At 37.8% G+C, this 72,089-nt stretch overlaps 1 pseudogene; it reads left to right on the plus strand.

Annotated features, from left to right (window-relative positions):
- The first annotated feature begins 25,786 nt into the window (after nt 1–25,786).
- On the plus strand, nt 25,787–25,952 carry LOC129763840 (U4 spliceosomal RNA; annotated as a pseudogene).
- Nucleotides 25,953–72,089: the final 46,137 nt, after the last annotated feature.

Genomic DNA, 72,089 nt, shown 5'->3' on the forward strand with positions numbered 1-72,089 from the left:
AATGGAGAAAAAACAACACCACATTAGAGCCTGAGAAGGAACAACACAAAAGGATCAGCCTACCGTACTATCCCAAAATAACCAACACAGTCCAGTCTACACTCCGGAAACACGGATTTCATGTGGTGTACAAAAGTGAGAGCACCCTGAAAGACCTTTTGTGCAACCTGAAAGATAGAATTCCACCGGATGAAAAATCAGGGATCTATCAGATTCCCTGCAAAGACTGTACTAGTGTATACATCGGTCAAACTCGTCGGAAATTCAAAATCCGCCTACGTGAACATAAGAATGCGGTGGATAATGAACGAGCCAGCGAATCAAGTGTGGCAGCACATGCTTTAACTCAAGCCCACTGCGTAGACTGGGAGAAGGCAAAAATTATTAGAAATGTACGAAAAGCCTCACAGTTGAATGCATGGGAATCAATGTACATCTCAACCAGCGATTCCCCACTTATGAATGAAGAAGATGCACCAATATCATCTCAACTCTTCCATCTGACGAAGCTGATAACTCAGCAAACTATATCTTCGACAAGTACTGATAACCTATGAATATGTGTTAGTGCTCCATCGTAACCAGTCGGACACCGTCCAGTAGATGGGCAACATCGAGCCCGAAACCGGTCGACGAAAAAGGTAATTTTAACCATTTTAATGTTTGTAAGGATTATAAGTGTTGTGTCCTAGTTCCGTGTCGCGTCTCGCGAGTGAATAGTGATAAATATCCTTACGTTAGCACAACCAAAAATAACTGTAAATTTCAATTAATAGTTCCGTTATTACTACTGCCACATATTCAGCGCAGCATTACCAGAAGCAGCTGCTACGCGTGCTGGTTGCACTCACGCACACATGCAATTGACAACATTGATACCCATACATGTGCAATTGCATGCTGACACTCACACAACTAAAATGCAATCGACAACATTGCTAACCATACATGTTCAAAAAAAAAGCTGACACTCATTAAACTAAAATGAAAGTTCAACTAATACACATGAGAAGTCTGCTCCATACATACAAGCAATTCACTCTCTCAAAAAGATCATATCTAGGATGCTTCTTTCTGCGCATTTGCCTCCTTAAGGCAGGAAAAAGCATTTTTTGTGCTAAATATGACCTATTTTCTACCAATGCTAGTTTGGGTGTAGTTGATGCGAGAATGAGTGCTAGAACGAACGAACGTGATGAATTATAGAGCTTGAGCTTGAGCTTGGGTAGACTGTACAATTCGTAGTTGCTCTCCGTGATTGACCTGAACCAACCAAATTGCACAAAGAACACACAGAATGACGCTTGGGACTAGCAAATCATTCTCGTTTTGCAATTTTCGGTGATTCGAGCTTTGAATGGTCAATAACGACGCCGGCCACGTCCTTACAGTCACCAGGGGAAGGGAAGGAATGTTAGTATGATATTCGCCGCCCGAAGGCCAGAAGGGTCGCCTCTATAGCGTGGTTCCCTAGCGTTTATCATGGAAGGGATATTTGTTAGTGGGAATGGTTAAGAAAAATCAGGATTCACTGTGGTAAGCGAACGAACGTGATGAATTATAGAGGTTTTAAACTTTTCAGTTCATTCCCCTCTAGAAGTGCTAGAAATCGCGAATGGCTCATTTATACTCAATAAGTTATAAAACGGGTGGGATTAATTTGCAATATCTCCTCTCTTCACAGTGCCGGTTTGAACGAACGCTGCATTTGCAGTTCGAGGGAGCGCTCTACGCACGCGCACAGTAGTAGGAGAAAGTCGGGAAATACGGACACATTTTTATTTTAAAATTCAATGATGTACAAACCGCCAATACAGTGTATCAATACCTTCGACACTTACTGTTTGCACAAAAAGTAATCTACAAAGAGCAGCTCGTCTGCAGAAAATAAGGTTCTCATTGTTATCGAGTAATGTTTTGTGGTATTTTTCGTTACGTGAGTGTTTTACTACCACTCTTCCAGTTTAACGAATCAGCGGTGAAGTTTTCACATTTTTACTCCAGAAATATTGATGAAAACAAAACACTAATCAAATCGGGTAAGACGGGCACTCCACCGACAAAAGACAAACATTTTGTTTTGAAAACAATTTGATTGTCTCTTCCTTCTTTTTATAACAGATGCCCACTGACTCCGTTTGCAAGTGCAACCAGATATCATGGACGAATTAGCAAAGTGGTTTTTAAAACGTAATCTGAATTTGTCATCCCGAATGCCGGAAACTATTTTAGACATGAAAAAATGAGAAAAGTCTAAAGTCCTTCTAGGTTAGTCTAGCCTTTTTGTTCGATCATTTTTAAGACCCATCTGAAGTCCTCAAAAATTTATCGAGTACATAAACTTGAATTTTAAGTCAGTGCCCATCTTTCCCATCCCAGGTGTCCATCTTTTCTGCCAAGTGTCCGTCTTTCCCGACTCAATATTATTTTCCAAATATGCCGGACACATTTATATTGCAAAATGTCTGCCTCAAAGACAACTTTTATTATAAAAAGATACCTAGGCTATCAATTTGTGGTGAGATAGCTGTATTTTTTTATGAAATTGAAGAAAAAAATCAACGTTTATTTAAGGTGTCCGTATTTACCACCCTTCCCCTATATGTCATAGCAATAAGGGAGTAATATAAGAGAGTAAAATAAAAGACACATTAAAGATTTCACGTTGGTTACGTTCTCTGTTTTACTTTCAGAAAACACACTCCGCACAGCAGTGGAACTCCATACAATTCACTGACTAAAAAGTGTCATGATTTTCAATCCTTGTTCACATAAAGAATACATTTTTTTCAGGCATACAGAGAGTATCAACTTCTAGCAGTCTTGGCACAAGGTCGTTAATGAAGAATGATAAGATGGGAAGATTTATATAAACAATTACATAAGTTTATTAAAATATCAATATTGCTCTTATATTAACTATTCAGTACAATTTTATCAAAATTTGAAAGAAAAATTAAAAAAGGAATGTGTTTTTCCAAAAACTTTTCTGATATGGCTATTGAAAATCTATGATTACCTTTGCTTTATCATTTACCCCCATTATTCGTCAATTTTTCCTGCTTTTCGTTCTTTGACCTATCATTTTGACAGTTCAATTTGAGAGGTTAACGGTTGCGAAAAAATTGCGACAAGATAGAAATTTGTTTTGTAAGAACGAATTGTGGAGAATGAAGTGGCAAATTTTCTTAGCTTTATAATTAAAGTTTTTCTGTAGTCCCAAATTTGATATGGCGATATTTGAAAACGGCTCGATGGTTGAAAAGTTATGAATTTCATTAGTTTTATGTTTTTTTTATTTTAATTCTTTACCTTCAAACCATTGAGCTCATTTCAAGAATCGTCATAGCAAATGGAATCTTATCTTTCTATGAATCCGCAAACATGCCTAGTAGTATTTTAAAAAACCTAACTTAAAACGACAAAAAGTTTCTTCGATTGTAGGATATGTAATGATAGAAAAATATTATATGATAAAATTTAATTATACAGTCAACTCTCCCTAACTCGATATCCAAGGGACCATCGAGTTAGGGAGGTATCGAGATACAGAACATTTTTTGATATTTTTTTTTTATGCCACAAATTGCAAATATATGATGTTAGGGTAAGTGTCCCAATATTAGGGCTTAAAAATATGACCCAATTAGGAATAAACCAATTATGGTACATGGGGTTTACTATAATTGGTACCATTGCGTATACAGGATATTACTATAATTGATTTGTTTTTGTGCATTAGTACATTTACCCTATATGTACTAATGCGCATGTACTATTATACATTCTTTTCTCAAATTTTAATATAAATTTAAATACATAGGATGTTTGTTTAGTAGGCCAATTTTATTGTGAAATGGAATTGGAAATGGAAAAGGAACTAGGTTAACAAAGAAAATATTAATTATGTATGTAATTCAAACTAAATTGTAACGATCACGCAGGAACTGTTCAATCGCAAAGAAATGTTCAAATAGTTTCAAGGGAACATTTTCAGTTGATTGCAATATTTCGGACATATTCTTTAGGTTCGACTTAACGTTCGAAGGTATAATTTCAAAACAATCAGCTGAAACTTCCTGAACCTCCTCTAACTCCATAGGACTACTATTTTCAACGTTTTTTTCAGCTTCTTCAAAACTTCCCAGTATATCGGTATCAGTCTTTAGATCACAGCAAATCACGTTTTGATCCATTTCGCAATATTCATCAAATGACGATGAACAATCGAATGGTACTGCACTGTCGACAGCAGCAAGCTCACGACGCATTAATTCTGCCAGCGGAATATCATCATCATCAGTTATGGAAAATCCGGCTTTCCTGAAGCAATTTTGAACAGTCTCAGATTTAACCTTGTTTATTCAAGAGCGTGAAAGTAATTCAATTGCATCCAATACCGATATATCTGAAGGGTCCTAGAGTATATTTGAATACAGTATGAGTGCTGAATAACATGAATGTAAAAAGGAAAAAAATACCGTTGTATCCTCCATTTCTAGCAGTCTTTGTTTTACTAATTCATGGCGATAGTACTGTTTAAGGTTCTTGATTATGCCCAAGTCCAGCGGCTGAACTACTGAAGTAGAGTTTGGTGGAAAAAACTGCAAATTTATCGATTTAAACTTTGGTTGGAGAGATTTTGGGTGCGCTGTACAATTATCAACGAACATGACCACCTTTGAGGAGAAAGAGATATAAGTATGATACATTCCCATTACACATAATTCCAGAATCAATACCTTTCTATTTTCTTTGGAAAATCTTTCGTCAAGTTACATAATCCATTTCTCAAAAAGAATAGAGGTCATCCAAGCCTTGGTGTTACTCTCGTATATCACTGGTAATGATTTCTTCTTTTTGAAACACCGTGGGTTTTTACTCTTTCCAATGACCAGCAATGGTAGTTTATCGCTTCCGTGCATGTTGGTTGCACACATGACTGTCAGACGTTGTTTCGAATATTTTCCTCCGTGGCAAGTTTCTGATCGAAATGCAAATGTTTTGTCTGGCAAACATTTGTAGAAAAGTCCTGTTTCGTCTGCATTGTAGATATCACGTGCATCATACTCGGCGATTATACTGGGTAGGGTTTGCGAAATCCAGTTGTCCGTTACACTGAGATCTACACTGGCACTCTCGCCACATAGCTTCCGAAATGTCATCTTTTGCCGTTTTAAAAATTTACTTAGCCATCCAGAACTTCCTTTAAAATTGGGAATTCCCAGTTTCTGGGCAAATTCGCAAGCCTTCTCCCGAAGAATAGAATCTGAGAGAGGTAAATTATTCTCTCTGGCTTGATTGACAAAAATTTCCATTGACCGTTCCAGCTTCTCGTTCCCAACCAACCTTATACGCTTTTTGTCCAAATTCAATTTTCCCATCCGATGCCATTTTTCCTTTTGCTTGAATAGTGTTGACACCGTACTTTGTGCAATACTGAAATCTTTTGCAACTTCAGACACCTTTCGCCCATACTTTTCGACCTGCTCGATGATGCTCAAACGTTGCGCTATGGTTATCGTTTTAATCGTTCGCTTGAAAGGTTTTCCCTGGTTTTCCATACTTGAAAAAAAAAAATCCTTGATAATACGAACACTTCGTCTTCACTTTCAAGAGCAATTGAAATGACAGCTAGAAACGCACAAAAACAAGTACGCGAAAATCAATCGAGTTAGCGAGGTAAAAATCCATGGAAAAATGGAACAAAGCCCATCGAGTAAGAGAGGCATCGAGTAAGGGAGGTATCGAGTTAGGGAGAGAAGAATGCATGTAAAATCAAAGGTGCCATGAAATTCATCGAGTTAGGGAAAATATCGAGTTACAGAACATCGAGTAAGGGAGAGTTGACTGTATATTACACTTGCGATGGTGATATCCGAAAAAAAATTGCAAAAAATAATTATACCTACATTACACATTCGCTTATTAGCATTCTTTTAGTTTGAGTGCTTTTTGATTGGCGGTTCGCTAGTTTGAATGTAGCTGAAAAAATAAAAGCACAATATAAGATGTTTTAGTTTTGCAGTCAGTTAATGATATTTATATTATTATTCTTCTATTACAGCCATTCCATGCCAAACCGATATAGTGGTTCTCAGATATATATATATATATATATATATATATATATATATATATATATATATATATATATATATATATATAAAATTCTTTGAATGCATTTTCATGATGAATATTAAATTATAATCGTGAAAATCTAGGGATTATTGTCTGGTCTTAATCAAAAAATCAAATCTTTCACAACGTAGGACGGAAATATTAGCAATAACAACATATAAGTAATATGAACGACCAGAAAATATATCTAAGATATGATTGCTTCTGACGCTGCATCCTAGGTAAACCACCCCACAGCGAATAGATTACGTTTTTCTTGCCGAGGGAAACGAAATATTTTCCCCCTTCCACTTGTACCGCATAAAAAAAACGGCATGCAACCCAGCTTCAGTCGAATATCTCAGAAAACCAGCAAAGCGAGAGCGAAGGGAAAGGAATTCCATAAAAATGAAAACCTGAAAGCGTTTTCGTGCACAGAATGAATAAAACCGAGAAACTTTATGCCAACCCCCTGATGCCAACACGCATCACATCCCAGCTTCCACCCAAAATACCGGGCGCCGGGATGAAAGGTGTTGATGGAATAAATGCGAACATTTTTCTTGTTGCGTCTTCGAGCGTCTCCATAATAACAATAATAATTTGTTTTCCCTTCCGACAGAAAAGGGCGGAAGCATTCTCATGCATGCAGGGCCACAGCGTAGTGACGCATTCGCATAAAAGCCGAGTCGTTGACTCATCGCAATGCTTGTCAATCAGCCGAAATGAGCATTAGGCGGAATAAATAATACCGGGTCGAACAAATGCTCTCCTTTACCGTCCTTGCTGCTGGGAAAAGACAAAACTGTTAGGGAACCAAGTTGGGTCATATTTTCTCATGTCCGATCTGTTCTCGGGGTCGGACATATTCGTGCAGTGACCGGCCCTTCAATTTCAGTAATCTTCCTCAGCATCCCCCTCACTCGGATGCTGTGATCAAATATTCAAACCGCATAGCATTGTGGGTTAATATGCATATAAATTAGATTATGGGTTTGTCGCTGGTTTTTGGGGGCGATTCATTTTGGGACTTTTTTTCCCCACTCCGTTCGAAGACGGGTACGAGGATTTGTAAATGAACCTTGAGGGAAGGCCAGCGGACTGAGAATCTAATGATTACGAATGGATAAGGACCGATTATGCGGAGAAAAATACATATTTGCACAGGCCTACACAGACCCAGAAGCAAATTGCTACACTTTATTTTGCCGAGAGACAGCGCCCGAAAGAGCCCCGGAAAGCGTTTAATCCCATTTAACGATGTGGGTTTTATACGGGGAAAAAGAATCCCTTTTTATACGCTTACTGTGAAACACAATGCATGTAAGTACGAACGGTCCCTCATTAATCGTTAATATCATCCCGTTGGGACAATTTCCGGCAGCTCGCGGATTATTTGGCTGCTTCAAATCGAAATGGCATATGTACTCTGTATGTGGCTGAACGGAAGGGCTGAAGCTCTTGAGGTGGTGGGGATACTTGAACTTCCCGACCGCAATCGGTGGTAGCCGCAACGAAACCGCCAACTCATGCCCTCTCCTCTTCAATCCGTCAGCCGTCGCTGGAGATGATGATGATGGTGGCGATGACGACGGCGTTTGGGCGCTGCTGTTGTCTTTCGAGTGGTGATTTAGATCCAAACATCGCGTTAAATGAATCCAACAGCAACACACGCAGCGGTGGAGAACAGAATTAACATGTTAAAATCGACCATGCTCGCGCACTCGAGAGCATGGCCCCGAAATAAGGGGTGAAGTGCTGACATGCGGGAATAAAGTAGAAAAACACGGTTAGTGCGTTGTTTTTATGTGATGTTGCCTGCAGCTATTTGCGAGATCGTTTTATGCTCTGTACCACGTGTATCGATTGAATTGTGTTTTTCTCTGGGTGCTCAACAACAGTGGGAGCATGACTAGGCACTCATTCTAGTATGTATTCTCCGAAATAGTTATTTCGCTGGAAGTCCCGAACTTAATCAATGACCAATGTTTTTGCATTGTTCATACTTGTAGTTTTGACGTAGGAATACTTCTTTAATTTCTATATAGGGGGGTAACTCAACGAAAAATGTAACGTTTATTAAGAGTTTTCGAATGCATACTACGCAGTATCATACTTACGATCAGTGTTGCCACACGTACAGATTTATCTGGAAAGGTACAGATTTTTTCGTTATTTTTGGTACAGATTCTGTACGGTACAGAGTACAGATTTTCGTCAAAAAGTACAGATTTGTACAGATTTTTTCCGCGAGTGAAATTTCTTACATTTGAACAAAGCTACATTAAGGTACATGACAACTTTTACGCCGCAGTATCGCTTGGTGCGGCAGTTTCAATTTTTTAATGAATGATAGTGTGCAATCTAGATTCAGAGAAACTATGTATAAGCATCATCAAACACACGAATGACGATTGAAATGTGAATGTGATATTTGTATTAAATATAAGAGTATTTTTTATGCTAATAAAATGAGTTTTTCTCTTCAACAAATATTTTCGATGGTACAGATTTTTGGAAGAAAAAGTGCAGAAAAAGTGAGATGAATTTTTGAAAAAATTCATTTTTGGAAAAAAGAGGAAAAAGTTGATTTTTCGGACAACCCTAAAATGGAAATGGTCACCCTAATGAAAAAATTTAAAAAATACGGGTCAAATGTTTTGCGATGAAAAACAAAACTACAAATTTTCACGAAAATCTGAGAACCACTATATTGGTTTGGCATGGAATGGCTAAATATATACCATTAGACGGTAAAGGGCCTGGCCGTGCAAGGGAGTAAAAAGTGCCCCCAAAGCAAATCACCAGCTGTATGGCGAATATTGTATAGGATATTAAATAAGAAATTTGGGCGGTTTATGTGGTTCAACATAGGATATATAGTGAAAAACGTTCTTTTTCATTTATTTCACGCCATCCTCAAAAGCTTCGAGATAAAAATTTGAAAAAATACTGAATGTAGTAAGATGCTACGGTGTATCAAGAAAAATTATCAAAACATTTTTTATCAAAATTGAAGTACTAAAAAAAAATTTAAATTTTGAAAAAAAAAATTTGAGATTAAGAGATTCAGTACTACTTTAATTCATATTTAAATGTGTTCCTACGGTTTTTCTACATAAGTGTGATTTTTTTCAGATTTTTTTCAGTGTTGCGCGGTCCTAAAAATATTTTTTAATATTTTCAAAGGGTCTGGCTGGGTAAAGGAGTAAAAAGTCTGCTGCCATACAAATGGAACACAAATTTCTGCATTACTCGAGAATTAATCAAGCAAACGAAACCAAATTTGGCATGAGGAGGTTGTGGAGGCAATTGAAAATTTTCGAAGAACTCTGAAGGAAGAAGGGAAAATTCAGAAAATCAAATTCCCATATGTTCTACAATTATATAGAGACAAGTGTTGTTAGTCCATTTGAAGTTTGCGCTAGCGAAATTGATCTTTGTTCGAAACTGGAAATGGATTTTAATGTGATGAAACGCACTGCTATGTCTTCTTCTATCTATACCAAATAAAAAAGGATCGCCAGATGTGTTGATAAGAGCAGAACACGAGGAAGGCATTGTCCGATTTAGGGCTGTCTTTATTCTATCATATTTTCTGTATAAAACATTTATTCCATGTAACGGAGACACATGATATTTGCAAGTGGTTGAAAAATCTTGAACTAGAATTATGTCTGAAAATAATCTGATATTATAATGATGAGTTTTGTTAGAAATACTGGGAATTTTATAGTAAAAAGTAAATTCAACGGAAACGAAGATCAATCAATGAACAGTGATGCGATTGGACCCATGAATTTGCTCATAGAAAGAAAACGTGAAAGTTTGAAGGTATTGATAACAAAAAACAAATTTTTGGCGGGACGAAGTTTGCCGGGTCAGCTAGTTCAATATATTCTCTGGCATTTCGAAATTTTGAAAAAAATATAACTTTGAGACCCGCTTCTGTTCTAATTTTTATTTAAATGCGTTCGTATGTGTCTTTTTTCTACATGTGGTGCAATTTTTTCCTGAACTTTTAAGAGCATTGCGAGACACAAAAATAATTTTCTTCATAGTCTGCATTAGTATTTTTATTTTCTTGAAATCGATTATTTTATTGTATTCGTGGTTTTAAAAAAAATAGAGCAAAAGTGGGTCAATCCTCGCAATCCTCTTGAAACTTCAAGAAAAAATTACGCTACTTGTGAAAAAAACAACACACACGAATGTATTTAAATAAAAATTAGAGCAAAAGTGGGTCGTAATATTTTTAATATAATTTATTTATAATATTTTTTTTCCAAAATTTCGAAATGCCTGAAAATATTATTAACTAAGTTTTTCTAATTTTGTTACTCATTCCTGTCTGACTGAACACCGACCATATACTCCTCGTTCGAAAAGCAAATGCAGCGCTTACTCTACGTACACTGATCCGCTTGTTTTCGACTCATTGCAACGGGCGAGAGTATGAAAGATATCATTTGCGTTTTCTTTTTTAGTATTGATCTAACCAGCTAGCAGGCAACAGCATATGTTAACACTTAGCTTTTATTTTAAAATTTTCAGATTGGCTTATCATTGATTTGCAGCTGTGTGCATCGCTCGCACCACTCAGTACAGGCACTTAAGGACCGTATCGTTATTTATGGGTACGCCTTAGAGTCTCCGTCTGAAAAAGACTATAGCTTGTTTTGACAGCTGTTTATTTTTCTCCTGTTGTTGACACAGTTAGCGTTCAGTTAGCATTGTTAAAAGATCGTTTTTTCCTAAAAGTGCAATCATGAGAGGGCTAACAGAAGAAAAACGAAAATCCATTGTGACCAGATACTGCTCCGAAACAGGAATATCAATGAGAAAATTGGCGAAGGCGGAAGGAGTAAGCGTCCATGCGGTCCAAAACGCTATCAAGCGATTTGGTATGTATAATACATTGAAGGATCTACCCGGTCGCGGCAGAAAACCTGGGCCATTCAAGCCAAACTTGGATAAAAAGATTTGCAGGAAATTTGAAAGAAAAAAGGAATTATCGATACGGGATTGCGCAAAAAAGTGTGGAACATCAATCGGTATGGTTCAACGTGCCAAAGAACGTAACTCACTGAAGGCATATAGAAAGCAAAAATGTCCCAAACGCAGCCAAATTCAGGCAAGTTCCGTGAAAACCCGTGCCCGTAAGCTTTACGATGGGATTTTAAGCAAACGCGAACTGTGCATCGTCATGGATGATGAAACCTACGTCAAACTGGACTATAAAACTCTTCCTGGGGCACAGTTTTACACTGTAAAGCAAGGAACAGATGTCCCGAACGCGGAGAAGTCAATTTTTTGCGAAAAATTCGGTAAGAAAGTGCTGGTTTGGCAAGCTGTTTGTCAATGTGGCATGAAATCATCTCCTTTCTTCACTCTCGGGAATATGAATGGTGAAATTTACCGGAAAGAATGTCTCCAAAAGCGTGTGTTACCGCTCATCCGAAAGCACACTGGTCCGACACTATTTTGGCCTGATTTGGCATCATGCCACTATGCACGTTTGACCTTGGATTGGTATCGCGAGAATAATGTCGATTTTGTGGAAAAGGAGATGAATCCTCCAAATTGTCCGCAAATAAGACCTATTGAAAAATTTTGGGCTTTGATGAAGGGACGACTGCGGAAGAAGGACAAGGCAGCCGATGACCTTGAGCAGTTCAAAAAGGATTGGATAAATGTGAGCAAACAAGTCGATGAGACGGTTGTCCAGAACTTAATGAGGGACATCAAGAAGCAGGTGCGATCATTGGCGCGAAAATCAGAATCTTGATTATTTTTTACTGTTACTCCTTTCTTTCATTCATAAGATACAATATTTTGATATCAGAACTGAAAAATAAATGCAATATTTGAAATAAAGCTGTGTTTTGAGCGTACCCATAATTAACGATACGGTCCTTAGTGTACTGATGTATCATCATACAGAAACGAAAATAGCATAAGAAGCAGTTCAATAACTGTATGATGTACGAATCGGTTGTGTTCATTGGTAATTAGAATTTTCGATTTCTGTTTCAGTATCGCTATAGCCAACGAGCAGTTGTTATCTGAGTTTGTTAGGGCTGAATGTTTATTTTACAGTTCTCAATTTGGCATTTCCACGATCACAAGAGAGATTGATCTTAATTTTTAATGTTTTATGCATCGGACTATTACGTTCATTCATCAACATTATTTTGGGATACAATAGCGTACAATAGTGTACCTCGGGGTATTTTTAACGTACCTCATTTGTTTCTAAGTTATAAAACTTTTTATGTGCCCGCTAGACCAAATTTTGAGGAACCCTAATTTAAAAAAAAATATTTAATGGAAACATCTAAATAGCAAATCTTGAATGTAGCAAAAATGTACTCCAAGAAAATATACGGTTTTAGTAACTTACCTCAAAGTTTAACACTTTGACGTCCGCATGGTTCGTAAAAAAATATTCGCTTTGCGCCGGCAACGCTAATTCGGATTATTTGGCCTGTCGCCGCCCGTTCTTGACATTATCGGGAAATTAGAAATTGTTAAGTTTTACTAATCTCTAAATCAATTCACTTATCAGACTGTGAGGCGCTTCATTGACACGAGTTTTTGAATACATTTGAAAAAAAAAACAATTCAATACTAAAGTAAAATGTATGAACGATATGTTCCGATGAACAATTGCAATTATAAATATATATAGTAAGTGCATTTGCATATGAAGTAAAATTCTGATTTAACGCGAGCGTAACATGAGCAAATTTATAACACATGCGAATTGGGGCTTTTTTGGTATTAACAAGTTCTTCCGCATAGTAACTGGATGTTGACAATTCCTTAATATTTTCCTTCGTTGATCGTATTGTTCTCACATATTAACGTTGGAGAGCCTCAACCCTTCTCTTCGTTGGCCGAGTTGGCCGAGGCATTTTGATTGAATGTAATACTTTTCCGTTTACTATTTTTGAAAGTATAGGCAGCTGTGGCAGTGTTCCGAGCTCTGCAATACAATTTTCTTACCCAATTTTAAAGCTGCTAAAACTTACATTATAGACCCAATAAACGCCATGAGCGCCATTGTGGCAACCATTTCTGGCTAGCTTCCACCTTCACCTTAAAGGCTGTTTTAGACGATGCCAGTCAGCGCTCTATTTGAAGTATCCAGTGAATAGAGAACAGACAGTCTGTCTTTTAGAGGCCAATTACTTGTTCGATACTGGTACAAGTAACTTGAACAGAGTGTCTGTTCTCAGTTCACAGGATACTTCAACTAGAGCGCTGACTGGCATCGTCTAAAACAGCCTTAAGTTTGGAAAAACATGAGTCTCGAAAGATATAATTGAAGTTTTTCTTGATATTTCCGTTTCGGATCGGATCAATAGTAGTTTTGCTCTCCGAATTAGTCAGAAAATATGTTTAGAGACACGTTTGGATATGACAATTGTTTCCTATAGACCAATTGGTTGTTATCTGATACATTCAAATAAATCTCATTAATCTGTAAATTGGACGTATAAAAATTTACGTTAGATCACACCCATTAGGAATTGATATGTCACTTACAACGTATTTACCTTCATGGTTTTTTTTTTAGAATTTTGTATATGAGCTCATGGAATTTTCATGATTTTTTTTCCTTCAAATATGCCATCTAGTTTTTTTATGTTGAAGTGTTGGTGGAAAGTTTATCGATTTCTAGCTTACCTTAGATTATCTCCAACCATATTTGCATGTAACATACAAATTATGAATATTTGATGGAAACATTTTATGAAAAATTGATAACTTCATATACAAATTTCACCAAAAACTAAGAAGGTACGTTCCATGTGACATATAAATTCTGATTAGGGATGATCAAATACGCAACAAATAAACAATGACACTTCTTGAAACAAAAAATAAACATATCGGCTCATTTAAAAAGTATCCGTGGTTATTTGTCATTAGATGGTGTTGATAGCTATATATCGGACAGCACAAATCCGATTGGATCAATGAAATGAAGCCTGAAGGATAACGATCGCAAAAGATTACGGGATAAACGTGGCGAACCACTGCAAGCAGCAACCAAAATTGCCTCCAAAAAGGCGATTCTGTATGATAGGATTAGAAGAAGGTTGTCTAAGTTGCTACCACTTACCCTAAAGTTTAATTCAGAGCACTGTTCAAAACTGGATAGATGACATGAAACAATTAAACAAACATGTTGAATTGATCAACAGGAAAGCTGTTATCTTTCATCGTGAAAATTCCAGACCACACACATCTTTCATGACGAATCAAAAATTGAGTGAGGGAAGTTTTTTTTTCGTATGACCTTGAATTTTGTTGATAGAAAAATATTGGCAGACATAAGCTGTGGAAAATCACTTGGAAAAGTTTTTCGCAGATAAAACTCAGAAGTTTTAAACGGATGGATTTATAAAATTACTCAAAAAATAACGAAAAGTAATACAGCGCGTACTCCATTATATAAAGTCTACGATTTATTTTCACTGTATATAATCAAGTCAAAAACATTTTTTTATTCGTTTTTTATGCATATATTTTTCGTTTATTGAAAATAAAAGAAGAATTTAATTTTTGATTCATTCCCTTAAAGTCAGAAAACACCTTACTCACATGAAAAACAAATTCTTTTTTCCAGAATCTCTCAGAAGGTGATAGATGATCATATTTGATGAATAAAATCCTCCTACGCATATGTTCAAATTCCAACAATGACAGAGCTATAGAACGTTTTTGTTGTTTCGGACTCTGTTGCCTCAAACTGGCTCTACACTAAAAAGTACGTTGCGTAAGCCAACTTTGCTATCTTCATTTGAAAGATAAGAAAGTTTAGTACAGGATATAGTAGTGGAACATCTTATTTAGTGGATTCAAAAAACTGTTTTGGAAGTGAAAATGAGTAATTTTTAATGCGTGATTATTAATTTTGTCCCAATAATTTATAATGAACTTGATTATTTCTATTAATCAAATTAAATTTCTCAACCCACTTTACAATTTGTTCTTGACACCCTACTTCTATCTTTCTTAATTTCGCTGTAAATGGATATGAACAATTCCTGGTGAAAATTCAAGCAAAATCTTCAAAAATCATGATTTTCACCCCTGTACATATAATAGCCACTTAAATTCCACTTTAACTTTCATAGGTTACATTTTTTCTTCAAACAAATCATATTTGAAATGTGAAAGAATTTTTTTTTCAATTGTATATAATCGAGTCCGAAATTACATAAGTATAATCGAATCACATATAATCGAGTCCGACCTGTAGATAATAATGTCCAATATATACTTGATTATAATTATTTTTTTTCAAATTGAAAAATTGAACAAAAAACTACGCATACTTTTTAAATTAACCAATATATGAAATAGTATTATCAGAAGACTGGTTAAAAGCTTCGAGGGCACTGTTTGGTTTGAAATTTCCTCATTTCCAGAATTTGTTATTTGTAAATGTAAAAACTGGGTCATGTGGTGTATTCAAAAGGTTAGAGTAAGTTGAGGCCAATGGTTAAGATTTCATCATATGCGTAGAATAATATTTCCATAAAATATGATCCCTTTTCGCTATTTAAAAGATTTCCCTAACACCCCGATGTCGACTCACGAAATTTGGAACGTATGAAGACGTCGACAGCCTTGATGTCCGAGTCAGGGTTGCCATAATAAAATCTGTGTTTTTGGTCTCAAAAAATCTTCTTACCTAAGTTTTTTTTTCCAGAAAATCTGTATCGAAATCTGTATAAAATTTATAAATTATTTAAATTAATACGTTATTTATTTATTGTAAAGCTAGCCACATGACACAGTCTTTTGCATCTTTTCGCTTTAGATTGAACATGAGAAAGCAGTACTTCACGTTACATATGAATGCCAAAATGACTCTCATTCAGACTGATTCGAATGCAATATGAATAGAATTGGTGAAATGGGAAAAATAATTTAGATCAAGCCATAGATAAACTGGATCGTTATATTCAAAAATGTGTGAAACTGTATGAAAACCAAAAAAATCTGCAAATCTGTATAAATACAGATTATTCTGTGGATTTGGTAAACCGGGTCTGAGTATGAATTGTTCGTTATTTCATACTAAACAATGGAAATGCATAATGCTGCTGAAAATTACGACTAATGTTTATATATTGTTAAAAAGTAGAACAAACAAACAAACCTGTGACAACACAACTTACATGAAATGCCGTATGGTTACAGAAACGACACCAAGAATTAAATAGACGAAGAATTAGTGAAATTCTGCAAGTAGAAACATTCGAAACATTCAAAAACACTGTAGATTAATGAATTTTATAGATTACAGAAAAAGGAATAGAAAGTAGTTGAAGGCTCTACCGCGTTAAAAATTTAAGCCCAGTGATGAAATAATAAACTAAATCCAATACATATAAACTATCGAAATCATACTGGAATCCCCAACAAAACAAAATTACAAACACATTATTTCATGAGAGAATGAAAAATACCTCATACGGCATGTTGCTTATGCAACGAAAAGAGAATCGTTTCCGAAATTTTTCAACCAAGTTTATTTGTACTTTGTGTTAAAATTTCTCATAAGAAATTTTACAATTTAGAGTTTGGTTTAATAATTTTGTATTCGACTTACGTTTTATAATTCTTTCGTCGTTAAGCCCGGAGTAAATAATCCAATCTATCGAAACGTTAATTTGGGAAAAACCCTAAATCCAAAATTTTAAGTTTAGCAAATGGTTAATCATTTTCTAAATTATAAGTAGGAATTTACCGTGAATAAATGGTAATAATTCACAACGTGAAGGCGTTGGTACAATGTACTTAACCTAACTGCTACCTGTTAGAATAATACATTTATTATATATCCAATGCAAGTTCTAGCTATTCATATTCGACTCACTTCAACAAATATCGGTTAAGCAAGTATCAGTGGATTGATTTGCTATATAATAAATTTAACAGAACTGTATAAACTAATAAATTTAGGTATCGAGCACGTGAGTTCTATTCTTAGGAAACTTCGGAACAAAAGTGAATTAAATATGTAAAACAATATCTCTTACCCAATGTATTCAACACTCCATCATCTGTCAATTTCAATCACGGTGATATTCTAGAGGTGAGCTCGCTGACAAGGGGCGTTCGTAACACGGTGCAACCAATACTTTGGAATCGCTGGACATCGGTGCACTAGACACTAGATGATCCACTATCGAGTAATTCCGAATAAAATCAACAAATGATAAAACATGAGTATTTTTGATTCGAATGAAAGTGTGTATTCCGTTTGGGTTAGAGGAAATATGAGTTTCCTTTTGAAAAGGGCGTATCGATTTGAGTAAGAGAAATCTTTGATAATTTATATCTCAAAAACTATGAGTCGTACCGAAATAGCATCTTTGAAAAAGTTATAGAGTATTGATGGTTGAATATGAAAAAAATGTACACTGAGAAAAAAAATTAGTACTCTTTTTGTTATTTACAAAATAAAAATTCAATTTGCAATATCCAAAATACATATTTTTTAATTTTTTTAAAATTTTTTTCATACATAATAGAAGTCTCAAAGTATCTCAAAAAATATGAGTCGTACCGAAATAGTGTTAGAAAGAGTTCTAGAGTATTGTTGGCCTAATTTTAAAAAAAAATATACACTGAGAAGAAAAATTAGTACTCTTTTTTTATTTACAAAATAAAATTTTAATTTGCGATATCAAAAAATATGTATTTTTTTATATTTTTTTCGATTTTTTCATAAAAAATAGAAGTCATGTAGAAAATATAAAAAATGGGCCCTAGATGGTAAAACTATTTTTGACGAACTTTGTGGAACATCGAATTTTTATGAATTTTTGAAACTTCGAATTTTTGTATGTTAACAATCATTTTCAGCCACAAATTGTGAATCCTGATGTGATTTAAAACAACAAAGGTTATTATCAATCTCTTTCTAAATGTAGCCATTCTTGAAATATTTAAAAAAATATTTCTAATTTATTGTCTTATTTATAGTAAATAATCCCTTTTTATATGTTTGTCGTGTTATACCGTCATGTTCTCATATTTTTTGAGATATAAATTATCAAAAATTTCTCTCACTCAAATCGATACACCCTTTTCAAAAGTTACGCTTGAGTCGAAAAATGAACCATGATGATGTATTTGGAAAAGTTGTTGGAAATTATAAGCAAATTCATAAAATTTCATGAACATAACGGTATAGTACGACAAACATATTAAAAGGGATTATTTACTAAAAAAAAAGGCAATAAATTAGAAATATCTTTTTAAATATTTCGAGAATGGCTACATTTAGAAGGAGATTGATAATAACCTTTTTGTTTTAAATCACATCAGGATTCATAATTTGTGGCTGAAAATGATTGTTAACATACAAAAATTCAAAGTTTCGAAAATTCATAAAAATTCGATGTTCCACAAAGTTCGTCAAAAATAGTTTTACCATCTTGGGCCCATTTTTAAAATTTTCTATTTTGGATATTGCAAATTGAATTTTTATTTCGTAAATAAAAAAAAGAGTACGTCATGTTCATGAAATTTTATGAATTTGCTTATAACTTCCAACAACTTTTCCAAATACATCATCATGGTTCATTTTTTGACTCAAGCGTAACTTTTGAAAAGGGCATATCGATTTGAGTAAGAGAAATCTTTGATAACTTTTATCTCAAAAAATATGAGTCGTACCGAAATAGTGTTAGAAAGAGTTATAGAGTATTGTTGGCCTAATTTGAAAAAATATACAATGAGAAGAAAAATTAGTACTATTTTTTTATTTACAAAATAAAATTTTAATTTGCGATATCAAAAAATATTTTTTTTTTCAATTTTTTCATATAAAACAAAAGTCATGTGGAAAATTACAACAATTGGACCAAGATGGTAAAACTATTTTTGACGAAATTTGTGGAACATCGAATTTTCAGGAATTTTCGAAACTTCGAATTTTTGTATGTTAGCAATCATTCTTAGCCACATATTATGAATTCTGATGTGATTCAAAACAAAAAAGGTTATTATCAATCTCCTTCTAAATACAACCATTCTCGAGATATTTAAAAAAATATTTCTAATTTATAATCTTTTTTATAGTAAATAATCTCTTTTAATATGTTTGTCGTGTTATACCGTTATGTTCATGAAATTTTATGAATTTTCTTATAATCTCCAACAATTTTTTTGATTGATTGAAGTTTGTATTAAGATAAAAAAGATTTTTTAGTTTCGCTGCGCTTGTATTAACCCACATGTCTTCGAATGTTTCGTAACGTAACTCCTAAACATATGTCTTTACCATAACGATGTATCTGGAAAAGTTGTTGGAAATTATAAGCGAATTCATAAAATCTCATGAACATGATGGTATAACACGACAAACATATTTAAAGGGCCTATTTACTAATAAAAAGACAATAATTTTTTTAAATATTTTTTTAAATATCTCGAGAATGGCAACATTTAGAAGGAGATTGATAATAACCTTTTTTGTTTTAAATAACATCAGGATTCATAATTTGTGATTAAAAATGACTGCTAACATACAAAAATTCGAAGTTTCGAAAATTCTTAAAAATTCGATGTTCCACAAAGTTCGTCAAAAATAGTTTTACCATCATGAGCCCATTTTTTAAATTTTCTACATGACTTCTATTTTATATGAAAAAATTGAAAAAAAAAATTAAAAAAAAATATTTTTTGATATCGCAAATTAAAATTTTATTTTGTAAATAAAAAAAAGAGTACTAATTTTTCTTCTCAGTGTATATTTTTTTCAAATTAAGCCAACAATACTCTAGAACTCTTTCTAACACTATTTCGGTACGACTCATATTTTTTGAGATATAAATTATCAAAAATTTATCTCACTCAAATCGATACACCCTTTTCAAAAGTTACGCTTGAGTCGAAAAATGAACCATGATGATGTATTCGGAAAAGTTGTTGGAAATTATAAGCAAATTCATAAAATTTCATGAACATGACGGTATAGCACGACAAACATATTAAAAGGGATTATTTACTATAAAAAAAGACAATAAATTAGAAATATTTTTTTAAATATTTCGAGAATGGCTACATTTAGAAGGAGATTGATAATAACCTTTTTGTTTGAAATCACATCAGGATTCATAATTTGTGGCTGAAAATGATTGTTAACATACAAAAATTCAAAGTTTCGAAAATTCATAAAAATTCGATGTTCCACAAATTTCGTCAAAAATAGTTTTACCATCTTGGGCCCATTTTTTAAATTTTCTATTTTGGATATTGCAAATTGAATTTTTATTTCGTAAATAAAAAAAAGAGTACTATTTTTTTCTCAGTGTACATTTTTTTCATATTCAACCATCAATACTCTATAACTCCTTCTAAGGCACTATTTCGGTACGACTCATATTTTTTGAGATATAAATTATCAAAGATTTCTCTTACTCAAATCGATACGCCCTTTTCGAAAGTTACCCTTGAGTCAAAAAATTCCCAATTGCTGTGAAAAACTCATATTTCCTTCAACCCAAACGGAATACACACTTTCATTGGAATCAATAATACAAGTTTTTAAAATCTGCATTTTTAGGACGAATTCATTTGGAATTGCTGTATCCGGAAAAATCGATATCCTGTTGGAATCCCTCTGCTCCTTCAAGAGCAGGATTTAAAATTCCTTTTTACCAGCGCATTGCGAAGAAAGCAAGCAAGCGGCCACCGCTCCTTCCCGGATAAGGGCAATGTTCGTTTTATGTAAACCGTCTCATCATCCTCGACGTCGTATGACATTACACCCGGGTGTAGGGCCATCTGGATAGAGGGGTATGGACGCGTGCATGGGGTGCGCGCGCTCGAAAGAAACCGAAAATCCGGTGCCGATAAAAAGATGAAGCTCTCGAAAGCGCAGTTTTCGGTAGGTTGCGCGGCTGCCTTCCCGACAGCGACTGAAAATTGTAAAAGCTGACAGAAGTCCCAGACTTCGGCTGGTGGCAGAGAGAAAGAACAAAAAATCTTGACATTGAAATAAGCACCCGGCGGGGGAAAAAACCAGGTCGGCAATTGTGCAAGGCAACCGGTGCGATGCGACAAAGGGCCCCCGGTCCAAGGACCTTGCAAAGGAACGAGTCGAGTACCGCTTGATATTCAATTATTTTCATTTCAATCACCCGACTTGGCGCGCCTCCGGTCGGTAGCTCAAACGGGATTACGGCGGCATTCGGCGGATCTGCTTCTGATTTGTACCGCCACGGAGAGGGGGATTCCGTTGCCGCGAACCGCGGCGAAAGCAAGATGTCTCATTATCGGTTTGATTTCGTCGTACTTTTTTTTGTCTAAAGTTTTGTTTTGATTCGCTGCCCTCGTTTTTGTGTGAAGCTTTTGCTAATGACGACACGTAACCATTGACAGTTGGGATAGTTATTGGATTTTGGCGGCATTCGAATGATCCTTTGGTGTATAAACAGCTTTCTCTAGTTTGATACGAAGCTATCTCCGCAGAGAAAGCAATCTTACCACATTTTCTAAACTTTCATTCAACTTTTTTTTTAGTTTTACAAAAAAAAACCAATTATGAAGCAGATCATAGTTCGCAGGTAGAAAATCCAGCATTTTTCGAAGAAACGTTGTGACAGTATGAAGCTTCTTATATTTTCTGATATGTTTGAATATTGTTGACAGATGTCAAAAACATGGCGATTGATAAGACTTTTGACCTTTCACATTAGTATGTATAAATATTAATGTGGGATTTTTGGTTTCGTATGCACACACCTGGTGATCTATATCATTTATTATGCGTGTTTCGCTATATTGAATCACAGTGTAATTTACAATTGATTTCAAATTTTTTGCTAGATTTTGTTACGATTGTCTTCATGAGCATTCTGTACTATATGCGTGAGTAATGAAAGCGAATTGATTCATTCAAATTACTCTATACTTATATTTAAAACTAGCTAGTTGTTTGATAGTCGAGAAAAAAAAATGTTGCGAATAATATAGTTATACAGAGAATCTCGATAAAATACAAGGGTCATTTTATCCTTGCTTGGGAAAACAAGATAAATGCAATTCAAACGTTTCACTTGAAACTGTCTTTTATACATCTGACACCTATTGTGCTCTCGGTCGATCGTTTTAATGACCCTACGAACCGTCTCATTTACATTTTACCACACGCTTCAACGCCCCGTCACCCCACATCAGTCCTTCGAGATTAATGTGAGGGACAAACAAGTTCATTACCACCACAGCAAAATTGCGTACCATCCAATGTGTCCCATTCAGCAGCAGCAGCAATATCTTCTGAAAGTGTAATTCCTTTGCTCCTCCGCTCCGGATTAGGGGTTAAATTTCAGCAAATTTGCCAAACGCAGCGCATTTTCACATGTATACACCCCAAAGTGCACACGGCCGAAGCCACCACCCACCCAGCCAACGACCATGCTCCGACATTTATATTCCGACAGAGCCCGATTTGATGAGCTAGCTGCTGGCTCCGACAAAACATTTTGCATTAATTATTCCCTCTGTCTGGCCGAGAGGAAATGGCACTTTTCAAGTTGTGTGAAAGCCCCCGAAATGTCGTATCGTACGAGTAAGGCAGCTGCAATTTAGCTTCAGAGAACGGGTCAAATGGCGAACAGCGCAACAGTGATTAAATATCTTTACTTATTGAAAGGTCCCCTCAGTTCTCGTCCGGTTCCGGCAGTGGGTGTTGTTGGTATGTTCACCCCATCCAATGGCCGCCACTGCCCAAATGGAGCAGGGTCTCTCCACTTCAGACACAAACTGATTCTCGTTGCAATACAACACCGAACAGAACACACTTTCATTGATTTATTTTTGAAGAGCATGTACCATTTTATCTCGCACGCCACAACTTGCCATTTGTGCATGCCAAGAGAATATATTGGTTCATTCCAAAAAGATCCTGATTCGCTTTTTCAAGGGACCCTCATGTGATTGCGAGGGACGTTTCGGTGAAGTGGGGACATTCATTCCCCCCAGATTCAAATGTTCGCTGGAGTTACGAGTGGAATACTTACCCGAGAGCCCCCAAAGTGTTAATTGTGCCAATTTTGAGCAACAACTTTGTCGTGCGTTTTGCGTTTTGCTGAACGGCTGAGGTTAGCCATTGCGTCCCAAAACAAGTGTCTCGAGTTCTTATCCGATAGATAATAACTTATTGCGATGACATTCCTCACCCGGTGAGAGGTGATTATCGCTGGGAGCCCTCGCAGCGGATAAGAACGAGTTCGAGCAGCCTCAGCCATAGCTCATCTTTATCGCCTCTTGCCTCGGGGGAGGCTTCCTGCGCACTGAGAGGTGTGCGGGCTGTGGGCTGTGGTTGTCATTACTTATCGTGTGCCCCAAGAAAGTCAGCTCAAAGTACGAGGTCATGTGACAAATGTGAATTTTATTCCCGCTTATCACACGTCAAACCCCGCCGGGGTTGGGAGCGGAGTTTGTGGAATTTAGACGAAAATAAATCACATTTATCACACAAAGGGATGTCGTTGCAGTTCTCCTTCATGGCTGTTTGCTTTTCGACATTTTATGGAGAAGTGGCATCGGGTAAGATAGACGAATTTTCGCATGCTGTGAATGGTAGAAGATGGCGGAAGCTCACAGAGAACAACGCAACGGAGGACTTGTTCACCTTGGAGTGAATTTTCGCTTCATATCACACATGGCGTTACTGTTGTTTGGGTCGTATTTGACTCAACGTTGATTGAGCTTTTCTATCTTTCGTGAACATACTAGTTGAAATCTCTGAAAAATAAACCCTTCAACTACCAGTAACTATTAAGCCATTTGTATTTTTCCAGCGTTTTTTAACACAGCCATTCTATGTCAAACCAATATAATGATTCTCAGATTTTCGAGAAAGTTTGCAGTTTTATTCCTTATCACAAAATATTATACCCATTAGGAGAAGCTTTATGATAAGTCTTTAAACGGAATGCTGCCAAAGCAATTTTACTGTCTAGGATTAAGAAGTAAAATGAGTATTGATATGGTTACATTATGTTACAGTCGCTAGAAATCAGTATAGGCGCATTGTATTCAACGAAGTCTGAAAACATTTTTACTTTGAACAGTTGTGACTCAAAAACTATAAAAATCACGTTTATTTAATTCATTTTTCGTCAAACAAATGTAGACTACATACTTATATATTAATGTTACAATGTTTTCTTAAGTTAAATATTATTTCTACGGTATATGTTTCTTTTTAGCTGTTTTTTATTCATTTTTGTGTCAATTAATTTGCAGTGCTGATTGTATCGTGCGATTGATAGGAGCGTTATTTGCATAATTTGTTCTGGATATTTCGGTTAGAAACAAATTGCGTGTTCTTAGTTGACGCCCAGGTACATAGAAATTTAATTTTTCTAGTAATTCAGCTGATTGTACTTGTTGCGAAATTAGATCATTAACAAAAGAAAGCATTGCAAATTTACGGCATTCCTTTAGTGCTTGGATGTTTATGAGCATGCATCGTGCTTCATATGAAGGAAGTGGAAATGAGGTCCAGTTCAACTTACGGAGTGCAAATAAGAGAAACTGTTTCTGGACTGACTCAATGCGTTCTTCATGTACGACCATATACAAGTTCCAAACGATGTTACAGTATTCCAGAATGGGCCTTACGTATGTGATATACAAAAGCTTGGTTGTGTATGCATCCTGGAAGTTATGACAAAGCTTAACACACTATTTGCCTAATTGATTACAGAGTTGTAGTTTTCTATGAATGTGAGTTTACAGTCCAGGACGACGCCTAGATCTCCAACTATTCCACATTTCTCTACATTTTGATTTTCAAGACGTATTACAATATTTGGTACATGATTTTTTCTGCTAAACGTAATGGAGTTGCATTTTTTTACAACCAGTTTTAGTAGATTTTTATTACACCGAGTATACATGTATTTCGTTTTGGAATGCTTCATGTCGCCTGCATACACAAGTACATTTATACGCTTGAGAACGAAGGAGATGTGGATGGGAGATGTCGAGGGAGGATCATGTGAAACGACCTAAGCTTTCAAGAGAAATTATAAAAAATATAGCGCCCCTATCTCTAAACCATGTAAACAAAAATTTTAGAAATTTAGATGCAAGCAGGGGGAACTTTCGTACTCGTTTGCGTCTTTGCAAATTGGAATGTTTCCCTAACACAGACTTCAAAACCATGAAGCCTGGGGAAAGATGCACACTACGAGTACTTTTATACTCGCTTGCATTTTTGCAAACCGGAATGTGTTTTCCCAATACAGATTCCGAAACCAAGAAGTTGGGGGGGATCGACATTGCAGATACATTCAAGTTGGCAATACTTTTATACCCACAAACATTTTTACACTCCAGAATTCGTTGGCTATCACGGTCTACAAAAGCGGGTACAAATGCAACGTTTTGGCTCGATTATGAAAGACTGCATTGGAAGATATCCCTTCATGTCGCCAGCTCACTGAACTTCTACGCATAGCGTTTGATTATTAAGGCAAAATGTTGATAACTATTTGCTGCGATAACTACTACCATAATGCATGAATTGACTTAAATTGAGATTTGTTTGCAATTGAACTCATAAATAGTTTCTTTCATTCACTAGATTAATGAATAATTTAATCAATACACAAAATATAGCACTGCGCAGCGGTGATATCGTACCCAATGAGGATCATCCGAGGTGGGATTATTGCTAATTGAAGTAATACAATTGATTACTAAGCCAACGGCAGTCCTACGTCAACCTTGCGGTTATATCATAGGTATAACCCATCCATATTTTTTTTATATAAATTCTTTTATGTTTACATGCTCAGTTACATAAGTTTAAAGGAGCCGAAATCTTAACTAAATATATAAACTGTATATTTTTATATATTTCTCTGTAAACAAATTTTCTTAATTCTATTGTTAGATAATATCTTGTACAGTAATTTTTTAACCGAAAGCATTACGCCGGAGAACGAGATTTTGATTGTTAATATTTCCTAAACCATCGAACGAAATGGTATGATAAACGATTCACTCGAAAGATAAAATGTCTACGCGTTCTATGCTTGTTACTTTTTGATCCAAAAGCTTGTTTCAATAGCCTTGAAATTGTTTTCAAAACAGGCTATTAAAATCACACCAATAGGTATAAAAGCGAGTGTCGCTCGAAAATCCACTCAGTCATTATTGCGAAACGATTGAGGTACCATCGCTGGAATGAATGGATGTTTCCCTAACACAGGCTTCAAAACCCTGGAGCTTGGGGAAACTGGCATTGCAAATTGGATGCATTCAGCGGGTACTCTAGTACTCACTTGCGTTTTTGAAAATCGGAATGTTTCCCTAACACAGACTTCAAAACCATGGAGTCTGGGAAAATCGGCATTGCGAATCAGATGCAAGCAGCGGGTACTTTTGTAATCGCTTGCGCTTTTGCAAATCGGAATGTTTCCCTAACACTTCAAAACCATGGAGCATGGGGAAATTGGCATTGCAAATGAGATGCAAGCTGCGAGTACTTTTGTACTCGCTTGCATTTTTGCAAACCGGAATGTGTTTCCCCAACACAGATTCCGAAACCAATAAGTTGGGAAAATCGTCATTTTAGTCTTAAAGCAAGCGTGAATAAAGGAGCACAAGCTCCAGTAGAATATACTTTTTTAGTTTTTAGTGTACCGAAAATCTTAACTGGCACTCGATGCATTGCATTTCCCTGAAACGCTTGCTGTCGAAATGATAATTTCACAAATGAGAGCAATCACGGAAAAATTATCGCCTGGCGATTCTTCTCTGCCTTATTAGCACGCAAATCCGATCCATGAAGAGTGAATCATTTGTTGTCAGAGCTGTTGTTTGTTCAACTCACGAGCAGAATTAACTTGTCTGCCACATGTTAGGATTTGTTCACTCACTGAGTGGTAGTGTATGATGCAAGACCAATATTTAATTTCCACTTAAATGCACCTCCTGGGCTATTGTGCGTTGGCGAATGAACAATGTTAATTCCGGCTTCGCCAAAATCACTCAAGATGACGGTTTGTCTGTTGCCAATGAATACCATCCGGGCCTCATCATAACAAAAAGTCATCGAATGTCTGGTGTTCAAAAATGGATTCCGATATTGGAATAAAAAGTTGTAGGGTCTAAGCCTTGAGACACAAACGGAAACTTAACGTAGAACTTTGAGCACAATTGCATTTGAATTGAGTTTTTCTAACTGTTCAGAATTCCGTAAACATAACTCATTAAAACCCCAAATGGTGGCCCTACAAAAGCCGTTAGTTTTATGAACGGAACTGAATTCAAGCGGGCTGAAGAGTTGTAGTGGTAGAAAGAATCCGGAACCTTTAATTATTTATAATTTCTATTTTCAGTTATTTTACTTTTCTACTGAAATTACTGTTACTACTTACTACATACTTTTTCCCATTTGTTTTATTATTTAGGCGCATTATCATTTTAGCTGTAACAGAGTCGGGTTTTAATCGTGTACATGTATATGTTTATGGTTCTATACATTATAAATTACACAGTAGTAATAGTCATTTAGGCGTAATAGTATTTTTGACGTAGAACTCTTTCAGGAAGGAAAAACAGGTCACGTTTTTATGAAATATTGTTAACGTTAATAACTTTTTTTACAGCGAACGGATTCTGATGGTTTGCATACCAAACGAATTGGAAATTCTCTAAGATTTGCTCTACATTACAATTACCCAATCCCTAATCGTGTTAAATTAATGAAAACTGGAAGCATTCCCATTTTCCCATACATTTGTTCTGCCGATTTGCTTCCCGTACCCGCACCATCAATAACGAGCAACTAATACATTCGTTTCTGTCCGTTCCGTTGAGACCCGTGTCGGTCCCTAGAGGCCGTCATTGAGCTTTTTGTTAGAAAACTTTTATTCGCTGGGAGTGATAGCTACTAATTAAGAAAATACAAAAGAATACGGTTGGTTTTCAGATGTTATGTTACGATACGTGACTACCTTCTTGTCGAATTTCTGTCTATTTTCTTTTAATAATAGGAGTACCGGTAAGTTTCTTCGTTTTTATTTTCAAAAATTAATGCTGTGTTCTGCAAAAATGGTTACAAATTTGATATTCAAAGTGTTGCCCATCGCTAGTCACAACTTTTTCCCATTTTTTTGGAAATTCACGGATCCCTTTGCGGAAATAATAGTCCGATTTGTTTTGGAGAAGTGCTGGTCAACCAGGCCATGTTGCATCGATCTAAAAAGGTAGTAATCGGAAGGAGCAATGTCCGGAGAATACGGCGGGTGGGATAGGACCTCCCATTTCAGCGTGTCCAAGTATGTTTTGACCGGTTTCGCGACATGCGGCCGAGCAATGTCATGCTGCAAACTATATCATTTTTTTGCTCGTATTGTGGCCGTTTCTCCTTCATAGCACGACTCAAAAGCATCAATTTCCGTCGGTAGAGGTTCGCCGTAATGGTTTCATTCGGTTTTAGCAGCTCATAGTACACCACACCCAGCTGGTCCCACCAAATAGACAGCATTACCTTCTGGCCGTAAATATTCCGCGCGGCCGTCGAGGTTGACGCATGGCCGGGGTATCCATACATCGCCCGACGTTCAGGATTGTCGTAATGGACTCACTTTTCATCGCTAGTAACGATTCGATGCAAAAAACCCTTTCTTTTATGCCTTTGGAGCAGTTGTTCGCACGTGAAATAACGGCGTTCGACGTCTCGTGGCTTCAATTCATACGGCGCCCAATGTCATATCTTTCAGATCATTTCCATTGCTTTTAAACGATGGTTTGCTGAGCTACTTCAAGTGTATCCGCAAGTTCTTGTTGCGTTTGTGACGGATCTTAATCGAGTAAAGCCTCCAATTCTTCATCTTCAAACTTTTTAGGCGGTACGGAACATTCTTCGTCTTCCAAGTCAAAATTACCGCTTTTAAACCGTTAAAAACCACGTCTGATACAATCGCTCAGTTGGAGCATGGTCACCATAAATTTCCACCAAAATGCGATGACTTTCCGCAGCTTTTTTTCATATTGAAGTAATTAAGTAACACTCTCCGCAAAAACAGTCTTGTTGGAACGAAATTTGACATATTCGAAGCGACAAAAAACTATATTGTTTACGCTTCAACTTTTTGACATATACTGAAAAAGACACGCAATGGCAGTAGCTTTCCAACGAAGGTCTGGAAATTTGATTCACTGGAATAATAATCAAGCTATGCCATCTGTTGGTAAACCGAAGAAACTAACCGGTACACCTAATACAATAAGTATCTTTGGGAGCGGGAACCGACATTAATGTTGTGAAAATACTCTTGAATCGGACTGAATGGAAACGCAGCAAGAAAAATCCGGGGCTCAACGTATTAAAGCTATTGTGTGTTGCAAACAAAATTTCTTGTGCCGAAACCTTGAAAATGTTACAGAATACATTTGGTGAATGTGAATTATTTTTTTTTTTCCCAAAATATATTTTTTATTAAGGCACATGTGGCGTTAGCCTGACGGGGCCGGGAGTCCAATATTTTGACAAATTTTGTCTTACAACTATGTTAGTAATATGTAACCGATTACTCGCGGTTGGCTCGAGGTTAGTATTACAAGTGTTCTCATAATTGGTATGTTTCAGTCTTCGATGCTCTGTACGTGTGCCCGACACGGGATACTTCCTATTGGGATGCAGCCGACCATTAATCAGCAACGCCCCCCTAGTCTGTACCCCATATCTAGCGTGGTGCGTCTTTCTCGACTCGAGGAATCCAGGATAGAATGGTCACTAGCCGGCGCGATCATCAGCTCGTGTAGAGTTGTCATGAGCGGTACAACCTTTGGCTCTTGTTGAATGATCAGTGGACTGCACAACCTTCGGCCCGTGCATCTGTAAATCTGTGTGTGTATGTATTGCCGCGACTAAGTAAAAATGTATCGATCGGATAGGAGGGATATGAAACGGGGACACAACGAAGGAAACATCATTAAACGTTGATATCGGCGTTTCTGAGGAACAGGTATAGATGAAGAATGTGAATGAATGATACAAGCCATTCAAAATGTGGGGGGGGGGGAGGTGGGCAGGAAGGATGAACGATTTGCCACATCAATCCAGTTTAACAAAATAAAAGGAATGCTAGCCAGCCAGATCACGAGACCGTTCGTCATATTTTGGTTGATATTTTGGACACGAGAAAAGTTGCAGTACGACTAGTGCCAAAAAAGCTAAAAAAAAATCATCGCGGTCAAGTTACTGAAGACATGTTTGAACGATAAAATTCTGATCCCACGTTCATCCCGTGTGACTTTTTTCCTATATCCGAAACGCAAATTACCGCCTCGTGAGACCCAGCATTGAAGCATTGACCGCATTGGAAACATAAAAACGAATTCGCTGCGTGAAATGAAGGCAATTCCTGCATACATCCTTTGATGAATGTATTGTTCGTTGGAGAAGTCTAATAACTATATTAAGATTCATTTTATAACCAAATAACAAATAACGCTTGAAGTGTCATAGATCGAAACTTAATTTTGGAGTTTGTATTCATATAACACAATTAATGTTCTTTTTATAACCAAATAACATGCCACGATTAAGTTTTCGCTTAAATGTTATGGTACATTCTATTTGTGGAAAACTACACAAAGGGCCTGATTTTCGAATACACTTCACGGTGGAAACGAAATGAAATGTATCCGCGATGACAACGGTACGGTGTCGACATCTGGATACAAGATTAGTTTCCCACTAAACTTATCATTATAATATCAAATTATCTTCAGATGAAATTTTTGTAAGAGATTATTATATCACATGAAGAAAACAATGCTTTCCACTCGTATTGAATACCAGTTTGATACGAAGAAGTTAATTATCATTAATGATTTTTTATTTGAAAAGTGCTCATTCTGCCTGAAAACTCATTATTATTTTCGACACTTCACTAACTCGTAAAACGTAGTTCAATGGCGTGCCGTTTATTTCGTTTCCACCGTGAAGTGTATTCGAGAATCAGGCCCAAAGTCAATAACCGTTTTTTGGTAGAATACGAAATAGAAAAAATAGAATAGAATCATATATGTCTTTTTTTTTTTTTTATTAAATCGTTTATTTTTACAGGCTCAGTTACATAAGTTTAAAGGAGCCAAACTCCTATTTGTATAGTTACAAGTATATATAAACATTTTTTATTAATTCTAATGTTAATGAAGTAGAGAACCGATTACTCGCGGCTTGCTCGAGTTTAGAAGGGTGACATTTTGTTTCAGGAAAAGGATGGGATATAAGGATATCTTGACAATGTTCACACTCACATTCGCACTCACATTCATCATACTCAATTCTTAAGCCTATCTTATATCTAACATGTATTTACATTTCACCTTATTCTATTGTTAGTAAGAAGGAATTTGATTTCTCGCGAAGGGAAAGGAAAAGGAGAATATAAGGATATAAGGACAATCACACACGAAGATTGATAGCTTTTAGGAAGACATATATTTGGGACATGTAATCAAGGTCTAAACCAGCTAACACATCTCTCACCGGCACATTGGGCTGCCTTCCTCTAGCCCGAAGAGAGTTTTCTAAATTCGATCTGGCAACAAGATACTCCTCGCACGACCAAACAACGTGTTCGATGTCGTGGTAACCTTGGCCACAAGCACAGATATTGCCATCGGCAAGATTAAAACGAAAGAGTAGCGCGTCTAACGAACAGTGATTGGACATGAGTCGAGAGAAGGTGCGAATAAAGTCCCGACTTAAGTCCAGACTTTTGAACCATGGTTTGAGGCTAACCTTAGGGATAATCGAGTGAAACCACCGGCCCAATTCATCTTCGTTCCATTTACGTTGCCAGTTAGCGATGGTATTTTTACGGACTAAAGAATAAAATTCATTGAAAGCGATTTGACGCTGATAAATATCGCCTTCAATTGCACCTACCTTTGCCAATGAGTCAGCCCTCTCGTTACCCGGAATTGAGCAATGTGAAGGGACCCAGACAAAGGTAATGACATAACAGCGTCTGGATAAAGCACTCAAAATTTCTCGTATTCTCTCAAGGAAGTACGGCGAGTGCTTTTCCGGCCTCACTGAACGGATAGCTTCGACAGAGCTAAGACTATCCGTTACAATGTAATAGTGTTCAACAGGTCGTGAGGCGACGCTGTCCAGCGCCCAATGTATTGCTGCCAATTCAGCAATATACACAGAGCAAGGATTCTGAAGACTGTGGGAGGTGCTAAAAATTTCGTTGAACACTCCAAATCCTGTGGACTCATTCATAGAGGAACCATCAGTAAAGTACATATTATCACAATTGACACGCCCATACTTTGCATTGAAGATCGTAGGAATGATCCCCGATCGATGATAATCTGGAATTCCATGGATTTTCTCCTTCATGAACAGATCGAAATGTACAGAGGAATTGATGTAGTCAGGAAAACAAACACGGTTGGGAGTATACGAAGAAGGATCAACCTGCATGGAGATGAATTCATGATATGAGCTCATGAATCCTGAATGAAAATTTAGCTCGATAAGCTGCTCAAAATTTCCGATCACCAATGGGTTCATAACCTTACACCGGATGAGGAACCGAAGAGATAATAAATTGAAGCGATCTTTTAGTGGGAGTACGCCTGCCAAAACCTCGAGACTCATGGTATGCGTTGAGGGCATACATCCCAACGCAATACGGAGACAAAGATACTGAATTCGCTCGAGTTTAATTAAGTGTGTTTTGGCAGCTGATTGAAAACAGAAACTGCCACACTCCATCACTGAGAGAATAGTTGTTCGATACAACATTATAAGATCTTCGGGATGGGCTCCCCACCAGGTGCCGGTAATTGTACGGAGAAAGTTTATTCTTTGTTGGCATTTTTTACTCAGATACCTAATATGGGCCCCCCAAGTACATTTGGAGTCGAACCAGACCCCAAGATACTTGAATGACATAGCATGAGTGATCGGTTTACCCAAAAGTTGAAGCTTTGGTTTTGCAGGTCTATGCTTCCTAGAAAAAACCACCATCTCTGTTTTCTCCGTGGAGAATTCGATCCCTAGCCCAATGGCCCAGGTTGAAAAATTGTTCAAAGTATCTTGTAAGGGTCCTTGCAGGTCGGATTCGTTTGATCCTACGACAGACACCACTCCGTCATCTGCAAGTTGTCTTAGGCTGCAATTTTGTGTAAGACAATTGTCGATGTCGCTTACATAGAAGTTGTACAAAAGGGGGCTTAAACATGAGCCCTGGGGGAGGCCCATGTAGGAGACCCGATTTACTGTCGAATCCCCGTGAGAAAAATTCAACTGTTTCTCACAAAGCAAGTTATATAACATATTATTCAACAGAGGCGGCAGACCCCGAGAGTGTAATTTGTCTGACAAAACCTCTATTGAAACAGAATCAAAGGCCCCCTTTATGTCCAAGAATACTGAAGCCATTTGTTTTTTTTCGGCGTAAGCCATTTGAATTTCTGAAGAAAGCAACGCAAGACAATCATTCGTCCCCTTGCCCTTGCGGAACCCATATTGTGTATCTGAGAGTAAGCCATTCGTTTCAACCCAATGATCAAGGCGAAACAAGATCATTTTCTCCAACAATTTCCGTATACAAGACAGCATTGCTATTGGGCGGTACGAATTGAAGTCGGACGCGGGTTTTCCGGGTTTTTGAATAGCTATAATTCGCACTTGTCTCCAATCATCTGGAACAATATTATGCTCCAGAAACCGATTGAATAAATTCAACAAGCGATGTTTCGCCACATCAGGGAGGTTTTTTAACAAGTTGAACTTAATTCTATCCGTTCCTGGAGCAGAATTGTTACATGAAAGGAGAGCAAGAGAGAATTCTACCATCGAAAACTCAGAATCAAGATCGCACCTATCTTGTGGTATATCTCGAACAATTTTCTGCACGGGAGCGGAATCGGGACAAACCTTCCGTGCAAAATTAAAAATCCATCGATGTGAATATTCTTCGCTTTCATTCGTTGAAGAGCGATTTCTCATGTTTCGAGCCACTTTCCATAATTTTTTCATTGACGTTTCTCGTGACAAACCTCCCACGAAATTTCGCCAATAAGCACGTTTTTTCCCTTTGATCAAGTTTTTGAATTGATTTTCAAGGTCCAAATACGTTTGAAAATTCTCAATGGTTCCACGTTTCCGAAAAGCTTTAAATGCGTTCGATTTATCCTGATAAAGCTTGGAACATTGGCTATCCCACCATGGATTGGGAGGCCTTTGACGAAAAGTGGAGCCTGGGATGGGTTTCGTTTGAGCGCGAACCGCGCTGTCATAGATCAAACGAGAAATGAAGTTATACTCCTCCAATGGAGGCAAACCATCTCTGGAATTGATGGCTAGAGCAATTGCGTCCGAATATTTTTTCCAGTCAATGTGTCTTGTGAGGTCATATGCCATGTTTATAGATTCAGAAGAATTCGAACCAATGGTGATGGAAATTTTGATTGGCAAGTGGTCACTGCCGTTGGGGTCCTGGATTACATTCCACTTGCAATCTAACGATAGTGAATTCGAGCAAAGCGAGAGGTCAAGAGCACTTGGGTTAGCAGGAGGTTTAGGTACACGTGTTGTTTCCCCAGTGTTCAAAACGGTCATATTGAAGCTGTTACAAAGGTCATATATCAACAATGAACGATTGTCGTCGTACTGTTCCCCCCAGGCAGTTCCGTGAGAGTTGAAGTCTCCCAAGATCAATCGTGGCTCAGGAAGGAGTGAGCACATGTCAACAAGTTGATTGCGGCTAACCGCAGCTCTCGGAGGCCAATACAAGCTGACAATACAGAGGTCTTTGCCTCTGATGTTTGCATGACAAGCAACAGCTTCGATCCCTCCAATAGGTGGAAGGTCAATTCGAAAAAATGAGTGGCACTTATTGATACCCAATAGCACCCCTCCGTATCTGTCATCACGGTCCAAGCGTATGATATTAAAATTGTGGAAAGAGAGATCATCTCGCGAAGAAAGCCAAGTTTCGGACAGAGCAAAAACATCACAATTGAACTTATGAATTAAAAATTTGAATGTATCCAATTTAGGGATAAGACTACGACAATTCCACTGTAAAACAGTGATATCTCCGACCTCTCTATTTGAATTAGACATCAAGAGAGATAATCATTGCAAGGAGGGGCCATGTTTGCATCAATTGTTGCAAAATTGTCTTTAATACTGGAAGCATTGAAATGACAATGGTTCTGATGGAGTCGGAAACATTAAAACACTTGAAGATTTGGTCCAAAAGGTCAGACAACTTTATAAATCCCGATTGGGAAGTTGAACTGGACGGAAAAACAGGGACAGTTGGGGTTTTTGATGTCCCCTCGAGTGCTGGGCCATTCGAAGGTGAATTATTCCCACGGAAACCAGGAGGAACCTGATTTTGCTTGTCCGCTGCACTCGATTTTTTAGGCATGCTAACAGGGGGTATCACCGGAGGGGCTTGTCCTTGAACTTTGGGAGTGGTCACATTTTTGCGCCGGGGATTCCCTTGGAAAATGAACGGTGTGCCCCCGTTAGCTGTGTCCGCTTCTATTTCGTCAACGGGCAACGTGGCGAAGACATTTTGTGTGTTGATTGGTTGTTGTTGTTGGGCCAGTGGAGAAGCGCCCTTTAAAATATCCGCAAAAGTGCGTTTCGAGCGTTCCTTCAAAGAGCGCTTCTGTTTCTCCCAGCGACTCTTGTAAGTTTCACAAACTGAGAGTTCGTGTGGGGATCCCCCGCAATATGGACATTTATGCTCAGTCGCACTGCAGGATTTCCCCTCATGTTGCTCTCCGCAAGTGGCACAGCGCTCCTTGTTGGCACAATAATCTGAAGTGTGACCAACTGACTTGCATTTTTGGCAAGTCATGGGCTTTGGCACGAAGAGTCGCACAGGCAATCTCAATTTGCCCACCATGACGTAGTCAGGTAGAGCGGAACCAGCAAAAGTTAATCGAAACGAGTCTGACGGCGTGAATTTAGTTTTTCCCTCTTCTTGGGATACTTTTCCTAGTTGGCGGCTGTCCAAAATTTTAACACCCACCAACGGGAGTCTTTTAAATTTACCAACTCCTTCTTTTATCATTTCGCACGTCAGACCAGTTTCAGTTACCACCCCCGAGATTTCTACGTCATGGGAGGGCACGTAGACGCGATACTCTAGGGAGAATCTCTCGTCGATCACAATTGCATTCGCGTGTTTCCGATCACTCACGACAACACGCAGTTTGTTCGGTCTAACCTTAGAGATTTCGACCACGGGGGAATATAATCTTGCCAGATCTTTCGAAACCTGAATGACATTAATTGCCTTTCCTTTTGGTTTAGGCCGGAAAAAAACAACCCATGGACCAGCTCCAAGTGCATCGTCTGGATAGACCTTGACACGAGGAGAGGAAACAACTGAGGGGGAGGACGAGGTCGATTGTTGAACGGGAGCGGTATCAGTAGGACTGGGAGGCAAGTTCGGAAGTAGAGCGGAAGCGGGAGCGGGAGATTGAGGGGGCGAAGAGGAAAAGTTTGCCAATTTTCTTGAGGGGGGCTTGTTAAGGTAGATTACCTCTTTCTCTGAAGAGACATCTTCTGAGGAGGGAACGCGTTTAAGCGACTTCCCAGCCCCCGTTGTAGCTAGTGAGGAGGAAACAGTAGTTTCAATCTCCATGTCAACTTGACCTTCTGCCATTACGGCAGATATAAAATAATATAATTCTTATTTTTTTTGTATTTCTAAACCTAATATATATTATACCTAAATCGCACACCAATGCGAATGAAATGAAGCGGTGTCTCAATCGAACCGCGTGGCAATCGCTCGGCACAGATGCAACGGTATATCGCACCACAATACGATGATGGAATCGATGACGATGCTAAAGCACACACAGCGATGATACGGCACACGCACCGCGTCCGCCGTGGAGGACTTCTTCCTCACGCTGGTAGTGATTGCTGCTCTCCTCACTCGCGCAATAAAGAGAACCCCGTTAGGGCGAAATAACTTCACCAGCCACGAACTGATAACGGTATAATCTCCACTTTATAATAGACGCGAACAAATTTGCGACCGATGTCTTCGGACTGCGCGAGCTGAATCATATATGTCTTAATTTTCTCAAATTCACAATAGTGTGATTATTCATCAGTCACGGTCACACGTTTAGTCTGTTACTCTGTCTGATGAAACCGGAACATGCATCAAACTCCACAATTTTTGCGGCAACCATACCGTGCCCTTCTGTAATGTAATAACCGAGTAAGCCTTCCAATAACGGTCATTAACCGTAATTGCGAAACATCTTCCTAGTGCTCATTACCATTTATGAGTCTGCCGACTCCCTGGGATGTTTCCTCAAATGTTTTCAATAATTTTAATCGGCTTACCCAAGTGTCCTCCACCTCCGAAATCCCCCAGATCTACCCGACAACTTTACCAGAACCAATTTTTGCATGCCTTTCCACCGCTCTCGTAACACTATGTGTATGTTTACACAAGAAATTAATTAGCAATAAGTAGCTTTTATTGTTATTCACTTCTGGGCTCTAGTTTTTCGTCCCCCATTCCCTCCTGGCCCAGGCTCTCCAGCATCCCAGCCGGCGGCTGCGAGGCCGAGAAAAGTATCCAACAATCTCAAAATCACACGTTTTGTTTACCGATCGTGTATGAGCTTACACGCGCATCGCTATTTTTTGTTGTCGTCTTCTTCTTCTTTTTCTCCTACTTCTTCACACATTGTTTTCGTCGCCGTCGACACTTTGTGTCAATGCAGCTGTAGGCGGCTGCCGACGCTCTCCGCCGCCGCCAAAGATCCTTGTTGCATCTTTGCTTGCATCCGACCTTCTTAGAGCTCATTACAAGCAAATGCATTTAACGTACCATTCCTTATTAGTCGCTTTGCGGCGATCCACGATTGGATGCTGGAATGAGCTTTTTGCGCGATTTGCCTTCTCGCGCTTCCCGCCTCCCCCCTTCCCCTTACCATTCCTTTTTGGGCACGTTTCTCGCCATGACAAACACGCGTGGAATTCCAACCGATTCCGATTCCAACTAAGAGCTGGCTGCTGAGAATGCTACCGAGATGCTTCGAGTTGCTGGAAGATTTGCAAAGGAGAAAAATCTCCGACACCGGTCGGAACAAATCTTCGGAGTGAATTAGTTTTCTATTTTCAAGATTCAATTATGTCACAATCCTTTCTCAATCTGCACAAATTCAATTCAACCAAATCTGTGCACCGGCCCGGAAGTGATCGTGCAGTCACTCTCTGTGGGGTGCCGGGAATTATTGATGCAATCGGATTTCCACAGAGAAAAGCACAAAAGTGATTGCATCTCACTTCTTCGATAGCGCTCGGTCCTCGCAGGACAGTCGTTGTTCAAGCTTAGTGAGGTAAAGAGCGAGAGAGGGGGGAAGGTGGAGGACCACAATCAACTCGCGTCACTGAGCAATTCTGATCGAAGCATTTCCTCTCTGCCCGAATCAAGATTACAGGTAAACTTCGATATAACGTAAATTTCACTTTCAAAACTGTACGTTGTATCGAATTGTACGTTATATCGAAGCATAATAAAGTGCTCACAAACGTAGTCTATATTACATTATTCTGTTGCTGTTTTAGTAAAGTTAATAAATAACTTCAATCAGAAGACGAAGCCAGCCTTTCTCATGATGTTTCCCTTCGTACTGTTGATTAAAGCTTGATTCATTTAGAATCCGGAATCACAAAACCAGATGTATTTCGGAATTGATTGAAGGTACAAAACTTGTTTTAGCATCACAATAAAGATAATTCATTGTTCTATCAAAAAAAATTTGAAAAAAAATTTCTTTTACATTTTGGAAATGTGTACGTTATATCGAGGTAAAATGTACGTTATATCGATGTTTCCCTGTATTTATTGACTCGAAATCAGCACAAAAAAGAATACATACAATATACCGAAATGAAGTAACAAAAAAAAAGATTTCCCAGGATCATAACATTTCTCGCACGGAGAACAAGCTCAAATATTTCACTTTCAAAAATAGATTCCCACTTGGATTGAATCAGTCAACATTTTCTATTATCCATCGGCAAGATGATGAGAGTATTGGTAGATCTAGCAGGTTTACACAATGGATCTTTGAATTGCGGATGCTGTTCGGTCCCAGCTCCCTTTGTCACCACCACCAGTCATGTATATTTCATCAGCTCAGCACCACAGCGAAAGATAGTGCCTGATTCCACCTCAATTTACTTTTCTCGAGTGGCATTTTCTGGCCGCCACCGTCGTAGTTCAATTTCATCCTCTGTTCCCCGCAACGAGTCACCTTTCCGTTTCCTCGAGGACGAGACTCGAGGATCTCGATTATCTAGCAGCGACTGTACACAACAAAAGCTGCTATCTTTCTTTCCACTCCCCCGTCTGAACAAGTCGATGAACCTGCCTCCACGTTTTCTCAAGGTGGGTGAAATCGATTTCCAGTTATTGTTCGTCAACACCCCCTTCGGGGCGAACAAAAGTTTGCTTTTTTTTCTCTGTTCTTCAGCAATAGTCGATAACGAAAAGAAGTTTCCTTTCGTTCATATTCCCACGTTGAGGGAAGAGCTGTCTTCAGTGTTCTTTTATTTTATCCACGAACAAATTTTCAAGTTTCGTTATCTTCTCGGCGCACTTTCCTTGAGCTGAGCGTCGGGTAGTTTTATTTTAAAAATTCAAACGCCACTGCAAACTATTGCGTCGTTTGGAAGCTGTGTGAAATTATGTATAAAAGTACGAATGGATACCAGCCGAAGCCTCGAGCTCACAACGTTTCGTTTCCTTTCTGTTGCATTTTTTTTCACATCTCATCACAGAGGTTATTCTATCGAAAAAAAACGAAACTGGAAGCTGTTACTCCGATTACAGTAATTCGGAGAATTGGAAACGCGCTTTGAAACAGGTTCAATATTGTACAATTCCGAATGAAATCGTCCTAAAAATGCAGATTTTAAAAACATGTATTTTTGATTCGAATTCGAATCGAGACTCGAGTCGTGTTATACCGTCATGTTCATGAAATTTTATGAATTTGCTTGTAATTTGGAAATTGGAAACGGTATAACACGACAAACATATTGAAAGGATCTATTTACTATTTAAAAAACAATAAATTAGAAATTTCCAATTTTAAAATTATATGCAAATTCATAAAATTTCATGAACATGGCGGTATAACACGAAAATCATATTAAAAGAGCCTATTTACTATTAAAAAGACAATAAATTAGAAAAAAAATATCTCGAGAATGACTGTATTTAGAAGGAGATAATGAGATTTGTTGTTTTAAATTAATTCAGGATTCATGATTTGTGGCTAAAAAAAACTAAAAGAACAAGAACAAGAACAAGAACAAGAACAAGAACAAGAACAAGAACAAGAACAAGAACAAGAACAAGAACAAGAACAAGAACAAGAACAAGAACAAGAACAAGAACAAGAACAAGAACAAGAACAAGAACAAGAACAAGAACAAGAACAAGAACAAGAACAAGAACAAGAACAAGAACAAGAACAAGAACAAGAACAAGAACAAGAACAAGAACAAGAACAAGAACAAGAACAAGAACAAGAACAAGAACAAGAACAAGAACAAGAACAAGAACAAGAACAAGAACAAGAACAAGAACAAGAACAAGAACAAGAACAAGAACAAGAACAAGAACAAGAACAAGAACAAGAACAAGAACAAGAACAAGAACAAGAACAAGAACAAGAACAAGAACAAGAACAAGAACAAGAACAAGAACAAGAACAAGAACAAGAACAAGAACAAGAACAAGAACAAGAACAAGAACAAGAACAAGAACAAGAACAAGAACAAGAACAAGAACAAGAACAAGAACAAGAACAAGAACAAGAACAAGAACAAGAACAAGAACAAGAACAAGAACAAGAACAAGAACAAGAACAAGAACAAGAACAAGAACAAGAACAAGAACAAGAACAAGAACAAGAACAAGAACAAGAACAAGAACAAGAACAAGAACAAGAACAAGAACAAGAACAAGAACAAGAACAAGAACAAGAACAAGAACAAGAACAAGAACAAGAACAAGAACAAGAACAAGAACAAGAACAAGAACAAGAACAAGAACAAGAACAAGAACAAGAACAAGAACAAGAACAAGAACAAGAACAAGAACAAGAACAAGAACAAGAACAAGAACAAGAACAAGAACAAGAACAAGAACAAGAACAAGAACAAGAACAAGAACAAGAACAAGAACAAGAACAAGAACAAGAACAAGAACAAGAACAAGAACAAGAACAAGAACAAGAACAAGAACAAGAACAAGAACAAGAACAAGAACAAGAACAAGAACAAGAACAAGAACAAGAACAAGAACAAGAACAAGAACAAGAACAAGAACAAGAACAAGAACAAGAACAAGAACAAGAACAAGAACAAGAACAAGAACAAGAACAAGAACAAGAACAAGAACAAGAACAAGAACAAGAACAAGAACAAGAACAAGAACAAGAACAAGAACAAGAACAAGAACAAGAACAAGAACAAGAACAAGAACAAGAACAAGAACAAGAACAAGAACAAGAACAAGAACAAGAACAAGAACAAGAACAAGAACAAGAACAAGAACAAGAACAAGAACAAGAACAAGAACAAGAACAAGAACAAGAACAAGAACAAGAACAAGAACAAGAACAAGAACAAGAACAAGAACAAGAACAAGAACAAGAACAAGAACAAGAACAAGAACAAGAACAAGAACAAGAACAAGAACAAGAACAAGAACAAGAACAAGAACAAGAACAAGAACAAGAACAAGAACAAGAACAAGAACAAGAACAAGAACAAGAACAAGAACAAGAACAAGAACAAGAACAAGAACAAGAACAAGAACAAGAACAAGAACAAGAACAAGAACAAGAACAAGAACAAGAACAAGAACAAGAACAAGAACAAGAACAAGAACAAGAACAAGAACAAGAACAAGAACAAGAACAAGAACAAGAACAAGAACAAGAACAAGAACAAGAACAAGAACAAGAACAAGAACAAGAACAAGAACAAGAACAAGAACAAGAACAAGAACAAGAACAAGAACAAGAACAAGAACAAGAACAAGAACAAGAACAAGAACAAGAACAAGAACAAGAACAAGAACAAGAACAAGAACAAGAACAAGAACAAGAACAAGAACAAGAACAAGAACAAGAACAAGAACAAGAACAAGAACAAGAACAAGAACAAGAACAAGAACAAGAACAAGAACAAGAACAAGAACAAGAACAAGAACAAGAACAAGAACAAGAACAAGAACAAGAACAAGAACAAGAACAAGAACAAGAACAAGAACAAGAACAAGAACAAGAAAAATGATGAAGAAGAATAAAAATGAGAGTTTTCTCAATTTTCATTTTTTTACAAAAATTTCTTACTAAGAAACTGTAATACTTACTAAATTTAAGTCAAAAAATTATTGTTTAAATGTTCATGAAAAACTACAAAAAAATAAAATAAAATAATTACACCGAAAGGAAATGATTTTAAAAATGATTGATTGGAAATGATTGATTTTAAATGATTGAAATTCGGGCAACTAAATATTCAAGAGTGGTGTCTTCAAAAAAATATCATATTGTAATAAGATTGATTTCAATTTCAAAAAATAATGTTATTTTACATTAAACTTTTTTTTGTGTTTTTGATGAAGAATTAAAATTTTTCTACATTGATTTTTTGACTCAATTCATTTTCAGAATTTGAGTTTTTGAGTTAGAAATTTTTGAAAAAAAAGAAAAAGCTTCAGACCTTTTCCAAATAGAGTCTAATTTTTTCGAGATTTTAAGTTACTTAAATAACCAATGTCTTTACACCCACAACTTTTCACTGCAATCTGAGATGGTGCTGCCAATGCACAATGTGCCAGGAGATGCATTTAAGTGGAAATTAGCATTTAGAGCTCAACAGTTATACTCTAGACAAAAACTGTCTGAGAAAAAATTGTTACATATGATAGAGCGCTCATTTTTATGTTATCAAAAATAGGGTGACCAAAATAAACTATCTAACTTTCTTATTTTTATAAATAGAGATAAACATAGTTTGACAATGTTGTAGCACCAGTTATTTTAAACAACTTTGTAGAACAAAACTTTTTTCTATCTTTTAATATAATCGAATTAGCGCTTTATTTATAAGTTACATTAGGGTGACCATGAAAAAAACGGGTTTTTTTTTCTTTAACTTTTATATTTCAAATTATACATCAAAACTGTCTTCGTACGACTTTTAGAGCTTATCAATATCAACATTTTGCGATGCAGAACTTGTTAATATACTCATCCTACTCAAAGTTATTGATGTTTATTTACCCAAAAATTCATGATTTAAATTTTAATTTACTCAAACACTAAAAACAACATAGTTTTGGAAATCACACATAATGTAGAGTGAAATATGCTCTTTCAAATGCCGCCAAATTTTTGGGAAGAAATATCAATAACATTGAGTGAAGTTGATATATTGACAAGTTCTGCATCGAAAAATATTTGTATTAGTAAGCTCTAAAAGTCTTTCGAAGGCAGTTTGCATATAGAATTTGAATTATAAAAGTTAGAGCAAGAAAACTTTTTTTTTTGTGGTGACCCTAACGTAACTTAGAAAAAAGACGCTATATCGATTATTTCAAGAGATAGAAAAAAAACTCTGTTCTACAAAGATATCTCAAATAACTGGGACTACAACATTGTCGAACTATGTTTACCTCTATCTATAAAGATAAGAAAATTATATTTTGTATTTCATCGACAATTTTGGTCACCCTATTTTTGATAACATAAAAATGAGCGCTCTATCATATGTAACAACTTTGTCTAAGACAGTTTTTGTCTAGAGAATAACTGTCGAGCTCTAAATGCTAATTTCCACTTAAATGCATCTCCTGGACCATTGTACAATGGCCAGTCAAATTTGCATGAAATAATGTTTTTTATGTCCATTATTGATTATGTTTGGCACATCGACCTCATTTTGATCAATAACGTAGTAGATATGACATTTGGGAAAAAAATCTCAACTAAAATTGTAACTGGAAATAACAAATGAGAAATTTTATAGGACGTTCTCATTGGAGACAGTTGGAAAGAATGTTGGAGAAAGTAATATTCGATGGTTTTGATGTTCTGTATTGCATGGTCTGCATGGTCTATTGAAAATCTTTCAGATGGTGAAAAAGGATCAAATTAAAATGATTAAAATGTAAGTTTTTTAGTTTAAATCTATGCTTTGCCTTAACTCGTACTCGATATAATATTTTGATGATATATTGTATTTTACTAGTCCTTTTCGAATTTATGTTATTCATAGTGTAGTGTATTCTCCATATCAAGCCATTCAGCCATTTTTTGCGGCGGCCAAATTGAATTTTTCAAAATCATGGAATACGCAGTTTTATAATGACAGAGGAGGAGTTCAGACCGGTTCAGCGGCCATCAGCGAACCAACGAAAACGGCCTAAGACTTATCGACTTCGCTGCCTCCAAGAACATGGCCATACGTAGCGCCTTCTTCCAGCACAGCCTCCAATACCGTTACACCTTGAGATCACCACTGCAAACAGAAACACAAATTGACCACGTTTTGATCGACGGTCGGCACTTCTCAGATATCATCGACGTAAGAACCTATTGTGGCGCTAACATCGATTCAGACCACTACCTGGTGATGGTCAAACTGCGTTCTAAACTGTCAGTCGTCAATAACATAAGACACCAGCGCTCACCACGGTATCACCTATGACGACTACAGGAGCCGAACATTGCTGCAACATACTCGCAGCGTCTTGAAGCTGCGTTACCGGGGGTAGACGAGCTGGATGCTGTTCCCCTCGATGAATGCTGGAACACCTTAAAAGCAGCAACTAGCAGCACAGCAGAGACCGTCATCGGGTATGAACAACGAGGACAACGGAACGAATGGTTTGACGACGAATGCCGAACGCTCCTGAACGAGAAGGATGCAGCACGCGCAGCCATGCTGCAACGAGCGACTCGACAAAACGTGGAACGATACAAACTGAAGCGAAGGCAGCAAACACATCTCATTCGGGAAAAAAGCGCCGCCTGGAAGAGAAAGAGTGTGAGGAGATGGAGCTGCTTTATCGTTCTCGAGAATCGCGGAAGTTTTTCAAGAAACTAAACGCCTCGCATAAAGGCTTTGTGCCGCGGGCCGAAATGTGCAGAAGCAAGGAAGGAGGCATCTTGACGAACGAACGCGAGGTGATCGAAAGGTGGAGGCAGCACTACGATGAAGACCTGAACAGCGCGCAGACAGGGGACCAAGACGGCGTTGAGGAGGACTACAACGGTGCAATGAACAACGACGACGTACCATCCCCGACGATGGGTGAAGTTAAGGAGGCCATTAATCAGCTCAAGAACCCCAAAGCAGCTGGTAAGGATGGCCTCGTAGCGGAGCTCTTCAAGGGAGGTCCGAGAAAACTTGTAGAGGACGGGGTAATCTGCCCCATCTATAAAAAAGGCGACAAGTTGGATTGTGGGAACTATCGTGCCATCACAATCCTGAATGGTGCCTACAAAATTTTGTCTCAGATCCTCTTCCGCCGTCTATCGCCAAAAGTAAGTACATTTGTGGGAAGTTATCCGGATTCATGCCCGGTTGCTCGACGACGGACCAGATTTTTACACTGCGGCAGATCCTCCAAAAGTGCCGCGAGTATCAGGTCCCTACACACCACATTTTCGTCGACTTCAAGGCCGCATATGATACAATCAACCGACGACAGCTGTGGAGGATCATGGACGAACACGGCTTTCCCCGAAAGCTGACAAGACTGATTCAGGCAACGATGAACGGTGTGCGGTGCAGTGTGCGGATCTCAGGTGAGCTGTCGGAATCATTTGAGACTCACAGGGGACTTCGACAAGGCGATGGACTCTCCTGTCTGCTCTTCAACGTGTCGCTGGAAGGTGTTATGCGTAGAGCGGGCTTCAACATGCGGGGCACGATTTTCAACAAGTCTAGTCAGTTTATCTGCTTCGCCGACGACGTGGACATAATCGGAAGAACACATGCGACGGTAGCCGACTTGTATACCCGACTGAAACACGAAGCAGGGCTGATTTGGCTTGGGATCAATGCGTCTAAGACTAAATACATGCTAGCAGGAGGGACTGATCGCAACAGAGTTCTTCTTGGTAGTAGTGTTGTGATCGACGGCGACGAGCTCGAGGTGGTGGAGGAATTTGTCTACCTTGGCTCGTTGATAACAACTGACAAAAACAACAGCCGTGAAATTCGAAGACGCATTGTCAATGGAAGTCGTGCCTACTATGGGCTCCGCAAATCCTTGAGATCCAACAAGCTCCGATCCCGTAAGAAGTGTACCATGTACAAATCCCTAATTCGACCGGTTGTTCTCTATGGGCACGAAGCATGGACGATGCTTGAAGAGGACTCACAAGCGCTCGGAGTTTTCGCACGCCGAGTGCTCAGAACAATATACGGTGGTGTACAGGAAAACGGAGTATGGAGAAGGAGAATGAACCATGAACTGGCGCAACTCTACGGCGAACCCAGCATCCAGAAAGTCGCCAGCAGCCCTGCAAAGATGGTGTTCGCATCTAATCCGGTATGAACAAGAAGGAGAGGAGCCCAGCGAGCGAGGTGGTTGGACTAGGTGGAGCAGGGCTTGGCAAGAATCGGTGCAGCCGGGAGTTGGAGAACTGCAGCCATGGACCGGGTTTATTGGAGAAGAGTAGTGAATCAGATCTAATCTCAATGGGATGTAGAGTCATAGTAAATAAATAAATAAAAAAATGCGAGGACCTTTATAGCATACTTGATAAATGTCTAAGTTCGTTGGTTTGAGTTCACGATGGGTAGAAAAATAACCGTCCATTGATGGGGTAACTAGTTTTTTGCATCAGGAATCATGTTTTCGTTCCTCTTTATATGGACGTGCGTACGCGGGTACAAAATTAGAATCAGGGGGAAATGGAAATGTGGATTGAAGTCAGTTGAATGAAGAGACAGATTTGTATTCATAAGTCGAGTCAGTTAAAATAACCACTGACTGGACTAGTTCGCCAGTCATCCTCGCTAGTCAGCGCTAGTCAATTCATTTTCTAGTCAAGTCATTTTTTGTTGGCGGCGACTGCCGAAGCAGTTCTAGTCGTAGCGAAGCTACTGGGAGTAGAGTCGGTCTTCATTTTTCACCTTCAAAGTCATTTTTCTATTAATGTGGGACAACCCTACAAACATTCAAACGTACATAGAAACAGGTCAAGCTGAATGAAACCATTCAAAAAGTAATTAGTTGTTTGGGGAGTGCGGCCATCTTGGAATTGGACTTTTCATTATCTGCTATGTTCTACTAGTCGAGAACTTTCTTTTGATGCCTATATTGGTGAGGTATATATGTAAAAATATATGGCGCTATCTTATGGTGGTGGCCATTTAGGGTTTATATTTTTCATAAATAACGGTGTTCTACTTGTCAATCCCTTTCATTTGATACCCATATTGATGGGGTTCTGAGAAAATATGTAATCCGCCATTTTGTAGTGGCTGCCATCTTGGATTTGCATCTTCTATCTTCTATATATATATAAATGGATTTCTGTCTGTCTGTCTGTCTGATTCTTATGGACTCGAAAACTACTAAAACGAATGACATGGAAATTGGTATGTAGGGATTTTTGGGGCCGGAGAAGATTTTCATGATAGTTTGAGACTCCTCCCCCCTTTCTAAGGGGGGGAGCGGGGTCTGCCATACAAATGAAACACAAATTTGTGCATTACTCCAGAAATAATCAAGCAAATGGAACGAAATTTGGCATGTGGAGGTTTTAGGGTGCAATAAATGATTGTATGGTAGTTAGACACTCCACCCCTCTCTCTTAGGGGGAGCTGCCATACAAATGAAACCCAAATTTCTGCCATGGTCGAGAATTAATCAAGCAAACGAAACCAAATTAGGTATATGGAGGTTTTAGGGCGCAATAAATGTTTACACGGTGGTTAGACGATCCACCCCCCTCTCTGAAGGGGGCTGCCATACAAATGAAACACAAATTTCTGCATTACTCGAGAATTAATTGAGCAAACGAAACCAAATTCGGCATGTGAAGGTTCTAGGGTGCAATAAATGATTATATGATGGTTGGATACTCCTCTTCCCTCTCTTAGAGTGGGCTGTCATACAAATGAAGAACAAATTTCTGCATAAATCGAAAACTAATCAAGCAAATGGAGCCAAAGTTGGCATGTAAAGATTTTAGGGGACACGAATCGTTTCTATGGTGAATAGACACTCCACCCCCCCCCCTCTCTAAGGGTAGAAGAGGGAAGGGGTCTTTCTTTGTTCTATCATATTTTCTGTATCAAACATGTATTCCATGTAACGGAGAAACATGTTGTTTGCAAGTGGTTGAAAAATATTGAACGAGAATTGTGTCTGAAAATGATCTGATATTATAATGATGAGTTTTGGTAGAAGTACTAGGAATTGTATAGTAAAAGGTAAATTCAACGGGGTCGATTAGAAGATCAATCAATGCACAGTTCTGCGATTGGACTCATGAACTTGCGCTTAGTAAGAAAACGTGAATGTTTGAAGGTATTGATAACAAAAAAACAAATTTTGAGCGGAACAAAGTTTGCCGGGTCAGCTAGTTTTTCATAAATAACTGCATTCTACTATTCAAGCCCTTTCATTCGATACCCATAATAGCTATTCAATATGGAATTATTATACAAATTATTCAAAATTTCCGAAAATCAAAAATAAAATACTGTGGATAATCGAGTCTAAAATTCCGGATATTCGAATCCCGGATAATCGAGTCCGACCTGTACTTGGTTGAGATTTCTATGCCGAATATCACGCCTTGAATGTACTCTGGAGTGGCAAGCTCTAGCATACGCGTGACCACAGAGCAAGTCGGAAGAATTACCTTTGACGAAAAATCCCCCGGCCAGAACGGGAATCGAACCTGAATCCCCGGCATGATAGTGTGGGACGCTAACCACTCGGCCACGGAAGTTTTTTGTTTTCACGTTTAGCAGAAAATTTAATCATAAACATAAAAACTATACTCCTGTATTGAAAGTTTTCATTAAAGAAAAATCGTTGGTAGATTTTCAAATTGGATTTATCCACCTAAGCACTCAACACTGAAAGCGCATCGATTTCAACGGACGCCATTTCGGAGGCGAAAAATAAATAAGACAGTCCACAAACGTGCTCATCGAGCTTCGCAAATGAGGTGTAAACAAAAACCCATGTACCCATTACCATATCATTAGCGGGGATCTCATAACACACAGAATGTGGAGTGAAGTGCGCGCATCTCGAAGCCACCTCCCCACAGTTTCATCCTTTGCTGCGGCTCTGCTGCAAAACAACAGAGCACAGAAGTCGAGAGCTGCAATTTAATTAACACCCCTTTTGCTCTAACGGACGTGTCGCTGCTGCAACGGGATGCTGCGAGGGTGCCCCGCTCATACCTTCGCACACATCCCATCCGTTGAGTCACTCTCGCTGTACACTTGTATGCTGTGCTCTCGCGACGGGAGAGTGAAGAAATGAACAGTTTAAGGAGGCTGCGAATCAATAGAAGAAGCACATGCGGAACGATCTATGGAACATCTTCAGATCAAGTAAATCACCGATTCGATCAGGTTGTGATTTGATTTGGCTTGATTTGCTTGATTCAACTCAGAACCTATCGTAAATATCTTACAAATCGATCTGGATGAACATCAACAATCCAAACCTCAATGAATTTACCCTCAGTCATACTAATAAATGAGAAACGATTGTCTGTGCAGAACTTCTTTCCACTACTCATCCCCACTCTGACTCGAAAGGAAAGACCTTTGCCAAGAGAATCGAGCAAAGTGAGGAGTTTTATTTTTACTGGTATGAAAGGGATCACGATCAGGTACTGCACGGAATGGATTTGTGAGCAAATTTGTTGGTAATTAAAATGGAACAAATGGAGAAAAACGAGGCTGCTGTGTCCGAATCCAGTTGGCAACACGTGATAAATGCAACCGAACGTGAGAATAAAATATATTGAGTGATCAACTGATATTGGCTATCGCTATTGGATCCCAGCACAAACTAGTTTATTGAGAATTCATCGTTTCTTGGTTGAGGACCAGGTTTTTTTTCATCCCGTTTGTTTATTTTCGGCTCATTAGCATTTAGCCGTAACAGAGCCGAATTTTATTCGTGTACATGTCACATGTTTATCATTTCTATGAATAGAGCATTACACAGTTGCCTTTCTTCGGCATGATCATTGTCATTAATTGTTGAGTTATTAATACAGTGGTAGACATTCGTTTAGCCGCACCCTATTTATAAGTCAATTCTTTGTACAGGTTTTCTCAAAAAAGACGATTATTGTTTATTTTCATCGAATTCAAATTCATTCAAAAAAAGTATAAATTCACTTTTTGTTTTCTAAGTAATTCAAATATTTGGAATAAGGGTGGACATTCGTTTAGCCGCATCCTAACATTTCAATAAAAGAAAATTTGTGCGGCAGATTTCGAGTCCAATCGGTAGCTAATATTTAGTATGTCCACCTCCATTTCGGATCACTTTGAAAACTCGATTTGGCATCGAGTCAGACAGCTTTTAAAGTTTTGCCATATTGATTATAGCCCAACATTCCTGAATTACTGCCTTGAGACTGGAAATGTTGTTAAATTGTCATCCGTTTGCATAGACCATCTCGGCCAGGATTCTCCATAGGTTCTCTATGGGATTGCAATCGACTGCCAGCAAGTCATACAAGAAGCGGAATGTCTTTCTCGGCAAACCACGCCTTCGATTGCTTGGAAACGTGGATCTATGCATAATCCTGCTGAAGAAACGACATCCCCGGTAGCGCTATTCTCAATATGGCCAATCAAAACGTCCTCCAGTAATTGAACATACTTTTCGGAGTTCTTTCGGGTGAAAATGAAACAAATGAGGAGCTTGCTGTGATAGGAAACGGCTCCCCACACTGTCAAACTTCCGCCCCCAAAGTTTCGCTTCGATCTCACGGCATGCCATCGACTTCAATTGTACCAATAGCAACTGTAACAGTCCGGACCATCCAAATTGAACTTTTTTCGCCGGAAAATACAACATTACTCCATTGTTCCATTGTTCCATGTATTGCCGGGCGAAAATGAGATGGTTCTGCTTATGGGAGGCGTTCAGTTTCGGCTTCCCTTGAGGTTTCTTCCACATGATGTTTGCTGACTAATTCAAGATGCGCGCAATATGCCTCTTCGTTACTGGAACAACCGATTCTGCCTTAATGTATGAGCAGGACATCGTTTCCTGGTTGCTTCGTGTCTTATTCGACCTTTAAGATGCAAAGTAACATTGGTGTTCCCATTTGTTGCTCGTTTTATCCCATATATCTGGCACTATTTAAAGAAATTCCGTATCACTTTCTTATATAGACCAATTTTTGTTACGATCGAGCGATTAGAAAACTTTTGTTCACTGAATATTTTTATTATTTTCCGCCCCTCTTTCGTCAATAGAATACCTTTCGCCATTCCTTTAAATGCTACGTAAATCACTAATCTGACCACATTCTTACGTTGCGCATCTAATATTTATCTTGTAAATTGAACATTCTCAAATATTTTTTCAAAAAACACAGATAAAGGCTTGGTGATTAGGCGAAAACTCGATTTTTATGCCCTGCGGCTAAACGTATGCCTCGGGATGACGTTTGAATGTTTATATCCACTGATGCCGCCTTGTGTGTGTGTGTGTGTGTGTGATTGTGACGCGCGTCCTTCCTATAAAATTGACTTAAATATACTACCACTACAGCAAATAAGTATCCCGATAAAATAAACATTCCTGGTTGTTTTGTAAGTGTTTCAAGTTTTTTTTCAAGTGCGGCTAAACGAATGTCTATCACTGTAGATAACTTCAAGGTTGTTTGCTCCCAAAAAATGAAGCAAACAATAAATAATTTTTTGTTTTTTTTTTTTCCAGATGGATCTTTACACAAAATATAAAATCTAATCGGTAGCTTTTTCATTTATGTTTAGCAACAAACTTCAACTCTCATAAACTTAAGTGAATTACATAAACGAGACCGCTCGTGCAGCTTCGTCATTTGATCGCAATAACCCGTTCTTTCATCAACAAAAACCAAACGCTTCCGGTGTTTTGTCCGCCCACCTACTGTCCGCTGGAAGTGACACGTGCTCAGCCTGAGCTGGCAATTGATGGCTCATCGTTTTTCGAGACTCTCTCTCTCTCTGTCTCCATATCCCTCGGTGCCCATCAACACTTCACTTTGGAAGAAGGCCTATGGAGAGTGAGCTAGAGCTATGCACGAAACAGAACGGCAATGACAAAAATGTACGTTTGCTGTCATAAATTCATATTACTCTCTCGGGGGTTTACTATTTTATGAACGCGTATGGAGTGCTCTGTTCCGATGGCAGATGAAATCAGGCAGAAAGAGAGTACTTCCTGTCGCTTTGGTTGGGTTGGGATACCCATTTGGCTAGCGCTTTCTGGTGTGCAACACAGCAGGAAATGTGTTAAATGGATTCCAGACTTTGTAGTTGGGAACTGATTTACTTCAAGTTTGATCGGTATTTTGGGACGAAGGGACACCCACGTGCTTGACAGCAGTTGGAATCGAAATAAATGAACGGCATGTGTTTCTGCTGGCGTCTCAGCCCGGCCAAAGAGATCATCAGTACAGATCCCAACGAACGAAAGTTAACTCAATCATTTCGCCATTACTGGCACAGCTTCAGTGGCGCAGCACACGAAGCCAAATCGAATCAAACGAAATGAATCGAAATCGAAAATGGAAGCAATGGCTCGGGTCGCAGGACACACGGCGAACAGCACGACCCCCGGGGGTCATGCTTTCTCTAGGTTCAGTCGAGTAATTGTATTCCTTGCCCTCCCCCGGGTTGTGATGTTTTGTTTTCTTTTTGGACACTATGATCTCAGCATGATTTTCGTTCGTCGCATTTTTTCATCGGAGCCACATTGGTTAAGAACAAAGTAATGATAATGACCTTCAGATTGGGTCAATACCTTGAGGCTGCTCAAATGCGAAATAGAACCACAAACAGACGGAATTGGATCGTTGATTGCGTAGCTATGTACTTTTTTCATTCTTCTGTGGCCACCCGTTAGAGATATAACAAACTTCGTTTGAGATATTACGGGATATTATGTCAAATTTCCCATAAAACATCACCGATTTCATCGCCCGGCGCTGTCACACAAATGGGATGCGATGAATATTGAAACGGTAAATAATTAACAACTAATATTCGCCACATGCACACGCACACCCAGCAGTCGACCCGGGGGAAGTCACAACAATTCGGTCCCATCAAGGCCCTGGGCCTGTCCATCATAAAAAAAAATTAAAACAAGCCGAAAATGAGTTGGCAAGATATGGGAACTTGAATCGAGGGATCTGCGAACGCCACGGGAACCGAACTTCAACAGAAACCCATCTCGCGTGGCTCCAACACATTACGGTCGTGTCCTCTCTTCCGAGTTGCCACACTTCAAATAATAAATTCTAATTTCGTCGTCCATTAATTTGAGTTTTATATTCCCGTTTTCGTCTCTGTCTGTCTGGCTGTCTGTTTTGTCTACGAGGCACTTTTTACTGCCATCGCGTATTCGCTTTCGATATAAACCCCTTCGCTTTATAAATATTATTTTCATTTCTGACTTTTATTTCAATTTTATTTCTGGCTAATTTATAGATTACGACCGCTATCACTCATCTTTCCCATCGTGTCGGCCGCCGTGTTCGCAGGCTATCTATCGCAGATCGGTTTCTATCACGTATAAATATATTTATTTATCTTTTTTTCGGCAAATAAGTGTTTCTTAAACGATTCCGATGGGCGCGAGTGAAATGCGCATTTTTGGCCACCACCCCGCGGCTAATCACCACCGGTCGGCCGGTTGGTGGTTATTATTGTGGGTGATTTATATGTTTTTTTATTGTGGGCTAACTTATGACTATGAATGAAGATTTTTAGTGGCTTGATCGGCGTCCGGCCATCAATTTTATTGCGAAGGTGCTTTTGATGGGTTTAAATTATTATAACTAGACCTAGAACCGTTAATGGGAAGGGGAAATGGTTCAGTGCCATAAATGGGATTGCATTATGATGCTGAATGAAGTTTAAAAGAACAAGTGTAACAGTATAACAAACTCGACTTGTCCATTTCACGACTGCTCTGAAACGGGATATTCCATTCTTGGCTGTTTTTTTAAAATTCCTATAAATATAAATTATAAGAATTGATAACTTTAAATAAAATCAGTTCCAAATTCCACTCTTGTCTTGTTTTGTCACGATGAAGGCTCGAGGTTATGAAATGTAAATAGATATTTCCTGGTCTAGTTTAATAGAGTACACTACCATTAGCTGCAGATTTTCGAAAAAAATAGAGTTTTCCAATACGTAATAAGAAATGCAAAACGATACGAGTTTTCAGGTTAAACAGAACATAGGGTAAATCAGAATAACACCGATACCCTAAGGATGTCAATATATTTCCCATGTTTCTGTGACTTCGAATCGTTACAGAACTTCTCTTAAACTCTACTCGAATTTCGATAGGATACAAAAATTTGTGTTTTTAAGAAACAAAGTTGGAGTGCGTATAAAATCGACACCTTGAGAAAATCGAATGAAAACTTGTTACATTAATTTCAAAGTTTTGAAAGACTATCCATATACTATGAGGAAACCTGAAAAGCGATCAGGGGGATAGCAGCAAGTGACGAATTTCATGCCAACTCGTCTTAGGAGATGGCAGCACTATCTCAGATAGCAGTGGAACGTTGTGTGTGTAAAGACATAGGTCAGTCAAGAAAAATATTCGAAAAAAAATTAAACTACTTTTTGGAAAAAGCCAAAATTTTTTCTTAATTTTTCACAAAAATTTATAACTTAAAAACTATGATACCTAAAAAAAATCTTGTCAAAGGATGAAATGTAGGAAATTGTTTAAATTTTTACAAAAAATTACAAAAAATTTTTGGAAAAAAATTTTGCTGGCAAAAAAGTTATTTTAAAAAAAAAATCATTTTTCTCAAAAACGTTTTTTTTAAATTCCCAAAAATATATATATGAATAGCCCTTACAATTTCTATAATGCGATAATTTATACATAAAAATGTAACGAATTGAACATTAATAGCATTTTTTCAAAGAAAAACATGAAAAAGTTGTTGTTTGAAAAACTTTTTCCATGTAAATGTGCTCATCGTCCGATGTATGGAAAACTTGTTGGAAATTTTAAGGGCTATTTATATCTATTTTCTCAGAATTTTAAAAGCTTATGTTATAAAGAAAAATGAATTTTAATTTTCAAAATGTTTTTTTTTCAATGAAATTGTTTTCTAAAAAATTCTTTGATAATTATTAATGAAAACCAAAATAATTTCCTACTCCATTCTTCGACTAAAATTTTGTAGGTCTGATAGATTTTTTTGTAGTTTTTTTTTTTAATTTTGAGTTTTTTCAACTTTCTTTCGAACATAAACTTTCAAAAATCTGAAAAAATAGATATAAATAGCCCTTAAAATTTCCAACAAGTTTTCCATACATCGGATGATGGGCACATTTACATGGAAATTTTTTTTTTGAACAACAACTTTTTCATGTTTTTCTTTGAAAAAAAGCTATTAATGTTTAATTCGTTACATTTTTATGTATAAATTATCGCAATTTACATGCTCAGCTAACTTTTCTCTATTTAGAAAATTGTCAAAAACATGTCAAACGTGAGATTTACACACAAAAATGTTACGAGCAAAACATTATTTTTTTCAGGAGTCTTCATACATAAATGACTTGTATTCCAAAAACTGTATCTCGAATATCTCGAATATCTCGCGTAATATCGATCATACAATTTTAAGTTGTAAAGGTGACATTTCAAAATAAAAAAAAAAATCTTTTGCTGTTTTTGTTTGTTCCATTCAGTTGTGAGTTACAGGGTGGTGATAATGGAAGTCAACAAAGAGAAAATTCAGTACATTTTACACTTTTGACATAGTTTGACATGTCTTTGATTTCTATATAGGGTTACTCTACGAAAAATGTAACGATTTATTAAGAGTATTCAAACGCATATTACTCAAAATGGTTATTGCGACATATGTTGTGTTATATATCCTTAGACAGGAAATTTTTCTAGCTTTTGTTTTGCTTGAAACATGAACAACGAAAAAAGTAAAAAAAGTTAACAATTTGACGATTTAATTGGATATGTTTTCTTTCGATTGCACTAACCACTCGCTTTCCTCCCCACCGTAACGAGCAATCTTTTTGCCTAAATTCGGACGATAGCCCACAATGTGAGTTTATGCGTATAATGAATTATTCTCCATTTACCGATAATAGGCATTTATCAGTTATTGTATTGTATGTTGTCCAATCAATTTGTGCTCAATTAACGTTTTTTATCGTGTAGGTCATGCTACTAGTAATTTATGTAATTGTGATCCAGGATGTCATAATATCGAGCATGTTGTTTGGTTATGTTAGAAAGGCAATTGATGAATTTAACTGGCTGTTGCTTTAGAAGTTCGAAAGGGTATACTCACGCATATCAGTTTGTGATTGCTTAGTCGCTAATGGAATTTAATGGTATTTTTGTGTACATTTGTAACAGAATATGGTTCCGGATTCTACCACGTTATTTCATCTAACCCGTTTAAAGAATACAGGTTTATACAGGAAACGATTTTTTTCAGGTCTTCCATTCCATCCCACTTCTATGTCAAGATCCCGTCCGTGCCCCTAGGCCCAAACCAATCAACTTTTTTTTAATTTTTAAAATTGCGGATCATGTCGTTTATCAAATTTTTAAAGATGCATCTAAAACGATATTGCATCCTATTAACTTAAGTTTCTCCATCACTGACACGGTTAAGAAACGTTTTTCAGATGAAAATTTCTTACTGTTTTTTGGAAACGGTCTACAACACAAGAAAATTTCGTAGCAGTCCATTGTGGTGTACACTTCTTCAGTCTATAAGGAAGATTGTTCGACTGACCCATCACTAAAGGGTGTGTCACATCAAATTGCATCACGGAAAAAACGCTGTATAAATTCGCCCAGTTGACCGATCCTTTTGAAAATTTTAGACAGTAAAATAAAAACTATTAAACAACTTTTGGCATTTACTTTTTATTCATACTGCGAGCCCAAGCCCGTATGCTCGCACCTTCCTCTTTACCCCGTCCATAAGGTTCTGTACAACGTCAGGTTGTAGTTTTTTTTTGAACAGAAATCCATTTTCTCTTGAAGTCCGCCTCCGATTTGACAACTTTTGGGTTCTTCCGGAGGGCCTGCTTCATAATCGCCCAATATTTCTCTATTGGGCGAAGCGTTGGGCGGGTTCATTTCCTTTGGCACGAAGGTGACCCCGTTGGCTTCGTACCACTCCAACACGTCCTTTGAACGAAGCGAGATCCGGCCAGAAGATGGTCGGGCCCTCGTGCTGCTTCAATAGTGGTATTAAGCGCTTCTGTAGGCACTCCTTAAGGTAAACCTGCCCGTTTACCGTGCCGGTCATCACGAAGGGGGCGCTCCGCTTTCCGCAAGAGCAGATCGCTTGCCACACCATGTACTTTTTGGCAAACTTGGATAGTTTCTGCTTGCGAATCTCCTCCGGAACACTGAATTTGTCCTCTGCGGAGAAGAACAACAGGCCCGGCAGCTGACGAAAGTCCGCTATGACGTAGGTTTCGTCGTCCATTACCAGGCAATGCGGCTTCGTCAGCATTTCGGTGTACAGCTTCCGGGCTCGCGTCTTACCCACCATGTTTTGCCTTTCGTCGCGGTTAGGAGCCTTCTGAACCTTGTATGTACGCAGGCCCTCCCGCTACTTGGTCCGCTGAACGAATGAACTTGACAAATTCAGCTTATTGGCGACATCCCGGACCAAACTTCTCGGATCACGTCTAAACTGCTTAACTACGCGCTTGTGATCTTTTTCACTGACGGAGCATCCATTTTTGCCGTTCTTCACCTTCCGGTCGATGGTTAGGTTCTCGAAGTATCGTTTTAGTACTCTGCTGACCGTGGATTGGACGATTCCCAGCATCTTACCGATGTCCCGATGTGACAACTCCGGATTCTCGGAATGAGTGCACAGGATTAATTCACGACGCTCTTTTTCGTTCGACGACATTTTTCCAAATTTACGAAAAATTGACAGTGAAGCATGGCCAACGTGATCTATACACTCTTATCTGATTATAAGCGAACGCTGAAGATATAATTCCTAAAAATTAAATTTCTACAGCGTTTTTTCCGTGATGCAATTTGATGTGACACACCCTTTATTGTAATGGCTATTCATAACACGTTTTATTTTTGCGATTTAGGCATTAACATATATAGTGTATCCCTTAAACTATGGTTTATACTGGTCGGTTTGGTTCATGAGTGCTGAACAAGGGGGAAACAGAGGTCAGATCGGAAGTCCCGTTTTACAACATCATCAAAAGGGTGGTCCTCTAATATATTGGTGCAAGGACTTTAACAGTGGAAGTCGAATTTTTTTTTCCGATGCCATTCTGGAAACAAAGATGGTGGATTCCGGTTCATAGAAAGCTACCCCAAATGACCGTATATTGAACCAGTAGAGTGAAAGTAGACAAACAAAGAGAGACGAACGGCTTATGTCCAATCACTACAACCTAAACGCGCATCTCTATCGCATTGGGCTCGCAGCAAACAATCTTTGTGATTGTGGCGATGGCTATCACGACATCGAGCATGTTGTCTGGTCGTGTATCCGGTTCCATACTGCTCGCTCTCAGCTCTCTAGTACCTAGGGATATCTTAGGTAGCCGTGATCCTGATCTTCTGCTTCATCTATACCTGTTCCTCAGGAACGCCGATGTCAACGTTTAATGATGTTTCGTTTCGTTGTATCCCCGTTTTACATCCCTCCTATCCGATCGATAAACTTTTACTTAGTCGCGGCAATACATACACACACTCTTTACAGATACACGGACCAAAGGTTGTGCAGTCCACTAATGATTCAACAAGAGCCAAAGGTTGTACCGCTCATGACAACTCTACGTGAACTGATGATTGCGCCGGATAGTGACCATTCTATCCTGGATTCCTCGAGTCGAGAAAGACGCACCACGCTAGATATGAGGTACAGTCTAGGGGGGCGTTGCTGATTAAGGGATGCAGCTGATCCCAATAGGAAGTATCCTGTGTCGGGCACACGTACAGAGCATCGAAGACAGCAACATCCGAATTACGAAAACACTTGTGATACTAACCTCGAGCCAACCGCGAGTAATCGGTTACATATTAAATACTAACATAGATAATAAGAAAAATTGTCAAAGTATTGAACTCCCGGCCCCGTGAGGCTAACGCCATATGAGCTTTGATAAAAATATATATTTTGGAAAAAAAAAAGAGAGAGACGAAGATCGTGTTAGAGTGAAATGGCGGTAGTGAAAGAGAACAAGCTCAAACGGAAACGGGAACGAATTAGACATCAGTCCTCAAGCCCTCAGAGGGTCGGATTGGACCACTAAGACTTTTATAAACTAACGGCATTTCGTGTATTACAGATAACAGGTGATACAATTTACATAGCTTGGTTTGATGAACAGACCATAAGAAATCGAATTTGCCTAGTTCTGTAATATTTCGACATCTTCCAAACCCACCTCAGAATATCATTGAACATCTTAAGAGTTTCATATGTATGCCTCGCAAAAAAAACTTTGTGAGCCATTTCGAGCCTTTTTTGCATGTTTTCATAAGAATTGTACGCCAGTTTGAAAAAACTAGTTTCGAGAAAAACGCGTTTGAAGTTCATTGTTATGGCCGTACCAGGTTAAATATCGCAACACTAAAATGGCTCTAACTCAGTAAAAAATAGGATTTTCGATAAATCCTTTCTAGGGTATATTTTTGAATGCCTAGACTACAGAAATATGAAGGATTTTTTTTATTTTTTTCAAATTTCTAGACTAGAATACTGCCTTAATACATGCCATCTGCAGGGAGTTGTATTGGTGCTCAATTTTGCGTAACTTGTCTTTGTGTAGTGTGCTTCTAGATCTAAAGTAACGATTCCTAAACTTTCTCAAACGATTGCGCGCATATTGCAGTTCGAAGTTCCACCATGGTTGTTTGAATTTGGCGTGACTAGAATTTCTTTCAATAGGTAGAGGAGAGGGAGGCAAGTTGGCGACGTTAAGCTTTGGCGAGCCCTGGATCTTGGAATTATAATTTTTTTTAATGTTGATGCTGATTCTTATAGCCATATTATCTATTGGATGGGTAAAAAAACTAAAAAAAAACTTGTCCACCAGAAAACTTTGCTCAAAAAGCTTCGAATTCGCCATCTTGCCTCCACGTGGAGGCAAGATGGCGAATACCTGGGGGCAGGTTGGCGAATATGGTTGGATCACCTGAAAATCAACAAAATGTAATAACAATTATTTATTTCTCCTTGGTTGGAACAGTGGAAACGCCAGTTCCATCAACATTGTAAATGTCACACAAAGGAAAACGATACTGAGCTCGTATATCTCCCAAAGTTCGAATAAATGAGTTGCAATTTTCTTTATTGAACGCCATTAATCGAGCCGCTGAGGTATTTTCTGGCTTTCTCAAAGATAGCTTATGAGCCTTCACGAACATTTCAACCCATGTCCGTCCAGTGCATGTTCCTTTGAAAGGGTGCTCTATGCCATTTTTAACCGCAAACGAATAGACAATTCTTCCAAGCTGGACCTTTGTTAAGACCAAACGCACGCTGGTCAACAGCGACCACAAAATCATACAGCTCTTTTAGTTCAGCGTCGCTGAATGTGGCTTTAAAACGGCCTTTATTGGACGACGTATCCTGAAATTGATACAGATATAATATTTTTTGCTTAAAGAACATGGAAACGCAAATGCTGAATTGAAAATCTAACCTCCATGTCTGGATATTTTCGTCGATAGCGTCTCAAAGTTGATTCTGGCACCCCGAACTGTTTTGAAGCACCCAGAACAGACGAACCTTCTTCTATAGCTTTCATAACTTTCTCCAAACTGGTGTCCGACCAACATTGGTCCCTTTTTCGATTATAAGTTCTAACTATCTGGAATTAATATAATGTTGCAGTTCGCCAACTTGCCCCCAAGCGACTTTTTCATTAAAAAAATTTAGCTGAAAAAAATTCATGATTGAAACTCGCCGGAAACAAACCGATTATGTACAATAGAGTACGTTTATCACGTATAAAATTATTTTGTAATTTTAACTTTTCTCATAAAGTGGATAATGAAATTTAAAAAAACGGAAAAAAATAACAAAATCACGATTTTTCACATTTTTATTTTTCACTTTTTTGTGATACCATTTTCGGCAGAGTTACCGAGTACAAAGTTTGGCCTTGTTATGAAGCATCTTCAGTAAAAAAGTAGGTGGCGCTACCTTCATTACAACGGGTCAAATTACCGATTCGTCATCTTGCCTCCCTCTCTCCTACATTAATTCGAATAATTTCATACAGTTTTGCATAGAAAGAGGAAACAGCGTCATCAATCGTTTCGCCACGAACGATCTCGTTCCATTCAACCTCGGAAATCATTTCATTCAAGCCCGAAAAATTAGCCCTATTGAAATCGAGGCTCTCGTGGTTGACACTCGCATCGGTCACGCATACTGCTGTGGCTTAGAGATGAAGCAAGAGAGGCTTATGATGAGGGTCAATTCTCATAGGCGGCATAGGCGGTTCAACCAAGTTCAGATTATCCGGCACATCCGTGAGAACGAGATCCAGTAGCCGCCCGTTAAAGTTCAGGGAGTCCTGAAGTCCGATAGACATTAATTTCTCAACTAAGACTAGTTCTTGCTCCGTCGACGCATTAATGGGTAGCAATGAGTTTGTATCCTCATCAAATCGCCAGTCCAAGTGAGGCAGATTGCAGTAACCCATTATTGTTGTCAAATTATGGTTATTATTAAAATTATTGTTTTCGAAAATATCCATATAGACTTTAGGAGGTATCTTCAAACCATTCGATGCCACCGCTCTAAACATCATAACTACAGAGGAATGCCGAGTGCGTGCAGACCTTGATCGTTTATTATCAGGTTTCCGTAGTCATAGTCCAAAATGAAGAGAACGTTTCACGCGGTGACTAAAAGTTTTGCATTTTTTATGGGACATGCAGTGCATTTAGTCGCTGAAGAATGATACATTCAAGAAGCTGGCATGCATATAGCGAACAGTATCGAAATTAGCTTTCCATAACTCTAGGATCTTTTGGTGTGACTGACAAACCTATGATTTCCAATATACTGAACAGCGATGAGATGACTGAGAAAGCTGATTTCCGTTCGTTGAAACTGCCGTCTAATGAGTTCTACATCGATCGAAACAAATGGTAACCGGAAGGGGCAAAATCTGGAATATAAAACGGGTGAACAAGAATTTCCCCGTGCTGTTCAGGCAATATTTCGGACATGAAAAAATCGCCGTTCGACATCTCTCAAAATTCTTTTGGAGATATCCTGCGGCATTGAGTTGTTTAGAAATAGCTTTTCGAGTTACTCCCAATGGTTTTACGAACTCTGTTTGCATTTGACACTAATTTTGATCGAGTCTCTCTAATTCTTCATCTTCAAACTTCTTCGGTTGATCCGGATGATTTTTTGTTTTCAGCACTAAAATCGCCACTTTTAAATCGTCCAATTCTTCCTCTACGAAATCTATCCGATGGTGCAGAGTCATCATACATTTCCACAGGCAATCGATGCGCTTTTCCTCCAACGGAAACCGAAAATCAAAACTTCCCGCAAATGATGCTTTTTTGAAACGAAACTCGACATTTAGAACGCAGTAAAAATGTAACTTGTTGTGTAAAACTGAAAGAATTGTAAACAATATTTGGTTGACAAAATGGTCACCCTAATGAAAAAATAAAAAAAGGGGTCAAATATTTTGTGATAACAAAACTACAACTTTTCACGAAAATCTGAGAACCACTATATCGGTTTGGAACGGAATGGTTGTATAACGAAAATAGTGTTGTTGGGGATCAATACACATCCTCGCTTTGAAGAAGCATGTTAAGTCTGACTCTCTAGCGCGTTGTTTACAATGAAATAGGGCCAACTAGTTCACACTCAATTTCGCAATGCATCAAAGTTCAAAACCAAAGAGTTTAGATAATAAAAGACATTATAAGATGATGACTGTTTATCGCAGATCACCTCTCCTGAAAGACCTTGAATAAAACGCCCTGTTGTTTTCTAATAACACCTAATGGTACCCTTATCAGGTGTGGAAAAAATAATTGATTATGAAAGCTTGCGTTCCATAGATGACACCTCACAGAAAAGAGACTAGCATTTACAGACACTTCATCGAACAAGAACCATTATTAGATTTCAATCGAGGGACCATGATAATGGGTTTCCAAAATCGAACACATATTCATTATTGGCAGGAGCCACCTTTTTCTTTTTTTTTTGTCTCCTTCTCTGACAAGTGTCCATCACAGCCACCCATCCGAATGGTCCGAATGGCACTCGCAAATGTTACGGCACTTAACAAAACGCTTTTCGACAAATCTCTTCATCAAATCTCTCATTGTCCGGCCATAAACAGGCTCCGGGTCTTCAGCCCAACAAGTTTATGTGTCAATAAGCAGCTCTGGAGAGTCCCGGCACACACAACCGAAACCGTCTTCGGGGAGCACAAAAGTTTTCCACTTAGAGCCCTCCGTTTTTATAATCCGACCAGAGAGCAACTGTAATTTCTATCAAAATCAACCGGAGCCGGTAGCAGCCGCCGTTTGCGCTAATACAGAGGATAGGAAAAAATAACACTCCCAGAAGAGATTCTTTGAGTTCCACTCGTGAAATGTTTTTTCTTCTTCTTTATCTTTCTGTTTAATCTCTAACTCCATCCCACCGACTTGCGACTCGTTCAACATCCACTTAAAACGATGCCGCCCGGCGTTGGTTCCCCGCTCCGAAGTGGCCGAAGAAGCCAGCCTCCCGTCTGGAAGCAATGACCACAAAACAAAAACCTATATACAGTGACTCAAATCCGTAATCGTACGCCACCATACAGATCTCTTTTCCCTTCTTTTGAATATCGAAAACAAGCTTTCGGAACATTCTATTTAGATAAAATCATAGTGTCATATGAGAATTAAAAGGTTTGCTATCTGTTTTCAGAATAATGGTTTTTATTTCTTCAAAAATGGCGAATGTATGTACTAATGTATAAATATTGACTCAAACTCATAATCGTACGCTGGTTGAAATCTCAACTCGATTTCGAAGGCTTTGGCCAATTTCCGAATTACATCAGTATGGTATCTCTTTTTCATTGCAATTATCTTTAGCTGTCTACGAGTTTTTTTGGTGTATTCGGAAGGAATATTCATCAATTTTTTCATCAAGTAGTTTTTAAAATCGTTATTTTTAGAAATTTAATGGTTTCTAAATTTCCTATACAGATAGCTTTCTCAGTTTTTTACTGGGATTGATGTTGGAAGATTGTGGAAGAATATCAATAACTTTTGAGCGATTGTAATGTAACCATGTACGAACTTTATATGTCTTGAGCTCTGGGTCATTGTCTTGGCATAATTTGAATCCAGGACTCCTTCACATTTTTGTTGACACTTTGCTTCATATTTTCCTTCAGGTTGTTCAAGTAAACTTTCTGATAAACTACACCATCGATAAAATCCAAATTGAGCAAACTAAAAGTTTGTAATGTGCCTAGGAAGTGCAGCTTGAATACCCGAGCACAGAGGGACAAACCGTTTCTCAGCAAAAAAAAAAAAACCAGTAACTCCAATATGATTATTCAAAACAGCATGAAACACATCAATGTCTTACTGGTACGATGTTATTTCCATAGATGGGTCCTAATTTAATATTTTTGGCTCCGATGGTTATCGTTTCGTATGGAGGAAGCCAACGATGAATTGAAAGTGAAAAAATCTGAAAGTAACGTTTGAACACGATGGTGGTGTAGGCATGGCATGAGGGCGCATGTATGGGCAATTTGGTTTTCATCGATGGTGTGTTGGGTCAGAATGTTTACTTGAACCTGAAGGAAAATATGAAGCAAAGTGTCAACAAAATGGGATGGGATCGAGGATTCAAGTTTTGTCAAGACAATGACCCAGAGCTCAAGACATATGAAGTTCGCACATGGTTACATTACAATTACTCAAAAGTCATTGATAATCTTCCATAATCTGCCGACATAAATCCCAGTAAAAAACTGAGGAAGTTATGTGTGTAGGAAATTTAGAAACCATTAAATTTCTTAAAATAACGATTTAAAAAACTATTTAATGAAAAAAATGATAAATATACCTTCCGAATACACCAAAAAACTCGTAGATAAGGCTAAAGACAGCTAAAGATAATTGCAATGAACAAGAGATACCATACTAATGATGTAATTTGGAAATATACCAACGCCTTCGAAATCAAGTTGAGATTTCAACCTGCGTACGATTATGAGTTTGAGTCAATTTTCATACATTAGTACATACATTCGCCATTTTTAGAGAATTAAAAACCATTATTCTGAAAACAGATAGCAAACCTTTTAACTCTCATATGACACTATGATTCTATCTAAATAGAATGTTCCGAAAGCTTGTTTTCGACTTTCGAAAGAAGGGAAAAGAGATCCTCATGGTGGAGTACGATTACGGATTTGAGTCACTGTATATGGAGCAAGTGCACATCCCACTGCCCTCAGGAACAGAAACAAACGAAAAAAAAGATAATCCATTTCGTAGGGATTACTGGAGTAATCCCGTGCACACGACCCAACCATCTCAGCCTGCGGGTTGTTTGCGGTCAGCATGTGCGCGATGATGAGTGCCACTCAGTGCCACCTCCGCCGCGTCGAAGATCTGTCTAATCCCGCCGAGGAGAGTGCATCAACCACTGCTCGGATGGCTCCGGAAAGTGAGGAATGTGGGCAGCGAGCGCTCTTGATTGACAACTATATTGATTTTAATTATGCTGGAAGTCAATTGATGCGCTCTCGAGAGACCTCTAATTCGATTGACAGTGAACTCATTCACACCTTGAAATTATAATATCCAACGGGGCCGATAATGCCGTGATGCGATTGGAATGAACCCTGAAAGCACCACTCCCAGACTCAGGGGTGGGGAGGCTAAAAAAGGTGGAGGTGTTTTCTTTTTCGGTTGCCCGTCAAGATTGTTCCGTTGATAAGGAGAAAGGAATCAGTGAGATTCGTTGTTGCTGGGCATCCAAAATGAAAAGCTTGTTTGTGAGTAACTAGAATACTGTCCGGTAACGACTGCTAGACCCCTGAAAATAATTTGTCAATCTGTTCCATCTGTCAAGCTGTCCAACCGTTGGACACGTGAATTAGTTTGTTCTGTCAATAGTTGTCAGTTTTTGTCAATTATTTTTGTTAAGAATATTAATTTCCTTGCGTTGATAAGTGATGTGAAGCTGTGATTAAAAAATTCGACACACCACATGTTGATTGGAACGGTGTTGAAATTTGAACAACGTCGGGAGCTGTCGTGACCTTTACAGTCCCGCCAGGGGCTACCAGCCCGGGAATCCTATTTTAGCACGTGCATCCCAAATACGCTTGCTCCTTCTCCCACCGGAATGATGAGCCTTTTCGGCGTAAATTCCAAGAGCTATTTTTGGCTCATTTCTCCCGGAAGGTAATTCATCTTGCTTTTGATGTTTTCGTTTGACGGTTCGCTTCCTTTCGCGGGAACTCAGGAGCGATACGCCGGCTCCGGTTCTCTGATTTGCGTCTTTTGATGAAGATAAATTTATGATTTATCTAAGGCAAAATCCGGACCTGCTATCGCACGGTGTAGAACAATGGCTGTTATATTTAAATTATCAGCAGTACTTCTCAATTTGTTCGCCATTTGTCGGATCACAGGAGAACTCTACAAAACTCGAGCGGAAGCTGGCTGCGGGAGGGTTCCATTATATATTCATCGCTTGATGTACGCCGTCATCGTGAATAAAAGCTCGCAATTTTCTGTTTTACCGATGTTGAATGAGATTAAAAAATAGAGCAAATGTTTTTGGAAATAATTCTACAGATCATTCCGGTGTTCTTAGTATGAAGCGTTTATCAACATAATTATTGTTTGAAAGTTTGAAATATCAACTATCGAGATTAGAAGGTTAGTACAAAATTATTGTCACAGTTTCAAATATCCGAAGCTGTTTTCTCAATTAACAGAAATTATCTAAATTTATAACAATTTCTCTCTTTAATACGTTGATGTAATGTGACAAATAGTGTTGCCACAAGTACAGATTTATCAGGAAAGTGCTTTAGTGAGATTTTTTCGTTATTTTCGGTACAGATTTTCGTCAAAATCTCTTGCAAAAATCTACTTGACTATCACGAAGCACTATCTTTCAATGGACACGTGTCAAAATTTGACAACAATCGGTCGATTGGTTCGAGAGTTACAGCATTGAGAGTGAAGCAACTTTTGTTAGTGACGAATTTTATGCCAACTCGACTGGCCGTTGGCAGCACCATCTCAGATAGCAGTGACACGTTGCGGGTGTAAAGACATGGGTCATTTAAGCAACTTTGCATACTTGAAATATTCGAAAAAAAATAAGTAGACAACATTTTGGAAAAAGCCAATTTTTTTTTTCTTCCATTTTTACAAAAAATTATAACTTAAAAACTATGATACCTACAAAATTCATGTCAAAATATGAAATGTAAGAAATGAATGAAAAATTTTTTTGAAAAATAATTTTTCTGACAATAAAGTTATTTAAAAAATTAAAATTCATTTTTCTCAAAAACGTATTTTTTTAAAATTTCCAAATATATATATATATATATATATATATATATATATATATATATATATATATATATATATATATTATATATATATATATATATATATATATATATATATATATATATATATATATATATATATATATATATATATATATATATATATATATATATATATATATATATATATATATATATATATATATATATATATTTAAATCAAGACCTTCGATGGCCTTACGGGGTTTTTAAAAAAACTACTCGACTACGTTCCTCGACGTTTACTACTATAATGCTCTTTATTCAAATTGTTGAAGCCTTTTTATAACTTCCCTAATCTTGTTTACTAAACTAAGCATACAACGGTCTCGCTGCGCATTCCATCGATAGTTGGGTAGCTGGCGGAATATGACACCTTGTTGACGGAATATCTGATTGTGCGTTATTCGTTGATAGTTGAACGGCTGGCTGGCTGGCTGACGGCGTTGCTGACGGGATGTTTATTCGTGGGAGGTTTGATGCTGCTGATGAAGCGAGATACACGCTTGGGGCGGTTGGCGTTTGTTTCCAAGTTGGGTTTGCAGTTTCGTCGTTAACTACTCCATCCCCAAGAGAAGCACGTCCCGTGCGTCTTATAAAAAATGTTGCTATCGCGTTGCGTCTTCTGTAGATTGTAACAAGGATGATTATGTTTGCCTTAACCATCATTGCTCCAATCGATGAAAAATTGTGTATTTTCAGCGAATCCAAATGCTTTCTGTTTTCAATGTGCATTTCATGTAAGTATGAAGTGTTGTAGTATTTTTCTAATGAGGTTTCTTCTATTTGATTTATTTCGAGAGGTGAAATAATCGGGTGGTTGAAGTGCAATTCTAGATTTTGGAATAGCCTGTCCCGAATAATTGCAGAGCAATTTTGAAATATGATAAAGTAGTTGCCTTTGAGTTCTTTTCGGTTTATACCACAAGTACTGCTCATCACAACGTTTTCTAGCGTAGCTTTGACTACTAATGTTCCATAAGTCAGAAGTTTATATTCTGTTGTGGGTGGTGTTTCTTTGAAGGGGCATTTCCCACTTCGTCCTCGAACTAAAGGTGCAACACACAAGTCGTTGGTAATATTCAACAATTGGTTTCGTTTATAAATATGGATTTTGGCTATTTGTTCAAACTCTGCTAAGACTGCCATTGTTTCGTTGGAATGCACTAGAACTGTTTGGTGATCAATATTGACGGTTTTATTTAAGATTGGGAGTTCTTCGATAATCATTCTTTCGTAAATTATGGGTGATACCCTTGGGATGTCGATGCTAATGATGAGATGGCGTCCATGGTAAAGCACAGTTATCGAGAGGTAGTTGTATGCATCTTCTAAACTGTCTAATTTAACATTTGCTTGTTTTAATTGTTCGGCTACAATTTTAAGTTCATTGATTGTTAATAACTGTCTGGTTACAATATTTAATTTGGCAAGTGCTATCGTATTTTCTATTGTTCTTAGTGTTTGTAACACCATGTCTAACTGAAAAAGTATGGAAATTTTAGTGTTTTCTGTAATTACATATCCTTTTTGTGTATTCAATTTTAATATGACATTTTCATGCTGTTTTATTACATTTGTCAATGTTTGTATACGATTTTTGAATTCTTGGTTCATTACAATCTGTTTATTATTTTGTTCCATTAGTTTGTTTTCAGATCTTTTAATAGCATCTATGTTTGAATTAATGTGTCGTAAATCTTCAGCGTCTAAATTGCCTGTAACAAATTTTAAAACACTGCCTAATGTTTCGATTGATCTTTTGTTTCTTTGAATGTTTGGGAGAAGGGCTTTGTATGTATTATTAATTTCCTTAAACTTGATATAAATAAGCCTAGAAAAATCACCTGTTGAACTATTAACCTTCAGTATTAAATTTTCCAGTATTTCAATTGTGACTCCTAATTCTTGCAAATCTACTGGGTGAAGTAGTCTATTGTATCCTTCTTGAATTCTGCCCTCTCCCGCGCTTAAAGTTAGCGCTCCAGGACTATTTGTGATATCGTGTAATTGGATAAATTTATTGTGGGAAAAGGGAAGGAACAGTAGGATAATGATTAATGAAACGTCCATCCTGAAAATAGAAAAAGATATTAGTTCATATTCTTTTAATATTCTCTTTATGAATTTCCCGTCCAGACCTATCGAGAATTACTCTTCCTTTGTCCTCAATAGCTTTGGTCAGGTGATATTTTTCTTTAGTTTTTCCTTTAATTCCTTGATACAGTTTATAAACTGTTTTATTTTCTTCTATGGGAGGTTGTATTTCTCTACCTTTATTATGGTAGGTTAGATTTTTATTTTGCGTTCTTTCATTCGCCAAAATAACCTCATCATAGAATTTGTTCTTTTCTTCTAGCATTAAATCAATGTCGAGAGGCCGTTCGTGTCCATCTTTCAAACCGTAAAATATTTCTCTAGGTTTCAATCTTGTAGCTGAATGTATTGTATTGTTGTAAAGAGTACAAGCTATTAGGAAAATTTCTTTATTGTTTAGATTTGTGTATTGAGGTTTAATGCATCGAAAGATTTCAGCTATGGTTGAGTGAAACCTTTCGACCAGTCCGTTGCTTTCACTATGATTCGCGGGCACGAAATGCATCTGGACATTCAAATTACTAACTAATCCTTTAATTTCTGCGGAACGTAAAGCCGGTTCATTATCACTTACTATCAATCCAGGTGTACCATATGTGGAGAATAATTTGAGCAAGGCTTTCCTTATATCTGTAATTGTTCTTGATTTTATAGGAATTAATGTTCCAAACCTGGAAAATTTGTCAATTGCTGATAAGAATATAAAGGGTTGACTCAAAAAAATGTCAATATGCACTATTTCAAAGGGTTTTTTAGTGTGTGGTGTAGAACCAAGATGAATTTTATATGGATGTCTATCATATTTATTGACATTGCATACTTCACAAACTTTAATGAATTGTTGAATTTTGAATTTCATTTTTGGAAAGAAATAACGTTTCGAAATTTGTGTTTTATTTTCCCAAACACCTCTGTGAGCTGATTCGTGTGTTTGTTCAATCACTAGATTTTGTTCTTCCGGCGTTTTTAAATCGATTAAAAATTTTTGGGTAATAACTATTTTGAATGATTTGCATCTGCTGAAATAATTTTTATATACTATCTGTATACTGTTTATCAAATTTTCTGGACAAAGTATGCAATTGACGCGCCTTAGATCCATGTAATCTTTGAATATGCTAATTAGTATTGGGACTCCAAAACCAACCTTAGTTATTGTTCTTCGGAATACTTTTGGAAAAATTTGTTCATATTTGTCAGGTTCATCTGGACCAATTTTGAGAACAATCTGGTTACTAAATGTGTTCAGTGGTAGTTCTGTACATTTGATAAATTCAGAGTCGTCCGTATCAGCTGAGTGCATGCTTATGTCATCAGAGGAATCATTTTCGTTTACATTCAATTCGTTTCGTATTCGAGAAAGACTGTCAGCAACAGTGTTCTGTTTTCCTGGTCGATACTTAATTTCGTAATCAAATTCACTTAAAGAGAGACGCCAATGAACTAATCTGTTGTTGGTGTCCTTTAAATTCAAACCATAAGTAAGGGGTTTATGATCGGTGTACAAAATGAATTTGCGTCCATAAAGATATGGCCGGAAATATTTACACGCCCATACCACTGCTAGAAGCTCCTTTTCAATTGTGGAGTACTTTTCTTCAGACTTATTCAATGTTCTGGAAGCAAAGGCTACTGGTTTATCGCTTCCAATAGGACCTTGCGATAAAACGGCTCCAATGGCGAAATTAGAAGCGTCTGTTGTCAATATGAATGGTTTTGAAAAATCAGGATATTGTAAAATATCACTTCCAGAGAGAATTGTTTTACATTTCTCAAAAGTAGTAACAAATTCTTTTGAGTGTGTAATCGATTCTCCTTTTCTTAAAGCATTTGTGAGGGGTTTTGCTATTTTAGCGAAATCTCGAATAAATTTTCTGTAGTAACCTAG

Source organism: Toxorhynchites rutilus, chromosome 1 (genome assembly GCF_029784135.1).
Source record: "Toxorhynchites rutilus septentrionalis strain SRP chromosome 1, ASM2978413v1, whole genome shotgun sequence".
NCBI classification, from domain to species: Eukaryota; Metazoa; Arthropoda; class Insecta; order Diptera; family Culicidae; genus Toxorhynchites; species Toxorhynchites rutilus.